General features: G+C 40.7%; 2 protein-coding genes across 6 annotated transcripts; both read right to left on the reverse strand.

The window, feature by feature from the left end:
- Positions 1-4,388: 4,388 nt before the first annotated feature.
- Positions 4,389-7,487, reverse strand: LOC108580391 (zinc finger protein 717-like). The gene has a single exon (XM_017962744.3). The coding sequence runs from the start codon at positions 7,368-7,370 to the stop codon at positions 6,084-6,086; it is 1,287 nt and encodes a 428-aa protein (XP_017818233.1). The 5' UTR covers positions 7,371-7,487; the 3' UTR covers positions 4,389-6,083.
- Positions 7,488-7,727: 240 nt separating this feature from the next.
- LOC101016333 (zinc finger protein 37A-like) lies at positions 7,728-43,663 on the reverse strand. 5 transcript variants are annotated; one of them, XR_001906286.3, is made up of 6 exons: positions 43,521-43,661; positions 41,282-41,340; positions 19,111-19,237; positions 18,740-18,835; positions 16,539-16,756; positions 8,149-8,256 (listed from the first exon to the last, which is right to left on the reverse strand). XR_001906286.3 is itself a non-coding variant. In XM_009214301.4 (5 exons), the coding sequence occupies exons 2-5, from the start codon at positions 41,294-41,296 to the stop codon at positions 7,847-7,849; spliced, it is 648 nt and encodes a 215-aa protein (XP_009212565.2). In that variant the 5' UTR covers positions 41,297-41,340; positions 43,521-43,663; the 3' UTR covers positions 7,728-7,846. The 5 variants fall into 5 exon arrangements, 4 of the variants coding, with proteins under 4 accessions (XP_009212565.2, XP_009212566.2, XP_009212567.2 ...); XM_009214301.4 differs by lacking the exon at positions 16,539-16,756 and having other exon boundaries at positions 7,728-8,256; positions 43,521-43,663; XM_017962745.3 differs by lacking the exon at positions 8,149-8,256 and having other exon boundaries at positions 15,944-16,756.
- Between the last annotated feature and the right edge of the window lie 7,220 nt (positions 43,664-50,883).

The following is a 50,883-nucleotide window of genomic DNA, read 5'->3' on the forward strand; positions in this document are numbered from 1 at the left end:
TTTTTTTTTTTTTTTTTTTTTTTTTTGAGACAGAGTCTTACTCTGTTGCACAGGCTGGAGTGCAGTGGCCTGATCTCGGCTCACTGCAACCTCCGCCTACCACGTTCAAGTGATTCTTCTGCCTCAGCCTCCTGAATAGCTGGGACTATAGGCGCATGCCCCACTCCCCGCTAATTTTTGTATTTTTAGTAGAGATGGGATTTCGCTATATTGGCCAGGCTGGTCTCGAACTCCTGACCTCGTGATCTGCCCACCTCAGCCTCCCAAAGTGCTGGGATTACAGGCGTGAGCCACCGGGCCTGGCCTCATTCTATTTTTTGGGCCCATTGACTATCCCCACCTCCCTCACCCCCTAATCCCCCGCCACTGCCCTTCCAAGCCTCTGGTAAGCATCCTTCTACTCTCTATCTCCATGAGATCGTTTTGACTTTTAGAGCCCATAAATAAGTGAGAACATGTGATGTTTGTCTTTCTGTGTATGGCTTATTTCACTTAACATAATGATCTCCAGTTACATCCACGTTGTTGCAAATGACTGGGCCTCATTTTTTTAACGGATAAATAGTACTTCATTGGGTATATATGTAACACACTTTCTTTATCCATTCATCTGTTGAGGGACACTTAGGTTGTTTCCAAATCTTGGTTACTGTGAACAGTGCTGCAACAAACACAGGGGTGCAGATATCTCTCTGACATAATAATTTCCTTTCTTTTGAGTATATATCCAGAAGTGCAATTGCTGGATCATGTGGTAGGTCCATTTTTAGTTTTTTAAGGAACATCCAGACTGTTCTCCATAGTGGTACTAATTTACATTCCCACCAAGAGTGTATGAGAGTTCTCTTCTCCACATTGTTGCCGGCATCTGTTATTGCCTGACTTTTGGATATAAGCCATTTTAACTGGGGTGAGATATCTCATTGTAGTTTTGATTTGCATTTATTTGATGATCAGTGATGTTGAGCACATTTTTGTAAGCCTGTTTGCCATTTGTATGTCTTCTTTTGATAAATGTCTATTCAACTCATTTGCCCATTTTTGATTGGATTATTAGATTTTTTTTTCTTATAGAGTTTCTGTTTTTTTGTTTTTTGTTTTTTTTTTTTTTAGACAGAGTCTTGCTCTCTGGCCCAGGCTAGAGTGCAGTGCATGATCTCAGCTCACTGCAACCTCCGCCTCCTGGGTTCAAGCAATTCTCCTGCCTTAGCCTCCCGAGTAGCTGGGACTACAGGCATCCACCACCATGCCAGGCTAATTTTTGCATTTTTAGTAGAGACAGGGTTTCACCATATTGGCCAGACTGGTCTTGAACTCCTGACCTTGTGATCCGCCTGCATCGGCCTCCCAAATTGCTGGGATTACAGGCATGAGCCACCGCGCCGGGCCTATTTTCTGGTTATTAATCCTGTGTCAGAGGGGTAGTTTGCAAATATTGTCTATAATTCTGTGGGTTGTCTTTTCACTTTGTTGATTGTATATTTTGCTATGCAGAAGCTTTTAAACTTGATGTGGTCCCATTTGTCCATGTTTGGTTTGGTTGCCTGTGCTTGTGGGGTATTGCTTAAGAAGTCTTTGCCCAGATTAACATCATGGAGATTTTCCCCAATGTTTTCTTGTAGTAGTTTCACAGTTTGAGGTGTTAGATTTAAGTCTTTTATCCACTTTGATCTGTTTTTGTATATGATGAGAGATAAGGGTCTAGTTTCATTATTTGCATATGAATATCCAGTTTACCCAGCACTATTTGTGAAGAGACTGTCTTTCCCCCAGTAAACATTCTTGGCATCTTTGTCAAAAATGAGTTCACTGTAGATGTGTGGATTTGCTTCTGGGTTCTCTATTCTGTTTTATTGGCTTAAGTGTTTTAATGCCAGTACCATGTTGCTTCAGTTGCTATACCTCTGTAATATAATTTGAAGTCAAGTAATGTGATTCCTCTGGTTTTATTCTTTTTGCTTAGAGTAGCTTTGGCTATTCCAGGTCTTTTGTGGTTCCATATAAATTTAAAGATTATTTTTTCTTTTCTTTTCTTTTTTTTCTTGAGACAGTCTCACTCTGTCTCCCAGGCTGGAGTGCAGTGGTGTGATCTTGGCTCACTGCAACCTCTGCCTCCTGGGTTCAAGTGATCCTCCTGCCTCAGCCTCCCCAGTAGCTGGGATTACAGGGGCCCACCATCACACCCAGCTAATTTTTGTATTTTTAATAGAGATGGTGTTTCACCATATTGGCCAGGCTGGTCTCGAACTCCTGACCTCAGGTGATCCACCTGCCTCGGCCTCCCAAAGTGCTGGGAGTGCTGGGAGGCGTGAGCCACCATGCCTGGTGGTTTTTCCTATTTCTACGAAGAAGGTAATTGGTATTTTGATAGGAATTGCACTGAATCTGTAGATTGCTTTAAGTAGTATGGACATTTTAACAATATTGATTCTTCTAATCCATGAACATGGGATATTTTTCCATTTTTTGGTGTCCTCTTCAACTTCATCAGTGTTTTATAGTTTTCATTACAGAGATTCTTCACTTCCTTTGGTAATTCCTAGGTACTTAATTTTATCTGTGGCTATTGTAAATGGCATTACCTTTTAAATTTCTTTTGCAGATTGTTCACTGTTGGCATATAGAAATGCTACTGATTTTCTATCCTGCAACTTTACTGAATTTTTTAATCCTGTCAGTTTTTTGGTGGAGTCCTTAGGTTTTTCCAAATATAAGATCATATCACCTGCAAACAATGATAATTTGATTTCTTCTTTTCCAAGTTAGAGGCCCTTTATATCTTTCTCTTTTCTGATTGCCCTCGCTAGAATTTCCAATACTATATTTAATAACAGGGGTGATAGCCTGTGTCCTTAAGGTAGAATGATTTCTATTCCTTTGGGTAGACATCCAATAATGGGATTACTGGATCAAATGGTAATTCTGTTTTAATTTCTTTTAGAAATTGCCACACTGTTTTCCACAATAACTGAACTAATTTACATTCCCATCAGCAGTATATAGGTGTTCCCTTTTCTCCACAACCTTACTGGCATGTTAGCTTTTGACTTTTAATAACAGCCATTTAGACTATTGTGAGATGGTATTTCACTGTGGTTCTGATTTGTTTTCTCTAATGATTAGTGATATTGAGCATTTTTTCACATGCTTTTTGGCCACAAGTATGTCTTCTTCTGGAAAGTGTTCAAGTTAAGGAACAAAATAGAGAAAATATTTTGCTAAAAAAATAAGATTGTAGGAATTTTTAGGATTTCCAAAACTGCAAAAACAACTGATGGAACGTCCATCAAGAAGAAACCCAAAACTTTAGGAATGCAGGAGGCTTTAGACTGCCTGTGGGGTTCATTGATGAACATTTGGGTTGGTTCCAAATCTTTGCTATTGTTAATAGTGCCGCAATAAACATACGTGTGCATGTGTCTTTATAGTAGCATGATTTATAATCCTTTGGGTATATACCCAGAAATGGGATCACTGGGTCAAATGGTATTTCCAGTACTAGATCCTTAAGGATTGCCACACTGTCTTCCACAGTAGTTGAGCTAGTTTACACTCCCATCAACAGTGTAAAAGCATTCCTATTTCTCCACATCCTCTCCAGCATCTGTTGTTTCCTGACTTTTTAATGATCGTCATTCTAACTGGTATGAGATAGTATCTCATTGTGGTTTTGATTTGCATTTCTCTGATGCCCAGTGATGATGAGCATTTTTTGATGTGTCTGTTGGCTGCATAAATATCTTCTTTTGAGAAGTGTCTGTTCATATCCTTCGCCCACTTTTTGATGGGTTGTTTTTTTCTTGTAAATTTAAGTTCTTTGTAGATTCTGCTCTGTATCTTAAGTGTGGTAGTTACTACATGAGGGTATACTGTTGTAAAAACTCATTGTATTAGTGTGTTCTCACTGCTATAAAGATACTACTTGAGACTGGGTAATTTATACACAAAAGAAATTTAATTACTCGCAGTTTAGAGTGACTGGGGAGGCCTCAGGAGACTTACAATCATGGTGGAAGGCGAAGTGGAAGCAGGCACCTTCTTAACAGGATGGCAGGAGACAGCAAGTGAGTGCAGGGGAAACTGATGTTTTTGAAAATATCAGATCTTGTGAGAACTCCCTCACTATCATGAGAACACCATGGGGGAAACCACTCCCATGATGCAATCACCTCTTATCAGGTCCTTCCTTCAATACATGGGGATTACAATTCAAGATGAGATTTGGGTGGGGACACAGAGCCCCAAACCACATCACTCATAAAATTGGCAAAACAGGATGTCTTTTGCCATGTTTAAATTATACTTAAGTTGATTTATAAAAATTATCATACATTGTTTTAATAATGAAACAAAATTTTGAAATTTCATAAACAGGAAAATAGACAATGTTTTATAGTTACACAAAGTTATTTATTATACTTTATTAAAATAAGTAAAGCTAAACATATCAGCAGGTAAAAAGGTCAAAACCATGCATTTGAAGACAAAAGCTGAATAACTTTAACTTTTGCAAATACTTGCAAAACAACAAAATATGTTATTGTACATCCACAATAGTATATGTGTATATATGGAAATAAAGAATGAAAGTAATGAGACATGGTATCAATAAAAACCAAGTTTAAAATAAGGCTTAAAGGTGGTAAAGGTTATAGGAAGTTAAAGAAATTTGGGAATGACATGCAGATACTTCAACTACTTTTGCAATACTTTACTTCCAAGCTGCAATATGTACACTGATGGTTATGTTATGAAATATTTCACTAAAACTACACCAGCCCACCTAAAAGGGTTCACTAAAATTCAGTCAATAGGCTTGGATTAAAAAAAGTAAGCTATACTGAGCTTCCTGTGGCTCTGAATTGGAGACCAAACTCACATGGGCTAAAGGTTCTAGGTGGTCCTCTAGCTTTGTACACACACTTAATGTGGTTTCCAGTCTCTGCACCTAGGAAGAGGGGCAGATGCAGCCTCAAGGACAACCTATATCCCACTGCCTCTGGCTGGTCCCAATGTATGTTCTGGTAAGAGGGTGGTCCATCCTGAGCTCCCCTAAGGGTAGGTCCGTTAGGCAGAAAATGCAGAGGCAACAGTATAGTTGGAGGGCAGACTAATCAAGGACAGGAGATGCTCATGACAGAAAGGGCCATGGGGTAACACTCTTTCCCCAAAAGTGGACTCAGAGACTGAAAAGGTTATTCAATTTATTTGTGCTTTAAAAAAATCTTCATACTCTACAGTTACTATTTGTATAGAATTCTGTTTACAGTTACATTTCTATTTAAAAATTTGGGATCAGAACAAAACATGACTGATTTTTTAAAAACATGACTTTCAGGATAATACTGTATCTAGAAGAAAATTTCTATTCATTATTTCCTAAACTGACACATTTCCTTTAACACAATCTTCAGATATAATAAAGTCTAGATATTTGTTAATGTCTTCACATTCAAAATATCTGTTATGACTTTAACTCAATATGAATTATCTTGCTTAGTAAAATGACATTTCTTGATATAGACTCAACTACATTTGCTGCATTCTTTGAATATCTTCCCTATTATTTATTTAATATACAATGAGTAAAACTTGTACATAAAATTGTCAAAAGAAACAGAATGTTGACAGTTTTCTCTAAATGTGATTTATCTTATTTTTATTAATGGTCATTCTCTGGAAGAACATTTTCATATATCCATGTGAGTCATTAGATTATTTCCTAGGGAAGTTCTTTGTTTAATAAATTCCAAATTATAGCAAAATATTTCCCCATATTCTCTACATGGATCAGTAGTGTTTCTTCTACATGTATTCAGTTACTCTGTAGTTGTCTCTTACAGCAGATTTTCAAACATTCATTACATTATTAGGAATTTCCCCTATGCTATTCTCTTATTTACTTTGGAAGATGACTTATGGTAAAAGGTTTGCCAAGTTCTTTACATTTACAGGGGTCATGTCCTATTTGATTTCTCCTAAGTATTTTGAGGTATGAATTGCTTGAGAAAGATTTCTCTCATTTCTACATTTATAAGCTTTTTCCCATGTGTATCCTTGGATGTGCTATGAGAGTTTATTTCTCAGAGGGTTTCCCCACACTGCTTACATCCATAGGGTTTCTCCCTTGTGTGTCTTCTCTGATATACTTTGAGACCTAAGCTGCAACTGAAGCTTTTCCCACACTGACTACATTCATAGGGTTTCTCCCTTGTGTGTGTTCTCTGATGTTTAGTGAGATCTGACTTATGATAGTATTTCCCACATTCATTACATTTATAAGGTTTTTCCCCTGTGTGTATTCTCTGATGTACAGTAAGAACTGATTTCTCAGAGAAGGACGTCCCACACTCATTACACCCATAGGGCTTCTCCCCCATGTGTTTTCTCTGATGGGAGTTGAGGACTGAGTTGCAAATAAAGGTTTTCCCACATTCATTACAGTAATAAGATTTCTCCCCTCTGTGTGTTCTCTTATGTACTGTATAGTCTGCCTTATGGTATAAGGTTTTCCCACATTTTTTACACACAAAGGGTTTGTCTCCTGTATGCATTCTCTGGTGTATTGTAAGGTATGAATTCCTAGAGAAGAATTTCCCACATTCCTTACATCTATAGGGCTTCTTACCTGTGTGTGTTCTCTGATGTTTGGTTAGGTCTGATTTATTGTAGAAGGTTTTTCCACATTCATTACATTTATAAGGTTTTTCCCCTGTGTGTATTCTCTGATGTACTGTAAGGACTGATTTCTCAGAGAAGGATTTCCCATACTCAGTATATTCATAGGGTTTCTCCTTTGTATGTGTTCTCTGATGTACTTTTAGGCCTGAGTTATGACTAAAAGTTTTCCCACACTGAATACATTCATAGGGTTTTCCCCCTATGTGAGTCTTCTGATGTTTAGTGACATCAGACTTGTGGCAAAAGGTTTTGCCACATATCTTACATTCATAGGGTTTCTCGCCTGTGTGAGTTCTCTGATGTATTATAAGATATGAACTCCTAGAGAAAGATTTCCCACATTCATTACATTCACAGGGTTTCTCACCTGTGTGTGTTTTATGATGTATTATGAGGACAGAGTTGCTTATGAAGGTTTTTCCACATTGATTACATTCGTAGGGTTTCTCCCATGTGAATTCTCTGATGTACTGTAAGATATGACTTATGAAAGAAACTTTTTCTACATTCTTTACATTTATAGGGTTTCTCTCCTGTGTGAGTTCTCTGATGTAATATGAGGTGTGAATTCCTAGAAAAGCATTTCCCACATTCCTTACATTTATAGGGTTTCTCTCCTGTGTGGACTCTCTGATGTAAAGTGAGGGGAGATTTCCTAGAAAAACATTTTTCACATTCATTACATTCATAGGGTTTCTCCCCTGTATGGATTCTTTGATGTTTGGTTAGCTTTGACTTTTCATAGAATGGTTTTCCACATTGCTCACATCCATAGACTTCCTCTCCTCTGTGTGTTCTGTGAGTTACATTAAGTACTGACTTCTCGTACAAAGGTTCCCCTGATTTGTTACTTTCAAATGTTTTCTCTCTTGTGTTAGGAAAGCTTGATCTGTTAAAATTACCTACACTTTCAATATATTTGTAATGTTTCACCTCCAAATGAACTCTATGTTTCAAGAAAGTGGACTTCTCAAAGGTTTTTTCATATTCATTAAACTCATAAAAGTTTTCTCTTTTTTCTGACATTTTAGGGACCATGAGAGTTGGATTATTATAAAACACTTTATTACATTCATTATGTACACAAGGACTCTCTCCTGTGTAAGCTTGCTTATATGTAATGAAAACTGCCTTTCCATAGAAATCTTTCTCACATTCCTTATATTCAAGATTGCTCTAAATTTTGAATTTTCAGATATGAAATGGAGTCCTCCTTATGACTGAGGCATTTTCCAATTTGAATAAACTCATAACGTTTCTCTTCCATATGAGTTTTTTCAAGGTTACTATTGAGGAATAGTTTTCTATATGCACTGAGGTCATGAGGCATCTTTCTTAAATAATTTTTCTTACTACTAAATAAATCTGAAATGTATTTTAAACTCATACCACATAAGTCACATTTACAAGGTATTTTTATGGAAGGAAGTGGGTCTATGCTGAAATCAAACACTTTTCCTAATATGTTACCTCTCTCTATAGTCAGTATTTGGTTGTTGATATATGGAGCTTGCCAGATATGTCTGTCCTGGATTTCCTGACAGCGCTCCAGTTGGTCATCAACTTTGCAGACTTCTAGAAATAAGAAAAAATAACCGTAACTTATAAGTCTTGTGTTATTTGTGATGAACTTACACTTACATACAAACGCGCTTTTATATATAGTTGACTTAGTTTCCTGGAATAAAGTAATCCAAAAAGTGTTAATCTCCTCTAGCCCTTTGGCTAGAAGAAAATAAACAAGAAACCTTATAATGTGGAAAGTAGGGTGGAAATTTAGAACACACAATGGGCAACTTATAAATACGTACTTCAAAACAACACAGAGGTTACAAATAACCATAAAGCACAATGAATACAGAATAGACACAAATAATGACATAAAACATTAGATATAAAATTGATACTAAAGATATAAAATAAATAATATAAATATAAAAATGGCTAATCTAGAAATGGGACATGCAGAGAATGAGAGGGACAAGGAAAACTAGTAGTTAAGAGTGTTCTAGAAAAATATCAGAGGAGGCTGGGCATGGTGGCTCACACCTGTAATCTCAGCACTTTGAGAGGACAAGGAGGGAGGATCACCTAAGGTTGGGAGTTCAAGACCAGCCTGACCAACATGAAGAAACCCCATCTCTACTGAAATTAGCTGAGCATGGTGGCACATGCCTGTAATCCCAGCTACTAGGGAGACTGGACAGGAGAATCGCTTGAACCTGGGAGGCAGAGGCTGAGGTGAGCTGAGATCACGCCACTGCACTCCAGCCTGGGCAACAAGAGCGAACTCTGTCTCAAAAAGAAAAAAAAAAGAAAAAGAAAAAAGAGAAGAAAAATGTCAGAGGAATGGTTTATTTGAATGAAACATATCAAGCTTTAAATAGTGTTCTTCTATCACTTGAACCCAAAGGCAGGGGTTGTAGTGGTCAGTGTTTCAGGTGGTATGAGTGGAAAGTGAAAACATAAAATACAAAAATATTTAGAAGACAGTTTACAAAAGTAAAACAGTAATATACTTTTTTTTTGAGATGGAGTGTGGTTCTGTCACCCATGCTAGAGTGTAGTGGCACGATCTTAGCTCACTGCAACCTCTGCCTCCTGGGTTCAAGCAATTATCCTGCCTCAGCCTCCTGAGTAGCTGGGATTACAAGCACCCGCCACCATGCCCAGCTAATTTTTGTATTTTATTAGAGACAGGGTTTCACCATGTTGGCCAGGTGGGTCTTGAACTCCTGGCCTCAGATGATCCACCCCCCTCAGCCTCCAAAAGTGCTGAGATTACAGGTGTGAGCCACTGTGCCCGGCCTTTTCTTTTTGAGATGGAGTTTCGCTCTGTCACCCAGACTGGAGTGCAGTGGCATGATCTCAGCTCACTGCAACCTCCATCTCCCCAGTTCAAGTGATTTTCCTGTATCAGCCTCCTGATGAGCTGGGATTACAGGCGTGTGCTACCACACCCGGCTAATTTTTTATATTTTTGGTAGACATGGGGTTTCACCATGTTGGTCAGGCTGGTCTCAAACTCCTGACCTCAAATGATCCACCCACCTCGGCCTCCCAAAGTGCTAGGACTACAGGTGTGAGCCACCACACCCATCCCAATAACAGACAGTTACTTAACATCATTAAGAAAGGATGACAGAAAGACAAAAATAAAATAACATTATGAGGGTCATCTGTGAGAGCAGCAGGCTTATAGAACGTAACAAAAAAGATAAGTGAGGAAGACTTATGATTTGTCAGTAATGATTTTAGTTTCAGTTCTTGCCAATTTGCAGGGATCAGAACATCCTCCCAGACTCCTGACTGCAGGCAAAACACTGCATGAATGGCCAAAGGCACTAGAAATAGAAAGGGGAAGGTCGTCAGACCAAAACTTTATATCATGGATATAGCAAGAGCTTATTATTTTTTGAAGATTCAATTTTATTGTTTTTCAACAGGTAATTTATGGTGATTACTGAAAACATATCAAGTTGTCTCCTAAATGTTAGTTGGTATCTTGTATTTGTCAGAGTTTTACTATGATATCTACTGCACCTTTCTTCTTTTTGTACTTTGTTTTTTTGATATTTTCCCATTTTTTCTTCTTTACATCTTTGGAAGTTATACTATACCAGTTTCTCAATGGTTGGCTACCCATTAAATTTTACCAAGCTCTCATTCATCAAGATTCAGTTAGTTAAGTAATGATACAATATCTATTATATGCTATATACCAAAGTGAGTTAATATCATAAACCTCTTTTCTGAATTACAGAAGGATTTTGAAACACAATTTGATTATCCCCACCTCATTTATATGCAATTATTATTTATTATATAGTTGTGTCTTTTTTAGCACTACAAATTAAGTATCACTATTATTTTATACAAACATAATTTAAATTGACCTATGTTTCCTAATTTCCTATCACTTATTTACCAATACTCTCATCTCAAGCATTCTTTTAGGGTTCATTTTCTCTCTTCCTGTATTTGCTATTAGAATTTTACTTAAAAAATTATGCAAAAGGTATGGCTTTTATAATTTATTGCAGTATCGATCCAATTTTAATTTTTTTAAAAGTTAAATGTAGGGTTCAGTAATCTGCGGTGACAGACATTCCTTCTTCCTTACTCCTTTTATTTCCTCTTTTACTACTCTGAATGTGTCTTACATGGTTGTTTTATACTTACTAATACATCCATGGTCTTAATTAATGGGTGTTTGAAAACATATTTTCCGTTACTTGTTTACTCTCACAAATGATTTATTTCCTCAGGTTTCGGTTTTAAGCTCATATTTTGTTTAACTGTAAGTGAGAATATTGGGGATGCTTATCCTTGAGAGGAATTATTTTCCCTTCCTTAAAGCAAGCTACCAATCCGAGGTGACGGCCTAGAGTCTGGATCCTCTAGTGTGGGAGTATAGGAGAATAAGGGTACAAGAAAGCCCTCTATTACTACAGCAGGAGTGCAGAACTATATTGGGCTCAGGATCCTTTACTGACAGAAAAGTAGAGGTCTCATAACACTGAGGAAGAAGCAGGTACAGCTGTCCCTCAGGCTCTGCAGGGGATTGTTTCCAGAACTTCCCTCAGATACCAAAATCCACAGATGATCAAGTTGCACAGTTAGCCCTGACACACCTGCAGATACAGAGGGCTGACTGTACACGGTGAAAGCCCCATGCAGAGGCCCAGGCACACAGGGCCTGCCTATGACTAAGGCTGTGTTAGAACAACAGAGAACACCCCTGCCCCCACAAGCAGGACATAGAGTAACAGGGAGCAGCAGCCTATTGCTGGCAGAGGGGCAAGAGCAGGGAGACACAGGCTTAAGAGGGATAGCTAACAGCCAACACAGAGAAGCATAGGGAAAATTCTCCTAATGCAAAATATCTAAAAACTATGGGATAACAAACATATACAAGCAACTGGAGATCCAGGAAAAAATGATGAAAAACATCAAACCACAAGCGAGAAAACAGCAAGAAAGAAAAATACCACACACACACAGATATTTGGCTATAAATATCATAGTCAAACAACTAAAAACCAAGGATAAAAAGAAAATCTTAAAGGCAGCCAGAGAAAACAGGATATTAAATGCAGAGAAACAAAGCTTTTTAAATTACAGCAGGAAATAATATCTAAGTCAGAAGACAACAGAATGAAATATTTAATGTATGGAGAAAAAAATGTCAATCTAGAATTCCATACCCAGAGGAAAAAAAAATCTTACAAATAAAGATAGTCTTTTTTGGACAAACAAAAGCTGAGAAAATTCACTGCCAACAGAGTTTTGCTTTAAGAAATACTAAAGGGAGTTATTTACACAAAAGGAGGAAGATACACAAAGATATTAAGAATGTCCAAAATGTTTTTTAAATGGGGGGCAAACATAAAAGACTTTTAAATCGTTATAAAAGACGACTGGCTTTACAGAGCAAAAATACCACGGATACATTGTGGGGTCTCTAAGTAAAAACATATGGCTACAATATCACATAGAAAGGGAGGAAGGCTTTAGCCCAGGAACTCAAAACCAGCCTGCGCAACATGGTGAGAGCTCATCACTACTAAAAAAACAACTACACAGACATGGTGGTACCTCCTGTAGTTCAAAGTACTCAGGAGGCTGAGGTGGGAGGATCACCTGAGCCCAGGAAGTTGAGCCGTTATTGTGTGACTCCACTTTAGCCTGGGCGACAGAGCAAAACCGTATCAAAAAAAAAAAAAAAAAAAAAAAAAAAAGAGAGCGGACGGAATGGAGCTATATCAAATCTTAAATCTTATATTGTTGTAAGATTCTAAGGTTATATGTGAAATAGTATCATATCACTTGTAAGGAGACTGTGATAAACTGATAATGCTTATTGTATATCACGGGGCAACCACTTAAAACAAAATTTAAGAAAGAACTATAGACTGAGTATCCCTTACCTGAAATGCTTGGGACCAGAAGTGTTTTTGATTCCTGGTGTTTTTGGATTTTTTATTTTTTCAGATTTTGGAATATTTTTATATTGTCCTTTGAGGGAGTACATGTGTGAGTGAATCTAGGTGATATGGTTTGGATTCATGTCCCTGCCCAAATCTCATGTCGGATTGTAATCCACAGTGCTGGAGGTGGGCCTGGTGGGAGGTGATTGGATCATGGGGGCGGATTTCCCCCCTTTGGTGCTGTTCTCGTGACAGAGGTCTCAAGAAATATAGTTATTTAAATGTGTGTGGCACCTCCCACCTCTCTCTCTTCTTCCTGCTCCGCCCACATAAGATGTGCCTGTTTGCCCTTCACCTTCCACCATGACTACAAGTTTCCTGAGTCCTTCCAGTCATGTTTCCTATACAGCCTGCAGAACTGGGAGCCAATGAAACCTCTTCTCTTTATAAATTACCCAGTCTCAGGTAGTTCTTTATAGCAGTGCAAGAACGCATATAGCAATGCAAGGACTAATATACTATGCATGCAAACAAAGAGATATCACAGCTAAAGGGGGTTGGGAGAGTCTTTTTTCCCTTAGGGACACTGAATAAACTATGTGTTGTGTCCCTACACTTTGACTGTGCCCCATCACATAAGGTGTGGAACTTTCCACTTGTGGTGTCCTGTTGGCACTCAAAAAGTTCTGGGTTTTTGAGCATTTCAGATATCAAATTTTCAGATTAGGGATGCTCAACCTGTAATACTAATAAGAATTCAGCGGAGATAAAACAAAATAAAAATTACCAATTCAAATGAGAGAAAATGAGGAAAAAAAGGAAAAAGAACAAAATGAGCAAGGAGGAAACACTCAGCAAAATTATGTGAATCCAAACATTAACAAATTATATGAAATATAAGTGGTTGAAATGTCACAATTAAGAAGTAGAAGTAAGACCAGGCGCTGTGGCTCACACCTGTAATCCTAGCACTTTGGAAGGCCGAGGCAGGCCGATCACTTGAGGTCAGGAGCTCGAAACCAGCCTGGTCAACATGGTGAAATCCTGTCTCTACTAAAAGTACAAAACTTAGCTGGAAATAGCTTGAACCTGGGAGGCAGAAGTTGCAGTGAGCTGAGATCGTGCTACTGCATTCCAGTCCAGGCAGCAGAGTGAGATGCTGTCCCCCCGCCCAAAAAAAAAAAGTAGAAGTTTTCACACAAGTTATAAAAGCAACACCCAACCACATGCTATTTTAAGAAATTCACGGTGGGGCACAGTGGCTCATGCCTGTAATCCCAGCACTCTGGGAAGCCAAAGCAGGTGGATCACAAGGTCAGGAGTTCAAGACCAGCCTGGCCAACATGGTGAAACCTCGTCTCTACTAAAAATACAAAAAATTAGCCAGGTATGGTGGCATGCACCCTTCATCCCAGCTACTCGAGAGGCTGAGGCAGGAGAATCACTTGAACCCAGGAGGCGGAGGTTGCAGTGAGCCGAGATTGCGCCATTGCACTCCAGCCTGGGCGACAGAGCAAGACTCCATCTCAAGAAAAAAAAAAAAAAAAAGGAAATTCACTTTAAATATAAAGAGATTAAAAGTATGGAAAAAGTAAATAAAATTAAAAGACAACTGGAAGAACTAAATTAATATCAAAGTAGCATTTAGAACAAAGAGTATTACTAGGTATAAAGACATTACATAATTATTAAGCGGTTAATTCATGAAGTGGACATAAGGATCCTAATATGTATACACTTAGTAATGCTCCAAAATTCATAAAGCAAAAACCAAAAGACTCAAAAGGAGAAATTAAATCCAAAATTGCAACTGAAGACTTCACTGTTGTGTATCACTGACACAGTGAGAAAGTTTTTGAGTGTTAGACCTTGACCTCATTTTCCCATTAGTCCTATGATTTTTATTGTACTCATTTGCATAGAGCAGTGATTCTTAGGAATGTATACACTGCATTTTAACAGAATTCACTTTATTAGAATACCGTCATTCTTCCTACTTGTTTTTAGCCTCCGCTTAATCAAATTAAATACAGTCAATAATGCCCATGTTTTCAACAACACACTCTCACATTTGCTTTAGAATTAGCTCCTCAATTAAATTCAGAGGCTACTACCAGTATTTTTACCATGCTTTTTGTGTCACTTCTTGGTTATCTGATATTCATCTTCTAATAAAAGGTCTTAGGGACAAAGGACCCAGAATTCTTGCCTATTCAAAAAAAGGTTTCCTCTTTTTTGTTAAAGAATCACTCTTTAACCTAGTATAACGTTCTTAATTTGACCCTCCCTAAGGATTTTGTAGCAATTGCTCTACAGACTTTTAGCAGTTTTGTTTAGCAAATTTTGTTATGGAAAAGGTTGAGATCAGCTGGACTTTTTTCTTATATTGACTGGCTGTCAAAATGATTCTTTATCTTTGAAATCTAGTAATGCTATTAGGAATATAGCATGATGTTGATCATTTTTGGTCTGCCTTCCTTAGGGATGGTTTATCTTTTTTATGTAGATTCAATCGTATCTTCTTTTCCCCAAAAAATGTTATTGGAGTATTTTCAATATTGGTTCTATTTAGTTGATTTTCTACTTTGGGGAATGAACTATATGTATAGTATATATGTGAAATATCTTTTATACTATCTTCTTTATGCAATATTCACTTTTTTTTTTTTTCAGTTTCTTCTTGCTTGAAAGGCCTTCCACATTTATTTCTAATCTACATTTCAGCAATGCCTATTCTTCTTTGGAAATTCTCCAATTTGCTTTTCTTTCTTTCTTCTTTTTTTTTTTTTTTTTGAGATGGAGTTTCATTCTGTTGCCCAGGGTAGAGTACAGTGGTGTGATCTTGACTCACTGCAGCCTCTGCCTGCTGGGTTCAAGCTATTCTCCTGCCTCAGCCTCCTAAGTAACTGGGATTACAGGTGTGCCACCATTCCCAGCTAATTTTTTGTATTTTTAGTAGAGATGGGGTTTCACTATGTTGGCCAGGCTGGTCTCAAATTCCCAACCTCAAGTGATCCACTGGCCTTGGCCTCCCAAAGTGTGGGGATTACAGATGTGAGCCACCGTGCCTGGCCCCAATTTGCTTTCTTTACTGTGATTCTTATTTTCTCTTACAATTCTTTTCTCAGTCTGACATCCCAGAATGCATTTTATTAAATGAATTAAAACATTATACTGTTGCCTTAACATATCATGTAGGCAATCAATTCAATTAGTCCTTTTTGAAATTCATGGTTTATTATTTGGCCCAATTATTTATCTACTTTATGTCCACGTTGATCAGGTGACATTTTATCACCTACTTTTTTTTTCTAATCTTTTTCAACCCTTTATTCTTGCAGTAGTTTTGTGGGGCATTTTATGCTGGTTCCTTTTGGATTACTCAGCTTCAAAGGACATGAGCTTTTACACTGCATCAGTTTTACTAGGTAAAGGGAACAGAGGCATGTCTTAATCTAACGAGAGAGCTTCTTATGAAAAAGTGTTTTGCACATATACCAAGCTCAGTTTATGCATCAACCCAGATTGTCGCTCCTTTCTTGCCAGAGTAGCCTTAGTAATGGCTTGCTCTGTTATTACCCTCTTGTACTTTCTCTTCGTCCTAACCAGCCTTACTCCCCATTTCCTCACTTCTGTAGTAGGTCTGCCCATCCTGACAAGTTTTTACTTCAAACTGTTTACAGGAATACAAGCTAAGATAGCATGCAAGTTTATTTCCCCTCACACAGGTGTCTGTAACATTTTTTTCTGAAATGGAAAGTCTCATTTCTTGCATTGTCACAGAGTGTCACTGAAAAACATGACTTGTGTGTCTGTTTCCATACTTAACCCTACATCAGCTTCACAGAACCAAACTGCATTCAAAGGAGCTCCAGCTGTCCTGCGCACAGCACTGATGTTATTCCAAGAGAGATTTAAGCTTTGTACCTCAGAGTATGTACGTTGTCTCTCTAAAGTATTTTACCAATTCCTTCAAGCACCAGAAATGTTTTTGTTTCTTTTCATCTGCTGGTACATATGGCCCTCCTTAATTTTTCAGTGATTCTGGTAGCATTTCCACTTGTATTGATTTGGGGTTTCAGATATCCTCTATTGTCATGAGATAAACTTTGTGTTGTTCTTTTTCCTTATTGTTTCTGGATGATCTGTAGACAGAGACAGAGAAAATGCTTACTTTACACATCCCACTTCAGAGAAGCTCACTTTCTCCTTGAAACACTGTCTTCCTTGGCTGCAGGATACTACATTGTTTGTTTTCCACTCATCCCCAAACTGCTTTTTCTTTCTTCTTTGCTCAGTCTCCTCACTTTCAAGACTTCTGAAAGCTAATGACCCAGGGGATAGCCTCCAGTCCTACCCCAAAAGAGAGGTTATCTAATCCCTCAGCTTTAAATACTAAACTTCAAAACTGTTAACTACTGCCATAAGCTGATAATTTCCAAATAAATATCTTCCACTTGGACTTGCACCAAACTACCTGCTTATGTGCCCAAACGCTTATTAGCCATGTAAACCTGGATATTTTACAATCACTTGAAACTTTATGTGTGCAAACCAAATGCGTAACAATCCCTCCAAAACTGTTTATCCTCAATATCCCCCAACTGGTACCCACTTACCCAACTGCTCTGGGTGAAATGTTTGGAGTCACTCTTGACTCCTTTCTTTCTTTCATGTTCCATATCCCACTCAATAGCAAATGTTACAGGTCCCACATTCAGAACATATCGAAAAGCCAACCACTTCTTAATTTTTTTTTTGAGATGCAGTCTTGCTCTGTCACCTAAGCTGGAGTGCAGTGGTGCAATCTCAACTCACCTCAGCCTCTGCTCCCCCAGGTTCCACGATTCTCCTGCCTCAGCCTCCTGGGTGGCTGGGATTACAGGCACATGCCACCACACCTGGCTAATTTTTGTATTTTTAATAGAGACGGGGTTTCACCATGTTGGCCAGGCTGGTCTTGAAGTCCTGACCTCAGGTGATCTGCCTGCCTTGGCCTCCCAAAGTGCTGGGATTACAGGCGTGAGCCACTGTGCCTGGCCAAAAGCCAATCACTTTTAATAATCTCCACCATTCCAAAGTGTAAGCTACTATTGCCTTTTTGCAGACTGAAATACTCTCCTGACTCATGTTCTTGCTTCATCCCTCTGTCCCCAATAGTATTTTCTTTGCTTAGCAGCCAGAGATATCCATTTAAAAGACAAATCAGCAAATGTTCCTTATTGGGTCAAATCATACCAATAGCTTCTCATTTTACTCAAAATAAAATAATAGTCCTTATCATGGCCCATATGGCCCTAGATAATTTGGGCTCCCATTACCTCTCCAACATCAACTCATACCACTCTTGCCTCACTCATTCTTTTCAATCCACACTTATATTTGTGTGTCCTCAAAGACCACATGCGCACTCCTATATCAGTGCCTTGCACTTGATTCTTCCCCTGCTATCAGGACTACCCCCAACTCCCACCCTCATATCATTCAATTTCACAGCATCCAAAAGTCCTTCCTGATCCACTTTTCTAAAGTTTAACACTCCATCATTCTTAACCTTCTTTAATTTCCTTACTATTTTACATGACCACTTGGCATATCTGTGCATGTGTGGTAGTGTTGTCATTTTTGTTCCTTATCTTTTTCTCCCAATCAGAAGGTAAGCTCCATAAGGTCATGGATAAAATTCAGTTCACTACTCTATTTCCAGCACCTAAAACTTGAGTGACACATAGTAGGAATGAACATATGAGCAAACTTTTTTTTTTTTTTTTTTGAGACAGAGTCTCGCTCTGTCGCCCAGGCTGGAGTGCAGTGGTGCAGTCTCAGGTCACTGCAACCTCCACCTTCCTGGTTCAAGCAATTCTCCTGCCTCTGCCTCCCGAGTAGCTGGGATTACAGGCACCTGTCCCCATGCCCGGCTAATTTTTGTATTTTTGTAGACATGGGGTTTCACCATGTTGGCCAGGCTGGTCTCGAATGCTGACCTCAGATGATCCGCCCTTCTTGGCCTCCCAAAGTGATGGGATTACAGGCATTGAGCCACTGTGCCTGGCCATGCAAACTCTTCAGAATTAAAAGAATTCATACCATGTCACTGGCATCCTTCTGCTTAATACATGCTAACTCACCTGGGTATCTCTGGCCTGGGAGCTCTTCCTCTAATATCCATGGCTGCTCTCCTCGTTCCAATTTGAAGATCACTTCTGGTTTAGGGATGCAATATCCTGTGAATGGGAAATGACATGGAAACTGGGTGAGGCTAATGTACTTTAGGGCATCTGAAAGAGGGAGAAAATGAAACTTCAGAAGCCAATTTCAACCATGTGTGTAAAAAGTAAGAAAACAACAACATTCTTTATAGCACCCTAAACAGTTCTTCTGCTTAATACCTTGAATATCAAGTTTAGTATAATTAACCCCAACAAAACTTCCACAAGTTTTAGCAACCAAGAAAAGATGTACACACTAGGAGTCTACATGAAAAACAGTTCCTACCTACCCACTGAGACGAGGTGGCTGTAGTTCTCTATCATCACATCCCTGTACAGGGTCCTCTGAGCAGGGTCCAGATGCTGCCACTCCTCCTGGGTGAAGCCCACAGTCACATCCTCAAATGACAAGGATCCCTGAAACAGTACATTCCATTCGAATTTAAGCAATCAGAATTTAAAGACATAAGTGCTGTAAGAGAATTATTATAATGTTCATTATTCACAGTTAATCAGAAAATGCATTATAGGATGTCTACTTTTGCACTGTACTTAGTTGAAAAGATAAATCATAACAGAAATACTCTACCGCCATGATAAGTAATTGGTGTCCCACCATGTGCCTATGTGTCACCAAGAATTCTCCTACTTTAGGGGAATATGAAGACAACTAAAACAATGTTACTATTCTCAAGGAAAATATAATCTGATAAACAGAGGCAAACATATAATCACATAACTACAATAAGGTACTATAGTAAAAAGATGTAAAAAGTTATCTAAGCTTACAAAGCGGGGTGGGGAACTTCTGTTCCTGCTATTTGGTTGGGTTTCATTGAGGAGGTAAAGATTTGAATTCTTAAACAACTAGAGTGTTATTCATGAACCCAGGCAATAGCATAAGAATGGATACGGCTAACATATGTAGTTAAAGGAGTAACAATTAGCACATAGAATAGTATTGTTTGGGACTCTGATAAGATAAAGAGCTGTAGAGGTATTCAGGGAACATTATTGAGTAATTTTGGACTTGCTCCTATAGAATTAGGGGTATCTAAAATATTTGGCCATTTTTCAATCCTGGGTAACTTTTTTTTTTTTAAGATGGAGTTTCATTTTTGTTGTCCAGGCTGGAGTGCAATGGCACAATCTCGAGTAGCTGGGAGTACAGGCATGCGCCACCATGCCCAGCTAAGTTGGTATTTTTAGTAGAGACGGGGTTTCTCCATGTTGGTCAGGCTGGTCTTGAACTCCCAACCTCAGGTGATCTGCCCGCCTTGGCCTCCCAAAGTGCTGGGATTACAGGCATGAGCCACTGTGCCTAACCCTATCCTGGGTAACCTTTTTATTAATTTATCAATTATAAACATATTGCCAATCTATGTATTAAATTTCACTCTTTTTCTTAGATTATAATACATGTAGGTAGGCATTTGAATATTTTCTTCTTTAATCCAATGGACTGTCTCATCTAGCTCAGAGATAACTGACTGCTGTGGGTAGTGGGGAGCCAGTAAGTAGACACAAACCAGCAGAGAGAGAAAGAAGTACCATTCCCAGGTTAGCAACACAAACAGCTGGTAAATGTTCATAGCATATACTGAGAACTGGAAAACAGGGGAAAAAAATAGGTCAGAGTGTAAAACTGTGTGGAATAAAGGCAAGAAAGAACATAAAAAGTTATAAGAATTAGAAGAGAATAAATAAAGCTATCAGTATCTGCAGATGTCATAATTCTGCATGAAGAACATGCAAGAGAATCTACAAATTATTTTAAGTAAGAAGTGAATTCAGTAAGTTTTTGGATACAAAATCAATGTATAAAAATCAAGTGGAGGCCATGCGCAGTGGCTCACGCATGTAATCCCAGTACTTTGGGAGGCCCAGGAGGGCGGATCATGAGGTCAGGAGATGGAGACCATCCTGGCTAACACAATGAAACCCTGTCTCTACTAAAAATACAAAAAATTAGCCGGACTTGGTCGCATGCACCTGTGGCCCCAGCTACTCGGGAGGCTGAGGGAGGAGAATCACTTGAACCCAGAAGGCAGACATTGCAGCGAGCTGAGATCGCGCCACTGCACTCCAGGGTAGATGACAGAGTGAGACTCTATCTCAAAAATAATAAATAAATAAAAAAAATCAAGTGGATTTTGGCTGGGCATAGTAGTTCACACCTGTAATCCCAGCACATTGGGACGCTGAGGTGGGCAGATCACGTTAGGTCAGGAATTTGAGACCAGCCTGACCAACATGGAGAAACCCCATCTCTACTAAAAATACAAAATTAGCTGAACGTGGTGGCACATGCCTGTAATCCCAGCTACTTGAGAGGCTGAGGGAGGAGAATCACTTGAACACAGGAGGCAGAGGTTGCGGTGAGCCAAGATCGTGCCATTGCACTCCAACCTGGGCAAAGCTCAAAAACAAACAAACAAAAAAATCAAGTGGATTTCTATATACCAGCAACTAATTGTTTCAAAGTACCACCTACAGTGCCATCAAAAACATGAAATACTGGCCAAGCGTGGTGGCTCACGCCTGGAATCCCAGCGCTTTGGGAGGTGGAGGTGGGCGAATCACGAGGTCAGGAGATTGAGACCATCCTGGCTAACACGGTGAAATTCCGTCTCTACTAAAAATGCAAAAAATTAGCCAGGCATGGTGGCGGGCACCTGTGGTCCCAGTTACTTGGGAGGCTGAAGCAGGAGAATGGTGTGAACCCGGGAGGCGGAGTTTGCAGTGAGCCGATATCCCGCCACTGCACTGCAGCCTGGGTGACAGAGCGAGACACTGTCTCAAAAAAAAAAAAGAAATACCTCAGAACAAATCTAACAAATCATTTCTAAGACAATTAGACATAAAATCATAAAGCATTCTCGAGAAAAACAAAAGAATATCTTTAAAAAAACAGAATATCAGGGGACGGAGCAAGATGGCTGAATAGGAACAGCTCCAGTCTCCAGCTCCCAGCGCGAGCCACACAAAAGACAGGTGATTTCTGCATTTTCAACTGAGGTACTGGGTTCATCTCACTAGGGAGTGCCGGACAATCGGTACTGGTCAGCTGCTGCAGCCTGACCAGTGAGAGCTGAAGCAGGGTGAGACATCGCCTCACCTGGGAAGCTCAAGGGGGAAGGGAATCCCTTTTCCTAGCCAGGGGAACTGAGACACACAACACCTGGAAAATCCCACCCCAATACTGCACTTTACCAAGGGTCTTAGCAAACGGGCACACCAGGAGATTATATCCCATACCTGGCCGGGAGGGTCCCACGCCCACGGAACCTCCCTCATTGCTAGCACAGCAGTCTGTGATCTAAGGGCAAGGCAACAGCGAGGCTGGGGGAGGGGAGCCTGGTACTGCTGAGGCTTAAGTAGGTAAACAAAGCCGCTGGGAAGCTCGAACTGGGTGGACCTCACAGCAGCTCAAGGAGGCCAGCCTGTCTCTGTAGACTTCACCTCTGGGGACAGGGCACAGCTAAACAACAACAACAACAACAACAGCAACAACAATAAAGCAGCTGAAACCTATGCAGACGCAAACGACTCTGTCTGACAGCTTTGAAGGGAGCAGTGGATCTCCCAACACGGAAGTTGAGACCTGAGAAGGGACAGATTGCCTACTCAAGTGGGTCCCTAACCCCTGAGTAGCCTAACTGGGAGACATCCCCTACTAGGGCCAGACCGACACCCCACACCTCACATGGTGGAGTACACCCCTGAGAGGAAGCATCCAAAGCAAGAATCAGACAGGTACACTCGCTGTTCAGCAACATTCAATCTTCTGCAGCTTCTGCTGCTGACACACAGGCAAACAGGGTCTGGAGTGGACCTCGAGCAATCTCCAACAGACCTACAACTGAGGGTCCTGACTGTTAGAAGGAAAACTAACAAAAAGGAAGGACACCCACACCAAAACCCCATCAGTACGTCACCATCATCAAAGACCAGAGGCAGATAAAACCACAAAGATGGGGAAAAAGCAGGGCAGAAAAACTGGAAATTCAAAAAAATAAGAGCGCATCTCCCCTTCCAAAGGAACGCAGCTCATCGCCAGCAACGGATCATAGCTGGACGGAGAATGACTGACGAGATGAGAGAAGAAAGCTTCAGTCCATCAAACTTCTCAGAGCTAAAGGAGGAATTACGTACCCAGCGCAAAGAAACTAAAAATCTTGAAAAAAGAGTGGAAGAATTGATAACTAGAATAATTAATGCAGAGAGGGCCATAAACGAAATGAAAGAGATGAAAACCATGACACAAGAAATACGTGACAAATGCACAAGCTTCTGTAACTGACTTGATCAACTGGAAGAAAGGGTATCAGCGATTGAGGATCAAATGAATGAAATGAAGCGAGAAGAAAAATCAAAAGAAAAAAGAAGAAAAAGAAATGAACAAAGCCTGCAAGAAGTATGGGATTATGTAAAGACCAAATCTACGTCTGATTGGGGTGCCTGAAAGTGAGGGGGAAAATGGAACCAAGTTGGAAAACACTCTGCAGGATATCATACAGGAGAACTTCCCCAACCTAGTAGGGCAGGCCAACATTCAAATTCAGGAAATACAGAGAACGCCACAAAGATACTCCTCGAGAAGAGCAACTCCAAGACACATAATTGCCAGATTCACCAAAGTTGAAATGAAGGAAAAAATCTTAAGGGCAGCCAGAGAGAAAGGTCGGGTTACCCACAAAGGGAAGCCCATCAGACTAATAGTGGATCTCTCGGCAGAAACTCTACAAGCCAGAAGAGAGTGGGGGCCAATATTCAACATTCCTAAAGAAAAGAATTTTCAACCCAGAATTTCATATCCAGCCAAACTAAGTTTCATAAGTGAAGGAGAAATAAAATCCTTTACAGATAAGCAAATGCTGAGAGATTTTGTCACCACCAGGCCTGCCCTACAAGAGACCCTGAAGGAAGCACTAAACATGGAAAGGAACAACCGGTACCAGCCATTGCAAAAACATGCCAAAATGTAAAGACCATTGAGGCTAAGAAGAAACTGCATCAACTAACGAGCAAAATAACCAGTTAATATCATAATGGCAGGATCAAGTTCACACATAACACATTAACCTTAAATGTAAACGGACTAAATGGTCCAATTAAAAGACACAGACTGGCAAACTGGATAAAGAGTCAAGACTCATCAGTTTGCTGTATTCAGGAGACCCATCTCACATGCAGAGACATACATAGGCTCAAAATGAAGGGATGGAGGAAGATCTACCAAGCAAATGGAGAACAAAAAAAAGCAGGGTTGGCAATACTAGTGTCTGGTAAAACAGACTTTAAACCATCAACGGTCAAAAGAGACAAAGAAGGCCATTACATAATGGTAAAGGGATCAATTCAACAAAGAGGTAACTATCCTAAATATATATACACCCAATACAGGAGCACCCAGATTCATAAAGCAAGTCCTTAGAGACTTACAAAGAGACTTAGACTCCCATACAATAATAATGGGAGACTTCAACACCCCACTGTCAACATGAGGCAGATCAACGAAACAGAAAGTTAACAAGAATATCCAGGAATTGAACTCACCTCTGCAGCAAGCGGATCTAATAGACATCTGCAGAACTCTCCACGCCAAATCAACAGAATATACATTCTTCTCAGCACCACATCACACTTATTCCAAAATTGACCACATAATTGGAAGTAAAGCACTCCTCAGCAAATGTACAAGAACAGAAGTTATAACAAACTGTCTTTCAGACCACAGTGCAATCAAACTAGAACTCAGGACTAAGAAACTCAATCAAAACCACTCAACTACATGGAAACTGAATAACCTGCTCCTGAATGACTACTGGGTACATAATGAAATGAAGGCAGAAATAAAGATGTTCTTTGAAACCAATGAGAACAAAGATACAACATACCAGAATCTCTGGGACACATTTAAAGCAGTGTGTAGAGGGAAATTTATAGCACTAAATGCCCACAAGAGAAAGCTGGAAAGATCTAAAATTGACACCCTAACATCACAATTAAAAGAACTAGAGAAGCAAGAGTAAACACATTCAAAAGCTAGCAGAAGGCAAGAAATAACTAAGATCAGAGCAGAACTGAAGGAGATAGAGATACAAAAAACCCTCCAAAAAATCAATGAATCCAGGAGTTGGTTTTTTGAAAAGATCAACAAAATTGATAGACTGCTAGCAAGACTAACAAAGAAGAAAAGAGAGAAGAATCAAATAGATGCAATAAAAAATAAAACAAGGGATATCACCACCGACCCCACAGAAATACAAACTACCATCAGGGAATACTATAAACACCTCTATGCAAATAAACTAGAAAATCTAGAAGAAATGGATAATTTCCTGGACACTTACACTCTCCCAAGAATAAACCAGGAAGAAGCTGAATCCCTGAATAGACCAATAGCAGGCTCTGAAATTGAGGCAATCATTAATAGCCTACCAACCAAAAAAAGTCCAGGACCAGATGGATTCACAGCTGAATTCTACCAGAGGTACAAGGAGGAGCTGGTACCATTCCTTCTGAAACTATTCCAATCAATAGAAAAAGAGGGAATCCTCCCTAACTCATTTTATGAGGCCAACATCATCCTGATACCAAAGCCTGGCAGAGACACAACAAAAAAAGAGAATTTTAGACCAATATCCCTGATGAACATCGATGCAAAAATCCTCAATTAAATACTGGCAAACCAGATCCAGCAGCACATCAAAAAGCTTATCCACTATGATCAAGTGGGCTTCATCCCTGGGATGCAAGGCTGGTTCAACATACACAAATCAATAAACGTAATCCAGCATATAAACAGAACCGAAGACAAGAAACACATGATCATCTCAATAGATGCAGAAAAGGCTTTTGACAAAATTCAACAGCCCTTCATGCTAAAAACTCTCAATAAATTCGGTATTGATGGAATGTATCTCAAAATAATAAGAGCTATTTATGATAAACCCACAGCCAATATCATACTGAATGAGCAAAAACTGGAAAAATTCCCTTTGAAAACTGGCACAAGACAGGGATGCCCTCTCTCACCACTCCTAGTCAACATAGTGTTGGAAGTTCTGGCTAGGGCAATCAGGCAAGAGAAAGAAATTAAGGGTATTCAGTTAGGAAAAGAAGAAGTCAAATTGTCCCTGTTTGCAGATGACATGATTGTATATTTAGAAAACCCCATTGTCTCAGCCCAAAATCTCCTTAAGCTGATAAGCAACTTCAGCAAAGTCTCAGGATACAAAATTAATGTGCAAAAATCATAAGCATTCTTATACAGCAGTAACAGACAAACAGAGAGCCAAATCATGAATGAACTCTCATTCACAATTGCTTCAAAGAGAATAAAATACCTAGGAATCCAACTTACAAGGGATGTAAAGGACCTTTTCAAGGAGAACTACAAACCACTGCTCAGTGAAATAAAAGAGGACACAAATAAATAGAAGAACATACCATGCTCATGGATAGGAAGAATCAGTATCGTGAAAATGGCCATACTGCCCAAGGTAATTTATGGATTCAATGTCATCCCCATCAAGTTACCAATGAATTTCTTCACAGAATTGGAAAAAACTGCTTTAAAGTTCATATGGAACCAAAAAAGAGCCCGCATTGCCAAGACAATCCTAAGTCAAAAGAACAAAGCTGGAGGCATCACGCTACCTGACTTCAAACTAGACTATACAAGGCTACAGTAACCAAAACAGCATGGTACTGGTATCAAAACAGAGATATAGACCAATGGAACAGAACAGAGCCCTCAGAAATAATACCACACATCTACAGCCATCTGATCTTTGACAAACCTGACAAAAACAAGAAATGGGGAAAGGATTCCCTATTTAATAAATGGTGCTGGGAAAATTAGCAAGCCATAAGTAGAAAGCTGAAACTGGATCCTTTCCTTACTCCTTATACGAAAATTAATTCAAGATGGATTAGAGACTTAAATGTTAGACCTAATACCATAAAAACCCTAGAAGAAAACCTAGGTAATACCATTCAGGACATAGGCATGGGCAAGGACTTCATGTCTAAAACACCAAAAGCAATGGCAACAAAAGCCAAAATTGACAAATGGGATCTAATTAAACTAAAGAGCCTCTGCATAGCAAAAGAAACTACCATCAGAGTGAACAGGCAACCTACAGAATGGGAGAAAATTTTTGCAATCTACTCATCTGACAAAGGGCTAATATCCAGAACCTACAAAGAACTCAAACAAATTTACAAGAAAAAAACAACCCCATCAAAAAGTGGGCAAAGGATATGAACAGACATTTCTCAAAAGAAGACATGCATACAGCCAACAGACACATGAAAAAATGCTCATCATCACTGGCCATCAGATAAATGCAAATCAAAACCACAATGAGATACCATCTCACACCAGTTAGAATGGCAATCACTAAAAAGTCAGGAAACAACAGGTGTTAGAGAGGATGTGGAGTAATAGGAATGCTTTTACATTGTTGGTGGGATTGTAAAGTAGTTCAACCATTATGGAAAACAATATGGCGATTCCTCAAGGATCTAGAACTAGATGTACCATATGACCCAGCCATCCCATTACTGGGTATATACCCAAGGGATTATAAATCATGCTACTATAAAGACACATGCACACGTATGTTTACTGCGGCACTATTCACAATAGCAAAGACTTGATATCAACCCAAATGTCCATCAGTGACAGACTGGATTAAGAAAATGTGGCACATATACACCATAGAATACTATGCAGCCATAAAAAAGGATGAGTTTGTGTCCTTTGTAGGGACATGGATGCAGCTGGAAACCATCATTCTCAGCAAACTATCGCAAGAACAGAAAACCCAACACCGCATGTTCACTCATAGGTAGGAACTGAACAATGAGATCACTTGGACTCGGGAAGGGGAACATGACACACCGGGGCCTATCATGGGGAGTGGGGAGGGGGGAGGGATTGCATTGGGATTTATACCTGACGTAAATGATGAGTTGATGGGTGCTGACGAGTTGATGGGTGCAGCACACCAACATGGCACAAGTATACATATGTAACAAACCTGCACGTTATGCACATGTACCCTAGAACTTAAAGTATAATAATAAAAAATAAAAAATAAAAAAACAGAATATCTTTAAAAATAAAGGAACTAATTATATACACGGATTGGACATCTCAATATTACAAAGTTCTCAGTTCTCCCTAAATTGGCCTATAAATTCAAGGTAATCCCAATCAAAAGCTTAGTAAATATTTTTGTGGAAATTGACAAGTTGATTCTGAAGCTTATATAGAAATTCAAAGAACCGGATGGGTGCGGTGGCTCACACCAGCAATCCCAGCACTTTGGGAGGCCAAGGTGGGTGGATCACAAGGTCAGGAGTTCGAGATCAGCCCGGCCAACATGGTGAAACCCCATCTCTACCAAAAATACAAAAATTAGCTGGGCATGGTGGTGCGTGCATGTAGTCCCAGCTACTCAGGAGGCTGAGGCAGAATCGCTTCAACCCAGGAGGCAGAGGCGGCAGTGTGCTGAGATCATGCACTGCACTCCAACCTGGCAACAGGTCTCAAAAAGAAAAAAAAAATTCAAAGAACTAAGAATGTTCTCATCATCATAAAATGAAGGCAAAAGGCCGGGAGTGGTGGCTTATGCCTGTCAATCACAGCACTTTGGGAGGCCGGGGCAGGAGAATCACTTGAACCTGGGAGGTGGAGGTTGCAGCGAGCCAAGGCTGCGCCACTGCATTCCAGCCTGGGCAATAGAGTTAGACTCTATCTCAAATAAATAAATAAATAAATAAAAATGGAGGCAAAATTTTTTTAAACCACCAAGAATGGCCAAGGCAGTCTTAGAGAAAAAAAAAAAATGTGTGAACTCACACTAATTGTGGTTGGCAGAATTCTAAGATGAGCCTCGATGACTTATATCTTTATATAATCTCCTCTCGTTAGTGTGGGAGAGATCTTGTGGCTCCAGTAAAGATTATATTACATTATATGGCTAATGGATTTTGCAGCTATAATTAAGATACCTTAATCAGTTTGAGTTGATCAAAAGAAAGATTGTCTTGGTGGGCCTTACCCAATCAGGCGAGTCCTTACAAAGAAGGTAAAGTGGCCGGTTGCGGTGGCTCACAACTGTAATCCCAGCACTTTGGGAGGCCGAGGCAGGCAGATCACGAGGTCAGGGGTTCAAGACTAGCCTGACCAACATGGTGAAACCCCGTCTCTACTAAAAATACAAAAATTAGCTGGGCAGAGTGGCACGTGCCTGTAATACCAGCTACTCAGGAGGCTGAGGCACGGGAATCGCTTGAACCTGCGAGGCGGAGGTTGCAGTGAGCAGAGATCGTGCCACTGCACTCCAGCCTGGGTGACAGAGTGAGACTCTGTCTCAAAAAAAGAAGGTAAAGTATCAGAGAAAAGTTCCTACTGGCCTCTAAGAAGCAGCAAACCATTATGGGTTCTCATTTATGGGAAATGAATTCTGCCACATATGTATGGTGGACTCTGAGCCTCCATTAAGATTAAGTGTCTCAGGCAATATCTTGGTTACAGCCTTATGCCTCAGCACAGGACCTAACTAACCCATTCCCAGACTCCTGATCCATAGAATCTGAGGTAATAAATTTGTGTTGTTTTGTGGCAAACTTTGTGGTAACTTATAATGAAGCATTAGAAAACTAACACACTAGTGCATATAAGAATTTATTATAGAGTAATTTAAGACAGTGTGGTATTGGTGACAGAATACATTGAAAGACCAATAGAAAAAAATTATGGTCTAGAAACAGACCTACAAACATGGATACCTGATTTATTTTTAAAAGTTTCACAGCCGAGCAGTGAGAAAAAGGACAGTCTCAATAAGCTATGCTGATTGGGGAAAACTTGACTTCAATCCCACACAATATGTGAGAATCAATTCCAGATGAATTGCAGGTTAAAATATGATGAGTAAAAACAACAGAACTTCAAGAAGATAACATGAAACTATATTCACAAGCAAAGTTGTTTTTTTTTTTTTTTTTTTTTTTTGAGATGGAGTCTCGCTCTGTCGCCCGGGCTGGAGTGCAGTGGCGCGATCTCGGTTCACTGCAAGCTCCGCCTCCCGGGTTCACGCCATTCTCCTGCCTCAGCCTCCTGAGTAGCTGGGACTACAGGCGCCCGCCACTTCGCCCGGCTAATTTTTTTGTATTTTTTTTAGTAGAGACGGGGTTTCACCGTGTTAGCCAGGATGGTCTCGATCTCCTGACCTCGTGATCCACCCGTCTCGGTCTCCCAAAGTGCTGGGATTACAGGCTTGAGCCACCGCGCCCGGCCTCAAGCAAAGTTTTTTTTAAAGCAAGATACAAAAGCACTAACCATAAAGAAGAAGACTGAAATAAACTGGACCACATTAAGAATGTCGATTAATCAAAAGATACTATTAATGCCAAAAAAATGCAAATCAGAGAGAAGAAAATATTGACAACTTATCCAACTTTTAAAGGGACTATACCCAGAATATATAAAATACTTCTAAAATCAATACAAGCAAGACAACCTAATAGAAAAATGGGGGAAAATATCTGAACAGTCATTTCACAAAAGACAACACTAACATGGCCAATAAACATGCTGAGAAGTGCTCACCCTAAATAGTCAACCATTGGCAAAGATTATTGGGAAGAGGATGTTCACATAGTCTCCGTATTCCACCCAAAGATTATTAGTTTACAAAAAGGAAAAGAAAGTCTACTTTTCAAATGGAGATATTTGGTACCATTACAAATAGTGGCACAAACAGACCATATAAAAAGTACATAATAAACTGGCATAAGATAAATGTATATGCCAGGCGCGGTGGCTCACGCTTATAATCCTAGCACTTTGGGAGGCCGAGGCAGGTGGATCACGAGGTAAGGAGTTTGAGGACAGCCTGGCCAACACAGTGAAACCCTCTCTCTACTAAAAATACAAAAATTAGCTGGGCATGGTGACCTCAGCTATTTGGGAGGCTGAGGCACGAGAATCACTTGAACCCGGGAGGTGGAGTTTGCAGTAACCCGAGATCGTGCCGCTGCACTCTAGCCTGGGCGACAGAGCTAGACTCATTCTCGAGAAAAAAAGAAAAAAAAAGTATAATATGAATCTGATTGTGAGGAAAAATAAATCAGTCAAATACAGATGTGCAGGCAGTCTACAACAGTGCTTCTAAGCATGGTTGCATATTACCTAGGTATAGGAATATTTAAAGAGCTCCAAATGATTCTGAAAAGCAGTTAAATTCAAGAATAACTGTTCAACAAGACTCCTGACCAGGACATATTTTAAATGTTCATTATGATGAAGGAATAAAAAAAATCATCTTTGATTGGCTCTTGGGCCCAGCAACGCTACAGAGGACATTTTTGGGGAAAATGGAAATTTTGTTTTGTTTTTTGGGATGGTAGCTCACTCTGTCACTCAGGCTGGAGTGCAGTGGCACGATCATAGCTCACTGCAGCCTTGACCTCCCAGGTTCAAGTGATCCTTCTGCCTCAGCTTCTTGAGTAGCTGGGACTAAAGGTGTACACAGCCATGTCCAGCTAATTTTTAAAAATATTTTGTAACATGGGGTCCCATTATGTTACTCAGGGTGGTCTTGTACTCCTGGGCTCAAGCAATCCTCCCACCTTTGCCCCATAAAGTGTTGGGATTACAGGCATGAACCACTTTGTCTGGCCTGGAAAAATTACATATAGAGAGAGAAAATGTGGAAGAATACTTAAAACCGTTGAATCTAGGTAAACTGGTGTTTATTGTACTTATTTTTTTTCTTTTCTTTTGAGACAGAATCTCAAAAAAAAAAAAAAAAAGAAAAAAAAGGACAAACTGGGAATAAGTACCTGTAACTTACATGACAAAGAAAAGGCAAAGCGTTCCTAAAAATACAGAAGGAAAGGCTGGGCACGGTGGCTCACACCTGTAATACCAGCACTTTGGGAGGCCCAGAGAGGCGGATCACCTGAGGTCAAGAGTTCGAGACCAGCCTGGTCAACATGGTGAACCCCTGTCTCCACTAAACATACAAAAATTGGCTGGGCACGGTGGCACACGCCTGTAATCCCAGCACTTTGGGAGGCTGAGGAGGGCGGATCATGAGGTCAGGAATTCAACACCATCCTGGCCAACATAGTGAAATCCCGTCTCTACTAAAAATAAAAAAAAATTAGCCGGGCGTGGTGACAGGCGCCTATAGTCCCAGCTACTCAGGAGGCTGAGGCAGAAGAATCACTTGAACCCGGGAGGCAGAGGTTGCAGTGAGCCAAGATCGCACCACCACACTCCAGTCTGGGCGACAGAACAAGACTCCATCTGAAAAAAAAAAAAGATTACCCTTTAAAGTAAAAAAAAATAAATAAATAAAATGTAAGTAAAAATTGCATTGAACCATTCACTCCTATCAGACTGGTAGAAACCCAAAAGAATAACACATACACTTAGTTTGGTTTGCTATAGGCATAAAAGCATACTCATATCCTGCTCGTGAGAATACAAAATAAGCAGCCACTGTGAAGTGAAATATGGTAGTATTCAGTTACATTATATATGTATGAATTTACCAGTGGACCTAGAAATCCCACTTCTAAGAATCTACCACAAAAACACATTAGCCAAAAATTGAAAAGATGGGGCCGGGCGCGGCGGCTCACACCTGTAATCCTAGCACTTTGGGAGGCCAAGGCAGGCGGATCGCCTGAGGTCAGGAGTTCAAGACCAGCCTAACCAATATGGTGAAACCCCATCTCTACTAAAAACACACAAAAAAGTTACCCAGGCACGGTGATGGCACCTGTAATGCCAGCTACTTGGGGGCCTGAGATAGGGAGTATCTCTTGAACCCAGGAGGTGGAGGTTACAGGGAGCTGAGATCATGCCATTGCACTCCTGCCTGGGCAACAGAGCGAAAATCCGTCTCCCCCCACCAAAAAAAAAAATTGAAAAGATGTAGGCACAAAGCTACAGCAGTATTTATATTTGCGAAAGACTAGACACAACCCAAATGTTGATTAGTAAACAATTGGTTGAACGTATGTTGTACATTCACACTACAGAGTGCTAAGCGACTGAAATAAGACATAAGGAAGACCTGCATATCCCACTGCAGAGTGAACTCCAGGTTCTATTATATGATCAAAGGAAGTCTGAGAAAATCAAGTATAATGTGGCAGCTTTTATATACAAAAGGAAAATATGTGTATCTACATACAGATCTACTTATATTAAAAATAACAATAAAAAGATAAGTCATAAAACAAAATGAATCATTCTTCATAAGGTGAAGAAAGGAACAAGGAATCAGATGGAGGGAAAGGGATGAATCCCAGACTGATCTCTGAATATACTTTGCTTTACAGATCTGTCTTTGCAAACATTTAAATATTTTTCATAATTATAAAAAATGATTCTCAAAATAAAACCCTAAAAACAAACAGCAATGAAACAAATAAATATAATTATATCTAAAGTTGATGCCATACCACTCAGAGAATTATTTCTGCTAAATTTAAAACAAAGGAATCTAATTGTATGTCACAATGGGGCTGTGCCCTAAGGACAAAAGAACTGCAAAATAAATCTTAAACTGGTTTCAAAAATATTTTGTTAACAATAATATTGGTATTGTTATTTTGGTATATCATGTTTTACAGGATAAAGCAAATAATCATGTTAATGCCCTTTGGAATACAGATTTTCAAATTAAGAAAAAAGGCCAGGTACGGTGGCTCACAACTGTAACCCTGGCACTTTGGAAGGCCAAGGCAGGTGGATCATCTGAAGTCAGGAGTTGCAGACCAGCCTGGCCAACATGGTGAAACCCCTCTCCTCTGAAAATACAAAAATTGGCTGTAATCCTAGCACTTTGGGAGGCCGAGGCGGGAGCATCACTTGAGGTCAGGAGATTGAAACCAGCCTGGCCAACATGGTGAAACCCCATCTCTACTTCAAAAAAAGAAAAAAAAGAAAAAATTAGCCGGGCGTGGTGGTGGGCACCTGTAACCCCAGCTACTTGGGAGGCTGAGGCAGGACAATCACCTGAACTCAGGAGGCAGAGGTTGCAGTGAGCCAAGATAGCACCATTGTACTCAAGCCTGGGCAACAAGAGCGAAACTCCGTCTTGGGGGAAAAAGAAAAGTAGCAGGGCGTGGTGGTGGGCGCCTGTAATCCCAGCTACTCAGGAGGCTGAGGCAGCAGAATTGCTTGAACCCAGGAGGCGGAAGTTGCTGTGAGCCAAAATGGCGCCACTGCACTCCAGGCTGGGTGACAGAGTGAGACTCCACCTCAGTAATAATAATAATAATAATAAGCCGGGCACAGTGGCTCATGCCTGTAATCCTAGCACTTTCGGAGACCGAGGCAGGCAGATCACCTGAGGTCGGCAGTTCAAGACCAGCCTCACCAACATGGAGAAACCCCATCTCTACTAAAAATACAAAATTAGCTGGGCATGGTGGTGCATGCCTGTAATCCCAGCTACTCGGGAGGCTGAGGTAGGAGAATCGCTTGAACCAGGGAGGCGGAGGTTGCAGTGAGCAGCGATTGTGTGATTGCACTCCAGCCTGGGCAATAAGAGCGAAACTCTTTCTCCAAAAAAAAAGAAAAATAACACAAAGATTACTATACACAATTTCAAATTTATAAATTAGTAAGAAATACAGAACCAAATCAATAGAAAAGTATGTAAGGGATATGAACAAAAGAAAACTGAAAGGCTCAACCCTACAATCAGAAATTCAAATCAAAACAATGAGGTTTTCTTTATCTACCAGATTGACCATAATTTTAAAATATGACTATATCGATTGCTAGAAAGAAGATAAAGAAAATGGTACTCTCATAAACAGCTGTGGTATGGTAACTTGGTAGACAAACTGGTAGCACCAAGTAACTCTGGAAATCCTTTCTCGCTCTGTTGCCCAGGCTAGAGTGCAGTGGCTTGATCACAACTCACCGCAGCCTTGAACTCCTGGGCTCAAGCAGTCCTCTTGCCTCAGACTCCTGATTAGCTGGGACTAGAAGCATGCACCACCATGCCCAGGTAATTAAAACTTTTTTTTTTTTTGTAGAGACAGGGTCTCCCTATGTTACCCAGGCTGCTCAAAAACTCCTGGGCTCAAGCAATCCTCCCACTTTGGCCTCTCAAAGTGCTGGGATTACAGGTGTGAGCCACTGTGCCCAGTCTGGAAATCCTTTCTCTTTATGCAGACAAAGTAAAGAATGTTTACTGAAGTATTACACACAATAAGGAAAAATGGAAATGACCTAAATGCCTTTCAATGAAAAAATGGATAAAATGCAGTATGGTCTCAGAATATATGGAATAAAAAGGAATAAACTAATCAACTTGGATAGATCTTCAGTGCAATATTAATTTTTTTTTACTAGCTGCAGTAACATATATACCAATTGAGATGGGCTATATAATTCTAAAAATCATATAAACAAAAATGTATACTCTTCCATGATACAAACATACATCTCCATGTACTTATACAAAGAGAGTAAGAAGCCAATGCATGTATGTAAATAGGATGGAACAGGGAGTCACAGATCAAAACCCAGATGTGGTGGGCTGAACAATGGCCCCACAGATATCCACGTCCTAATCCCTGGAACTTGTGACTATGACCGTAAATGGCAAAAAGGACTTTGCAGATGTGATTATGAAACTTGAAAAGTGGAGACTGTCCTGGATTATCCAAGTGGGCCATAAATGTAATCACATGTCTTTATAGGGAGTCAGAGGGACATCTGACTACAGATGAGAAGGCATTTTACAGGCAAAGGCTGACTGAAGTCATCACATGCTTTGAAAATCGAAGAAGGGGCCATGATAACCTGAAATAAGCAAGGAAAAGGATTCCCCCTTCACAGTCTCCAGAAGGTACCAGTCCCACCACCACCTTGATTTTAGTCATATAAGACTAATTTCAGCCTCCTGATTTCCAGAACTCTAAGATAATGAATGTGTGGTTTACACTACCACATTAGTGATAATTTGCTACATTCAGGAATAGTAAACCAATACATGGGGGATATGTTATTTACCATGAAGTTGAAAAGATTCCTTGAATGAGATGTCATTAGAAGGAAGGTAAGAGAAGAGTGTGGTGTGGTGCCACAGGAACCAGCAGCAAAGGCTGTGCAGAAAACAGGCAGTAGGGTCAGGTGCTGCAGAAAGGTCAACTAACTCAAAACCTGCAAAATACTGGTGACAGACCACAGTCTGGGAAAATGGCAGAGAGGGGAACTCCCAGGGCCCATCCCTCCACAGAAATACGGGAAAAAAATGTCAGAGCAGCTTTATTAGAATTCTGGAATATAGACAAAGATTTACAGCAACTAAGCAAATCTTAATCAGGAGAATGGCAGCTGAAACCTGGTAGGAAAGATCTACGTTGTTTTAACTCACCTTCGCCCCATTCCCCTCACAAGCTCTATGAGTTTGCTAGTGCTGTCACAATAAAGTACCACAGACTGGGCAGCTTGAATGACAGAAATGTATTTTCTCACAGTCTGGAGGCTAGAAGTCCAAAGTCAAGGTGTCAGGAGGGCTGCTTCCTTCTGAAAGGTCTGAAGGAAAGATCTGTTCTAGGATTCTCTCCTTGGCTTGTAAACAGTCACCTTCCCCATGTCTTTACATGGTCTTCCTTCTGTATGTCTCTCTGTGTCCAAATTTCCCTTTGAAAAGGACACCAATTGATATGGTTTGAATTTGTGTCCCCACCCAAATCTCATGTCAAACTGTAATCCCCAATGTTAAAAGAAGGGGCTGGTGGGAGATGACTGGATCATGAAGGCGGATTTCCCGCTTGCTGTTCTCACGATGGTGAGTTCTCACGATAGTGAGTTCTCACAAGATCTGGCTGTTTTTAAAAGTATGTAGTACCTCCCCCTTCACTCTCTTCTTCCTGCTCTGGCCATGCAAGATGTGCCTCTTTCCTCTTTGCCTTCCTCCATGGTTGTAAGTTTCCTGAGGCCTCCCCAGCCATGTTACCCATACAATCTGCAGAACCATGAGCCAATTAAATCTCTTTTCTTTATAAATTACCCATTTTCAGGTGTTTCTTTACAGCAGTGTGAAAATGGACTAATTAATACACCAGTCATATTAGATGAGGGCCCACCCTCATGACTTCACTTTAACTTTATTATCTCTGTAAAGAATCTATCTCCAAATAAGGCAACATTCTGAGGTACTGTGGGTGGAGACTGCAATGAATGAAATTTGCAGGAGACACAATTCAACCCATAACACTGACTCAGTAACAGTCTTTAAGATGAAATCCTGTATTCCTGGTGTGAGTTCCCAGTGCTTGAAGGAGCAGAATAGAGCTGGTTCTCAAACAACTGGGGTTGTCTGTTTTGCTCCGTCTGGTGGTGGCCGAAAGAGTAACGAACAGTGCCAAGAACTCTCAGACAGAGAAATGACTATGTAGCAGGCACCTATTGAAATCCTTTAAAGGTAAATCATTTAAAGGCCAGCTGTGGCCTTTGGGGCAAAGAATATCAATTGGGGTCAACAACAGATACATAAAAATAAGCCTGGGTGGAAGAGTGAGATGCTTTTGGGCTTTGGAAAAGCTTCCATATACTCCTGGGAATCCCGATGATGACACATATATCTAGGACAAGGCCCATGTTCAGAAAAGACCTGAGAAGGCCCTAATCTTTCACCTCTGTTAAGTGGTAAAACTATCTCTACTTGTAGATGACACGGTCTCATGAACAGAAGATCCTTGAGAATCCACAAAGAAACCATTAGAGCTAATAAAGAAATTCAAGGTCCACGCGGTGGCTCGCGCCTGTAATCCCAGAACGCTGGGAGGCAGAGGTGGGTAGATCACGAGGTCAAGAGATAGAGACCATCCCAACCAACATGGTGAAACCCTGTGTCTACTAAAAATACAAAAATTAGTTGGGAGTGGTGGTGCACATCGGTAGTCCCAGCTACTCCAGAGGCTAAGGCAGGAGAATCACTTGAACCCAAGAGGTGGAGGTTGCAGCGAGCCGAGATTGCGCCACTGCACTCCAGCCTGGCGAAAGAGCAAGAGTCCATCTCAAAAAAAAAAAGAAAAAAGAAAAAAGAAAAAAAAGAAATTCAATAAGCTGTAAGACCAAGATTAACACTGAAAAATTAGCTGTTTTTCTATGCAATTAACAATCCAAGAAGTAAATTTTAAAAATAATTTATAATTTAAAAATAATAATTCTAATTACAATAGCATCAAAAGAATACTTAGGAATAGATTTAACCAAGGAGGTCTAAGACTTACATACTAAAAACCATAAAACTTTTGCTGAAAGAAATTAAAAACCTAAATAAAGGGAAAGATAGTCCTTGTTCATGAATGGAATACTTAATATGGTTAAGAAGGCAATACTTCCCAAAGTGTTCTACAGATTCGATACAAAATCAAATAACCTTTTTTGCAAAAACGGACATGACCGTCAAACTCATGGAACTGCAAGAGACCCTGAAGAGCCAAAACAATCTTGACAAAGATAAACAAATCAGGACTCACACTTCATGGCTTCAAGACTTCTACAAAGCTACAGTAAACAAAACAGTATGGAACTGGCACAAAGACAGACATACAGATCAATCGAATGGAATTAAGAGTCCAAAAAGAAACGCATACATCTATGGTCAACTGATTCTCAACAGAGGTGCCAAGACAATACAATGGGAGAAAGAATAGTTTTTTCAAAATTGGTGTTGGGATAACTGGATATCCACAGGCAAATAAATGTGAAGTTGGACCACTTCCTTACACTATAAACAAAAATTAATTCAAAATAGGTCAAAGTCCTAAATGTAAGTGCTAAAACCATAACACTCTTAGGAGAAAATATAGAAGTAAACCTCATGACCTTAGGTTTGGCAATGGATCCTTAGATATGACATCAAAAGTGTGCAAAAGAAAATATAGATTAACCAGACTTCATCAAAATTAAAACCTTTTATGAATTAAAGGATACTATCAAGAAAATGAAAAGAAAACTCACAGAATGAAATATTTGAAAATCACATATCTAATAAGGGTCTAGTACACGAAAGTACTCTTACAATAAACCCAATTTAAAAATGGACAAAGGACTTGAATAGACACTTCTGCAAAAGAGATATACAAATGGCCAAGAAGCACATGGAAAGGTGCTCAAATGCATTAGTCACTAGGAAAAAGCGAATCAAAGCCACAATGAGATACCACTTTACAAACACTAGAATGGCTATAATTTAAAAAATAAACAATAACAGATGTTGTCAAGGATGTGCAGAAACTGTCATCCTCAAACATTGTTGGTGGAAATGTAAAATTATGCAGTGCTGTGAAAAAGTTTGGTGATTCCTCAGTAAAAGACAAAATATATGATCCAGCAATTCTAATTCTAGGTATATATCCAGAAAACTGAAAATAGGTGTTCAAACAAAAATTTATACACACATATTCATAAATGTACTATTCACAATAGCTATTAGGTATAAACAACCCAAAAATCCATCAAATGATGAATAAACAAAATGAGGTGCATCAACGTAAAAGATTATTCAGCAATAAAAAGGAATGAGGTCAGATACATGCCACAACACAGATGAACTTTGAAAATATTATACTAGGTGAAAGACAGATATATTGGCTAGGCATAGTGGCTCATTCCCGTAATCCCACCACTTTGGGAGGCGAAGGTGGGAGGACTTCTTGAGCCCAGGAGTTCAAGGTTACAGAGAGCAATGATTGACCCACTGCACTCCAGTCTGCCCTGTCACTATTAAAAAAAAAAAAAAAAGCAAAACCCATAGTGTATGATTACCTTTATATAAAATATACAGAATAGGCAAGTCCATAGAGACAGAAAGTATATTAGTGGTTGCAAGGGAGTGCACTCAGGGGTGAATGGAAAGCGACTCTAAGGCGTATAGGTTTCCTTTTGGAATGATGAAATGCTCTGGAACTAAATAGTGATGATAGTTGCATAACATTGGGACTATGCTAAATGCCACTGAATTGTGCACTTTAAATTGTTAATTTTATGTTATGTATATTTTACCACAATAAACAAATATATCATTAGCGATGTTCACAGATCAAATTCCAACAAATGGTAGGAAATAATCCATTCTGCATGAAGCATGGGTTGAAAATTTGATTAAGTGCAGAAACATTTGCCAGAAAATAATCTCTTAACTGAATATTCTACAGATGAAGCAAGACTAAGATTTTTGGAAAGTTATTTTAAAGACATACAGTCAATTTATTCTCTATATGTTTTAAGTTTTATCCAGAAAAAAACAAAAAACAAGCCTATCTGAAAGCGATTTACATGGGCTCTAGTAATGTGGTCCCTAAAAAACTTCATTAACTCAGTGTTGCTCAGTACCTTGTTTTTTGCATTCACTAAAGAATAATTACAGGTATTTATTTCATGGTTGCCACCAGAAGGCTGTCCATCACTGCATAAAAAGCAAAAAAAAAAAGGCAGCACGGTGGCTCACGCCTGTAATCCCAGCACTTTGGGAGGCCGAGGTGAACGGATCACGAGGTCAGGAGCTCAAGACCAGCGTGGCCAACATGGTAAAACCCCATCTCTACTAAAAATACAAAAAATTAGCCAGGCATTGTGGCACTCACCTGTAGTACCAGCTACTCAGGAGGCTGAGGCAGGAGAATCACTTGAACCCCGGAGGCGGAGGTTGCAGCGAGCCATGATCGCGCCACTGCACTCCAGCCTGGGTGACAGAGCGAGACTCTGTCTCAAAAATCAGGAAAAAAAAAAAAGAGCAAAAAATATTTTTTTTTCAGCTTCCAGTATCAGGCTTCACATACGTACCAAAAGGAACCAGGTAGCTTCATTCTCATCAGCAGTGAAAGCCATTAACAGATCATCTCTCTTTGCCATAGTTACCAGAAAGGTCAGAAATATTTGCAACTCAAATCTGATAACTAACTCCACATGACGTGTGTGTGTATATACATCAATATATACACACACATATATATACACATATATACAGATATCAATACCTCTGTGTATATACATTGCATATATATACACAAATACATACAGATACGTGTATATATACACATATATACATACAGATATGTGTATATATACACATATACATACACATATATGTGACATATATAAGCCAACTTTGCCCTTCTGATCTACTGTTCCAATGCTATTTATTGGCCTATAGACCTGAACCCTAGCATCATCGCCTGCAATCTTGTTAAAAATGAAAATTCTCGGGCCCTGTTCTGTTTTAACAAACTTTCCAGGTTACTTTTATGCACTAAAGTTTGAGAATCATTGTGTTAACCCTGTTTCTTTGAAGTTCATTGTATCTATTTCGACTTTTCCAATTTAAGTGTAAGAGTCAACCTGCTAAGATCCACTGTAAAACAAAGTACAGAATTACTTCATCAACTCACATAGGATTTCTTCATTTTCTGCTGATCCTGGAAAAATGTAGAAATCTCTGAAGATTTACCTGGGATTAAAAAAAAAAATGAAGCAAGTCACTAGAAATATGAAATGTTTTGGATCTGCCTACTTAAAAAACTGCAAGCATCACCGGGCAGGGGGTCGGCGGTAAAACGTCTCTCTGTGGGAGAACATCGCTTTCAACCTGGAAAAGAGGCAGGAAGAAACCCATGAAGACGCATCCATGTGTGTCTATTGGTGACAGTTATATGATCACATGGAGCTTGGATGTGTCCTTTTTTTTTACTGAGTGGATATAACTGTTTTCAGCTGATTTTTAAAAACATATGTACCACTTTGTGTTCTTAAATAAAACAATTATAACAAAAATGATTAAACAAATCACAACACACTAAATGAAGTAAAGCTATGTCAGCCTTCATCAGAAGTTTCATCGAACATGGATTTCTTTTTCCTCATTTTACTCCTTAAGTGAACTCACCCAAAGCTATGAAAAAAGGATTGGAGGCACTTTTAAGATAAGGTCACTTAAGCTGTTTTTCTACAGTATATGTAGTTTCTCAAAAGGCTGCCTTTTAAAGATGTCTGTTTTAACAGTGATAATGTGATTAGCACTGGCCTGGGTGTCAGGAGACTCAACGTCTACTCTCAGCTCTGCCACTAACACAAAGCCAGGGAAATTCACTTACACTCTCAGGTCAATTTTTCCCAACCTCGAACAAGACAAACAGAAAACCTTTCTAGTACTACTGTCGTACAATATCAGAAGAAAGGAATTCATCAGCATATCTTTTGATGCCAGATTCATGGAGTGCAAAGATCTTGGGATCTGGGAAGAGGGAGTGAAATAACAGTGGAGGCTACACTGGGATTGGTGAAGATGGCATTTACTCAGCTCTAGCTCTAAAACCACTTTACCCACAGCATGTCTCCCAAACCCTTCCAGTGAAGCTATATTTCCTGCATGGCCTAACCCCTCCTTCATTCTTCTAAGTCCATTTTCCTACTCTCTTCTGAAATCTGGTGCAGACCTCCCCTGTGGCATGGCTTCTGATGTGGCAACATCATCCAAATCTTACTTATTCTGAGCATTGTATGCAAATCTAATATCTGCTCCTTTCTGGGAGCTAGTGCCTCTGCTCAGAAACTCCGATTTGGAGTGGTTCTTTTCCACGTGGATCTTGTTCCTCAAGATGTCTTATTTCACAAGAGGTGCTTTGCTCCAAGGAAGATAAGAAATGCACCTAAAGGACAAATTCATGTTAACTTAAATCCTCACTCAAGGCCACAGTTTAACTCTGAATTTTCCTGTTCCATAGACTCTCAGATGACACCTTCAATAAACACAAAACAAAGTTACTGAGAACATAGACCAGTCTGGACTGCGCAGACCCAACTCGGGAATACGCTGTTTGTCCCAAGGGCTCCGAAGACACATTCGGAAATCAGTTCTGAAAAACAGAACTGCTACGTGGTAAGAGTCAACCCTTCAAATTATTTCTGCTAACTGCTGCGAAGGATGCAACGCTGGCTTTTATAAGCAGGACAGTAAATCAGACCAGGGCATCTGGAGAAAGAAACGTCTGAGTTCATCCTCTAGCGTGTTTACCTGCTACCTAGCTGTGTGACTCTAGGCATAACACTTTCCTCTCGGTCTCCTTTCCTTATTTGTTAGAGCAGGAGTTATACTGACCTGAGAACGAGGTTATGAGCATAAACTACTAAGAAACATGTTTCCATTAACAGCAGCCGCTGTGACTGACTGCGGGCACAGTCACCACGTTCCCGAATCCTCCGCACAACCCCCTGAGGAGGTATTAATTCCCCGGTTTCACACGTGAGGAAATCAAGTCTCATCTTGATTTCACTCATCTCTCTCACTGGACAGTTCTTTCACACCCGGTGCCGCCTGGCACCAAGGCTCCCCCGACCCCTCCCGCGGCCGCCTGGTCCACACTGCCCGCTCCGCCAGGAGTAGGACACTCGGACCCCGCGGCCTCCCGCATCCCCGGGTTCCCACGCCCCCGCGTTCCCCACGCCTGACCTCCGACCCCTCCCTCGACCATGCCGCCCCCACCCCGCCGTTCCTCCCGGGCTCAGGCGCAGGCGCTGGTGTTCCCACCGCCGGGCGCCCACCGCCTCCTGCCTGCCCTGCCACCGGCTGCCCAAGCTGCGCAGCACTTCCCATCCCGCCGGCTCGCCCGCCGCTCCCAATCCAAGCCGTACCTGAGCGGCGGATAGACTTGGGGGTTTGGGGTCTGTCTCCCACTTGAAGCCGAAGAATCTTCCCAGAAGGAACGCCTACGCCATTTGCACCTGCACAGAAGGAGCCTCAGAGACCTGTCCCATGAGCATGCGCGCTGAGCCCAGGAACGTGCGACTCCGTTTCCCAGAAGCCTGCTGGTCCACGACCTTAGGGAAAGTCGGAACCTTCCCAGCCAGTGTGCGGAAGGAAGCGAAGAGGTACATCAGTGTGAATTACGAATAAGAATGAGAAAGTTAATTTGAAGACTAGAAAATTAAAATACTAGTAATAAAATAAAAAGTGTTAAAAAGTAAACAATAAAAGAGAAATTATTTGGGCGATGGGTACACTAGAAGCCCAAACCCCACCAGTTCGCAACATATTTGTGTAACAAACTTGCGCATGTACCCCTGAATAGAAAAATAAATATTGAAAAACAAAAACAACATAAAAGGAAAAATCATAGCGTGTCTCTCAGCAGTGAAAAATGTAAGCAAGTTGGCGCTTCAAATGTCAAATAAAAATAAATCCAGAGGTAGGTAAGAAGAAACTCTTTGAAAAGTCTATTGCCCCTTGTTGTGGTGGCTCATGCTTGTAACCCCAGCACTTTGGAAGGCAGAGAGGGGAGAATCTCTTGAGCTCAGGAGCTGGAGACTGCAGTGAGCTATGATCACGTCACTGCACGTCAGCCTGGGAGAGAGTGAGACCCTGATTCAAAAAAAAAAAAAGAAAAAGAAAAAAGGAAATTCTGCAATATGTGACAAATGGATGAATTATAAGGCCATTATGGTGTATTATAAGTGAAATAAGCTAATCACAGAAAGGCAAATATTGCATGATTTCATTTATATGATGTATCTATGATGTATCTAAAGTAGTCAAATTCATAGAAACAAAGAGCTGAATGGTGGTTGCCAGGGTCAAGGGAGTGGGGAACATGGGGAGTTACTAATCAACAAGCATAAAGTGTCAGTGAAGCAAGACTAATAAGCCCTAAAGATTTGCTATACAACATAATATCTGCGTTCAACAACAATGTATTGTACACAGATAAATTGCTAAGAGTAGATTTCATGTTAAATGTCCTTACCACAGAAAAAATTTTAAAAACTCAACAATTAGGAAACAACCCAATTGTATTAGTCTGTTCTCACATTGCTATAAAGAAATCCCTGAGACTGGGTAATTTTAAAGAAAAGAGGTTTAATTAGCTCATGGTTCCACAGGCTGTACAGGAAGTATGATGCTGGCATCTGGCTCAGCCTCTGGGGAGACCTCAGGAAACTTCCAATCATGGCAGAAGGCAAACAGGGAGCAAGCACTTTACATGGCTGGAATAGGGGCAAGAGAGAGAAGGGCAGGTGCCACACACTTTTAAATGATCAGATCTCATGAGAACTCACTATCACAAGAACAGTATGGGGGTAGGTTGCTAAATCATTAGTGAAAAACCCACCTCATGATCCAATCAACTCCCAAAGGCCCCACTTTCAACATTCGGGGTTACAATTCAACAGCAGCTTTGGTGGGCACACAGATCCAAACCATATTCCCAGTCAAAAGTATATTGCGAAAAATTAAAGAAATGTAGATATTTAAAATATCACATAATATACCATGACATCTAAGACTGGAAAACATTTTAAAACTTATATGAAAAGCTTAATTTAAATACTGGGAAATATTAAAGCTTGATGTAGATGTGGGAAAAAATGTTTACTTCTATCAAATTGTATTAAGTTGTATAAACTTTCTAAAAGCTTCTTTGTATCATACTTCAACATGAGAATTTTCTTTAGCAATCTTACAGTTAAAATAATCCCAATAATATAATTGTCAAGTGATTCTATACATTAGTCAGTTGTCAGAGAAAAGGCTGACATAATTGTGAAGGCTTCCTTGGTCCAAAAATCTGCAGCGTAGGCCAGCAGGGAAGAGTTGCAGTCTGAGTCACAATGCAGTCCACTGGCAGAATCCTCTCTTGCTCAGGGGAGGTCAGTCTTTGTTAATCTTTTCTATTCAAAGTTCACCAATTTAAAAGTTAATTTTATCCAAAAACACCTTCACAGAAACATCCAGAGTAATGTTGATCAAATATCTGAACACTGTGGTCTAACCAAATTAACACATAAAATTAACCATCACATATACCTTGCAAATGAGTTCATAACAACAAACAATTGAAAGCAATGTGAAGATAAAGTAGATCACCATTAAAAGTACGGATGTGGATGTACTAACTCACAGGTGGGGGTGTTTCCACAGCATGTTTTAAAATCAAAATTGTAAGTTCAAACAAGAATATGTAAGGCAGGCCGGGCGTGGTGGCTCACGCCTGTAATCCTAGCACTTTGGGAGGCCAAGGCAGGCATCACAAGGTCAGGAGTTCAAGACTAGACTGGCCAACATGGTGAAACCCTGTCTCTACTAAAAATACAAAAATTAGCCAGGCATTGTGGCATGCACCTGTAATCCCAGCTACCTGGGAGGCTGAGGCAAGAAAATTGTTTGAACCTGGGAGGTAGAGGTTGCAGTGAGCCAAGATCACGCCATTCCACTCCATCCTGGGTGACAGAGTGAGACTCTGTTTCAAAAAAAAAAAAAAAAAAAAGACTAGCTGTGGTGGCTCACACCTGTAATCCCAGCACTTTGGGAGGCTGAGGCAGGAGGATTACCTGAAGTCAGGAGTTCGAGAGCACCCTGGCCAATATGGTGAAACCCATCTCTACTAATAATAGAAAAAAGGCCAGGCACAGTGGCTCACGCCTGTAATCTTAGCACTTTCAGAGGCCAAGAAGGGTAGATCACGAGGTCAGGAGTTCAAGACCAGCCCGTCCAAGATGATGAAACTCCTGTCTCTGCTAAAAATACAAAAAGTAGCTGGGCATGGTGCCACGCGTCTGTAATCCCAGCTGCTTGGGAAGCTGAGGCAGGAGAATCACTGGAACCCGGAAGCAGAGGTTGCAGTAAGCCGAGATCACGCAACTGCACTCCAGCTTGGGTGACAGAGCGAGACTCCATCTCAAAAAAAAAAAAAAATACCCTAGATATAACACAGCAGACATGCATAGAAAGACTCTGAAAGGTAGAGGTTGGGTGCAGTGGCTCAGACCTGTAATCACAGCACTTTGCGAGGCCAAGGCCAGCCTGGGAAACATGGCAGAACCCAGTCTCTACCAAAAAATACAAAATAAGTCTGGCATGGTGGTGCCTGCCTGTAGTCTCAGCTACTCAGGAGGCTGAGGTGGGAGGATGGTTTGAGCCCAGGAGGCAGAGGTTGCAGTGAGCCAAGATCATATCGCTGCACTGCAGCCTGGGTGATACAGCCAGACCTTGTCTCAAAAAACAAAAGAAAACAAACTGACAGAAAGAAGAAGGCAGTCTGCCCAGGGACCTTGTGTCTTCAGCAATATGATGAATTCCATGGGTTTTCTTATCGCCTCCCAAATATCATAGAGCACTACAGAAGCCTCCAAAAGACAGGAAAAAAAAAAAAAAAAAAAAAAAAAGGTCCTAAAGAGCCTTTTCCTCTAGCCAAAGGACCAGAAAAAGAGTAGCCTAACAGAACCCACCCACTCCCCTGCCCTGTGGAAGCAGGTGGTGGTGCTCTGATTTCCCCACTAATGCTCCATTCCCTTCCTGGTAGAAGCAGGCAATGCTCCAAGTTCCCCTGCTGGGTGATATTGGCAACCCAAGCAGGGAGCTGATCTTCTATCCCTACTTATCAAGAAGCAGAAGGTGCTCCAGCTGACCTCCTGGAATAGTGTTAATGGACTGATCCAGGAACTAATCTTCCAAATCTCACCTCGTGGAAGCAGGCAGTGTTTTGATTCCCTTGCCAAGATAATGACAAAGGGCTAGAGTGCCAAGCTAAGCCTCCATCCCCACCTGGCATCAGTGAGACCAAACAAGATAGTGCAAGTCAGTGCTCCACTTTTTTTCTACCCCTCGTGTCAGTAGGACCTGGGGGGAGCTAAACCTGTGTAGCCACCTTGCTGTCTGAAGAATTAGAACCTACATAGCCACCTTGTCATCTACAGAATGTGGACATCATCAAGGCTTACTGCTTTTGCCATCTGGTACAGTACTTAATGCTTGAGGTGAACCTATGTAGTCACCTTGCCATCTGAAGAATTAGAACCTATATAACCACCTTGCCATCTGCAAAATGTGAACACCATCAAGGTTTACTGCTGGGCCCATCTGAACAGTAGCTGGAGTGACTGAGGACCAGTGCACTGGAATGTGGTGCAGGGCAGCAAATGCTGAGGTGCTGTGGGTGCCCTCTGGACACCTGGTCCTAAAGGTCCTAGATTAGAGAGACAGTCTCAGAGATTTCTCAAATGCCTTCCCAGTCTTTCTCCCCCTGTCTTAGTGACTAGCACCTGGCTCCTTTCCATCAGTACCAATCTTCTTAGCAAATGGTCATTTGGCCACACCCTTCGTTGGCCCTCCTAAAGATGCCTTTGGATTCTTTACATGGCCAGGCTGCAAATTTTCCAAATCTTTCTACTCTGCTTTTTTCTTCTTTTTAATTATAAATTTTGTCTCCAAATCATTTCTGTATTCTTGCATCTTACTATGTGCTGTTAGGGAGGCTGAGGTGGGTGGATCACGAGGTCAGGAGATCAAGACCATCCTGGCTAACACGGCAAAAACCCATCTGCACTAAAAATACAAAAAAATTAGCCAGGTGTAGTGGCAGGCACCTGTAGTCCCAGCTACTCGGGAGGCTGGGGCAGGAGAATGGCTGAACCCAGGAGGCAGAGAGCGCACCACTGCAATCCAGCCTGGGCAACAGAGCGAGACTCCGTCTCAAAAAAAACAACAACAAAGTAGCCATGCAGCTTAGGCTGGGTGTGGTGGCTCATGCCTGTAATCCCAGCACTTTGGGAGGCTAAGGTGGGCTGATCACCTGAAGTCGGGAGTTCAAGGCCAGTCTGACCAACATGGTAAAAACACCGTCTCTACTAAAAATACAAAAATTAGCCAGACATGGTGGTTCACACCTGTAATCCCGGCTACTTGGTAGGCTGAGGCAGGAGAATCGCTTGAACCCGGGAGGCGGAGGTTGCAGTGAGCTGATATCACACCACTGCACTCCAGCCTGGGGGACAGAACAAGACTCCATGTCAAAAAAAAAAAAAAAAAAAAAAGTATCCATGAAGCTCCTTTGAGATTTTGCTTCAAAATTTTAAGTTCAGGAGTTTGAGACCAGCCTGGCCAGCCTGGCCAACATGGTGAAACCCCGTTTCTACTAAAAATACAAAAAATTAGCCAGGCATGGTGGCGGTTGCCTGTAATCCCAGCTACTCGGGAAGCTGAGGGAGGAGAATCACTTGAACACGGGAGGTGGAGGTTGCAGTGAGCCGATATTGCGCCACTGTATTCCAGCCTGGACAACAAGAGCAAAACTCTGTCTCTAGAAAAAAAAGAAATTTCTTCCACCAGATGTCCTAGTTCATTACTTTACAATTCTGCCTTTCATAAAGACCTTAAGCACAAACACAATTCAGTCAAAATCTTTGCCACTTTGTAACAGGATAGCCTTTGTTTCAGTTTCTAATAAGTTATTCTTCATTACTCTCTGATACCTCATCATAAAGGCCTTTACCATCTATATTTCTTTTCTTTTCTTTTTTTTTTTTTTGAGACGGAGTCTGGCTCTGTGGCCCAGGCTGGAGTGCAGTGGCGCAATCACTGCTCACTGCCTCCCGGGTTCACACCATTCTCCTGCCTCAGCCTCCCGAGTAGCTGGGACTACAGGCACCCACCACCGCGCCCGGCTAATTTTTTGTATTTTTTAGTAGAGACGGGGTTTCACCGTGTTACCCAGGATGTTCTCAATCTCCTGACCTTGTGATCTGCCTGCCTTGGCCTCCCAAAGTGCTGGGATCACAACCATCCATATTTCTAACAGCATTCTGGTCATGACCATTTAAGTAATTTCTAGGAAGACTCAGACTTTCCCTGTAGCTATTCTTGTATTCTGTGCCCTCACAAGAATTACCCTTAATGTTCATTTCATAGCAATATAGACTCTTCTAACCTCTCTCCCAATTCTTCTGTCGTCTACCCACTACTCACTTCCAAAGTTGCTTCCACATTTACTGGTATTTGTTATAACAACAACTGACTCTCTAGCACCACTATTCTGTCTTAGTCCATTTCATACTTCTCTAACATAATACCACAGACTTGGCGTATTGGACTGTTCTTACATTGCAATAAACAAATAACCAAGACTAGATAATTTATAAGAAAAGAGATTTAGTTGGCTCATGGTTCTGCAGGCTTTACAGGAAGCATAGGACCTGCATCTGCTTCTAAGGAAACCTCAGGAAACTTATAATCATTGGAAAAGGTGAAGTGGGAACAGGCATGTCACATGGTGAAAGCAGGAGCAAAAGAGAGAGAGTTGAGGGAGAGGTACCACACACACTTACACCGCCGGATCTCATGAGAGTTCACCCATTATTGCAAGAACAGCACCAAGCCATGAGAGGTCCGCCCCCATGACCCCAACACATCCCACCAGGACCCACCTCCAACAATGGGGATTATATTTCAATGTGAGATTTGGGTGGGGACAAATATCCGAACTACATCACTGGGTAATTTATAATGAACAGCAGTTTATGTGGCTCATGGTTCCGGATACTGGGAAGTCCAAGATCAAGGGGCCACATCTTGTGAGGGCCTTCTTGCTGTGTCACAACATGGCAGAATAAGCATATGGTGAGACAGGAAATGAGGCTGAACTCATCTTTTTAAAAGGAACCTACTACCAAGTTAAGGGTCTTAATCCAGTCATGAGGGCTCTGCCTCTGATTACCTTTAATGTGTCCCACCTCTCAATACTGTTGCATTGGAGATAAAGGTTCCAACACATGAAGTTTGGAGAACATATCCAAACCATAGCACATAGATCAATGGAATGAATAGAAAGCACAGGAATAAACCCGCACAAATGTGGTCATTTGATTTTTGACACAGGTGCAAAGACAATTCAGTAGAGAAAGGATAGTCTTTTTAACAAATGGTACTGGAACATTTAAGCATACATATGCAGGCTGGGTGCAGTGGCTCATGCCTGTAATCCCAGCACTTTGGGAGGCCAAGGCAGGTGGATCACGAGGTCAGGGGTTCAAGACGAGCCTCGCCAACATGGTGAAACCCCGTCTCTACTAAAAATACAAAACTTAGCTGGGTGTGGTGGTGTGCGCCTGTAATTCCAGCTACTGCAGAGGCTGAGGCAGGAGAATCGCTTAAACCCAGGAGGCAGAGGTTGCAGTGAGCCAAGATCATGCTACTGCACTCCAGCCTGGGTGACAAGAGTGAAAC

This window comes from Papio anubis, chromosome 11 (assembly GCF_008728515.1).
Source record: "Papio anubis isolate 15944 chromosome 11, Panubis1.0, whole genome shotgun sequence".
NCBI lineage: Eukaryota > Metazoa > Chordata > Mammalia > Primates > Cercopithecidae > Papio > Papio anubis.

Coding starts and splice junctions, on each gene's coding strand:
- LOC108580391 (XM_017962744.3), bottom strand. CDS start 7,370: ATGAATGTAATGAATGTGAAAAATGTTTTTCTAGGAAATCTCCCCTCA.
- LOC101016333 (XM_009214301.4), bottom strand. Junction 18,836..19,110: donor CAGCCACCTCGTCTCAGTGG/GTAGGTAGGAAC, acceptor TCCCATTCACAG/GATATTGCATCCCTAAACCA. Junction 8,257..18,739: donor CCCAGGCCAGAGATACCCAG/GTGAGTTAGCAT, acceptor TCTTATTTCTAG/AAGTCTGCAAAGTTGATGAC.